Here is a 72,089-nt window from a genome sequence, read left to right as displayed (position 1 = left end):
AGAAAGTTTACTGCCATATATATGGTGTGTGAGTCAGTGTGTGTGTGTGTATGAGTTTGTGAGTGTGAGTGTGTGTGTGTGTGAGAGTGTATGTGTATGTGTGTGTGTGTGTGTATGTGTGTGTATGTGTTTGTGAGTGTGTGTGTGTGTTTGTGAGCGTGTGTGTGTGTGTGTGTGTGTGTGTGTGTGTGTGTGTGTGTGTGTGTGTGTGTGTGTGTGTGTGTGTGTGTGAATGGGAGTGTGTGTGTGTGTGTGTGTGCGTGTGTGCGTGTGTGTGTGAGTGTGTGTGTGATTGTGTGTGTGTGTGTGTGTGTGAGTGAGTGTGAGTGGTCTCAGTGACTGAGCTGCCAGCCCAAGAATCCATTTGGCCCACAATGTCCATACTAGCCCTCTGGAAACCAATCCCTTCGGCCCACAACATCATGCTAGCATTCCAGAAAGGCTTCTCAGACTCTTGAGCTTTTTCAGCCATTCTGAGCTACTCTGCATCTTTGAACTCCATGATTCACCCTTACCCCGTTGATGCATTATCCTTGGCTATTAAAAAATCCAATGGTCTTAAATTTAAAACTACTATGTGAATCTGAGCTGACATTATGTGACAGGCTACTAAGTTTCCACCGTGCTTTTAAGCATTGCTCTGCACTCTCCTTAGTGTAATGGCATTTTGATTTAAATCATACAGCACCATTGTACTAGATGATAAATTACATTCATTTTCTGTGACATGCACACTGGCACACATATGATTACAAGCAGTAGTTTAGTTCAGTTTAGAGATACAGAGTGGTAACAGGCCCTTCGGTCCACCGAGCCTGCACCAAACAACAATCCCCACACAATTTCACTATATTTACACTCATACCAAGCCAATTAACCTACAGACCTGTATATCTTTGGAGTGTGTCGGAGAAAACCCACGCGGTCACGGGGAGAACGTACAAACTCCCTACAGACAGCACCTGTAGTCGGGATGGAAACCGGGTCACTGGTGCTGCAAGTGCTGCAAAGGCAGCAACTATACCACTGCCTCACCGTGCCACCCTACAATCCCAGTAATACAATATGTTATTTACATACTAATAATTTAGTAGGCACAATGGTGACATTATCCTGTTTCCAATAATGAGTGGTTCATAACTTAAACTGACTTTTCTCCCAGAAGGAAAAGCTATTATCAAATTTATCAAATTTATCAAAATATATTAAAAATATTTGAGCTGTAGGCGTATCAACAGCAGAAAACAAAATATAAACAGGAGCAATATTGTTCACTCTCACTGTTTGGGAATAAATGACTTCCTCAATTAGTGGACAATAAATGCTGGAGAAACTCAGCGGGTGAGGTAATATCTACGGAGAAAAGGAGTAGGCAACGTTTCGGGTTGAGATCCTTCTTCAGACTGATGTCAACTTTTAGTAGGTGACTCACTTTTAAAATATATCATTTGGTTATCTTCCATATATCATTGATTTAATGCTTAAGAGGGGATCATGACAGAAGCCTCCTCGTGGCGATCCCCGGAAACGACGACATGATGCACACGGTGACGCTTCGGGCGACCAATTCTGTCAACATGTTGGATGATGACGGAAGCCAACAGCGAGCTATACGTCATCTGACACACGACCGAACAAATGCTTAAGATTCCTTGGATAAAGTTCCATTCTCCAAATTGTATGATCTATTTCTCCAGCATTCTCCTTTGTACAGCTCCACACACTGGGAGTCATTTGTGATCATTATTTCCACATCATCTCCATTGTGGTATGTCGCTTTTACAGTACATTAAGCCAATTTGGAGTGTGAATTTCTAGGACTGATGAGGGTGGATGCACTGACTGACATAAGTGGGAGAATAAGGCAGCAGAGAGTGAGTGGAGGCAATGTTGGAGGCAGAGTTATAGTTTTAGGTTTAGGTTTGTTATTGTCACATGTACTGAGGTACAGTGAAAAGCTCTGATTTGCATGCTATGCAATCAGATCAGATAATGCTATACATAAATACAATCGTCAAATTCAGGTACAATAGATAGAATAAACGGGAAGATACAGAGTGCAGAATATAATTCTCTGCATTGTAGCGCATCAATTCCATAGACAAAGTTCAATGTCCGCAATAGGGTAAAGGTGAATTGAACAGTACCCTGGGCCTGTCCCACTTAGGCTATTTTTTAGGCGACTGCCAGTGACTAGGCTGTCGCCACACAGTCGCCGGGAAGTCGCCTGTATGGTCGTGAGTAGTCTCCTCAGTCGCCCAAAGTGTTGTAGCATTTTTCTGGTCGCCGCTGGATATTGAAATGTTCAAAACCTTTCGGCGACAGTCGTCGACTGTGGGCTTGTCGGAGCTTGTCTTCTCCTGACGTGGGTGCTGTTATAGGGTGTCGCCAGGATGACGTATGTTGTCGCCAGGATGATGTATGTTGTCGCCAGGTGACGTAGGTTGTCGCTGGTACTGACTTCGGTGAATCCCATTGTCGTAGTCGCCGGCAGTCACCTAAACAATCGCCTAAGTGGGACAGGCCCATTAGTCCAGTCGCTGTTTTTTCGGCAACCTGCTACGACTATGACAGTCGCCGGCAGTGGCCTAAAACATCACCAAGTGGGACAGGCCCTTGACTTATGGATAGACAATTCAGAAGCCTGATAGTAACAGAGTGGAAGATGCTGTTCCTGAGTCTGGTGGTGCGTGCTTTCAGGCTTCAGTGCCTTCTGCCGGACGGGACCAGGAGAAGAAGGAATAATTGGACTGGGACAAATTTTTGATAATGTTGGCTGTTTTTCGAGGGCAGCATAAAGCGTGGATGGAGTCAATTGTGAGGAGACTGGTCAGTGTGATGGACTGAGCTACATCTACAACTGTTGGGCAGAACTATTCCCAAACCAAGCCATGATGCAACTCGACAGTAAGCTTCATGTGGTGCCACAGTATCACTTATATGAATGCAGAGCATTGGGAAGGAAATTCAAATGTGATGGGATTCTGCAGACTGGTGAGCAGAGAACTTATTGTTTCATCGACTTTAGACTTTAACTTTAGAGATACAGTGCGGAAACAGGCCCTTCGGCCCACTGAGTCTGCGCTGATCAGCAATTCCCGTACACTATCCTACACACAAGATACAAGATACATGTATTTGTCACATGTGCCAGATGGCACAGTGAAATGTGATTACCATGCAGCCATACAATTAAAATAGTAGGGACAATTTGCAATTTTACAAAAGCCAATTAACATACAAACCTGTATGTATTTGGAGTGTGGGAGGAAACTGGAGATCCTGGAGAAAACCCATGTGGTCACGGGGAGAACATAGAAACTCTGTATAGATAGCGCCCATAGTCAGGATCGAACCCGGGTCTCTGGCGCTGTAAGACGGTAGCTCCGCCACTGTACTTCCCGACAGATGTCTGAATCTGAGCCTTAGAACATGAGAAAATAAAAAGCAGGAGTATATTGGACCGACAAAGCTTCTGTGTCAGTCAAAAATATCTCTTTACCTCATGGCCACATTCTTCCAGCGTCTCTATTCCCTTTGGATTCCCCTCATGGCAAAAGAGTAATAAATACAATGACTGAGCATCCACAACCATTGAGGAAATCCCACAGATACACAATTTTATTGGAACTTGCCGTATAACTCTGGACGCTCCAACCATTGGAAATGGGCCGAAGGACGGTGGCTCAGTGGGAGAGTTGCTGCCTTACAGTGTATGCAGCGCCGGAGACCCGTGTTCGATCCCGACTACGAGTACTGTCTGTACGGAATTTGTACGTTCTCCCCATGATCTGCGTGGGATTTCTCTGAGATCTTCGGTTTCCTCCCACACTCCAAAGACGTACAGGGTTGTAGGTTAATTGGCTTGGTAAATGTACAAAAATAAAAAATAAAATTTGAAATTTGTCCCTAGTGGATGTAGGATAGTGCTAATATGCGGGGATCGCTGGTCGGCGCTGACACGGTGGGTCGAGGGCCTGTTTCCCCATTGTATCTCTAAACTAAACTAAAAAAAACTAAGCCTGTTTCCATGCTATGATAAATACTAAGAAAAACATCAACATTTGTGTAAATTATGGGATAAGATGACATAAAGTAAAGCTGTTAGAGGTGCATGATCTCTTCTCTTCATGTTCATTAATTATAGGGGCAGAACTAGGCCATTCAGCCCATCAAGCCTACTTCACCATTCAATCATGGCTGATCTATCTTCCCCTCTTAATCTCATTCTCCAGCCTTCTCCCCAAAACCCCTGACACATGTACAAATCAACAATATATGAATCCCCGCCTTGAAAATATCCATTCACTTGGCCTCCACAGCCGTCTGTAGTGGGTTCAAACATATCGCAAATGTGCAAATTGGAAAAACTAGTGGCTCACACCCCCTTTTTAAGGCAACAGTCTTCTGCAATCTATTTTCCTGGAATAAAGGCCACACTCCATTTGCCTCGTTATCTGTACAATGATGACTCGATTGTAATTATGGATTGTCTTTCCGCTGACCGGTTAGCACTCAACAAAAGCTTTTCACTGCATCTCGGTAGAAACATAGAAACATAGAAAATAGGTGCAGGAGGAGGCCATTTGGCCCTTCGAGCCAGCACCGCCATTCATTGTGATCATGACTGATCATCCACAATCAGTAACCCGTGCCTGCCTTCTCCCCATATCCCTTGATTCCGCTAGCCCCTGGAGCTCTATCCAACTCTCTTTTAAATTCATCCAGTGAATTCGCCTCCACTGCCTTATGTGGCAGAGAATTCCGTAAATTCACAACTCTCTGGGTGAAAACGTTTTTTCTCATCTCAGTTTTAAATGGCCTCCGCTTTATTCTTAGACTGTGGCCCCTGGTTCTGGACTCGCCCAACATTGGGAACATTTTTCCTGCATCTAGCTTGTCTAGTCCTTTTACAATTTTATACGTTTCTATAAGATCCCTCTCATCCTTCTAAATTCCAATTAATACAAGCCCAGTCTTTCCAATCTTTCCTCATATGGCAGTCCCGCCATCCCGGGAATTAACCTTGTGAACCTACGCTGCACTGCCTCAATAGCAAGGATGTCCTTCCTCAAATTAGGAGACCAAAACTACACACAATACATGTGACAATAAATTAAACTCAAACTCAAACTGCTTGCTGTACCTGCATGGCAGTTCCCTGCAAATCATGAACTAACACATTTAGCATCTCAGAGCGGCAGATCCTGACTATATGTGCTTGTCTGTACGGAGTTTGTATGTTCACCCCATGACCGCGTGGGTTTTCATCGAGATCTTCGGATTCCTCCCACACTCCAAATTCGTACGGTGGACCAAAGGGCCTGTTTCCGTGCTGTATCTCTGAACTAAAACATGTCTGAAAACCAATATTTACTAGCATTTGAAAAACATTCCATGTTGGTTTTCTTTCTGCCAAAAGCCACGGCCTGAATTTATCTGAAAATATGCAGTGTGAGTAAACAGAGTTAAGAATGTGTGAGCACAGGCTGGGAGCTCTACACCTGGTTGCATTTCAACAGTGAGCAGAGGTTGAAATGTGGGCTAGTGTGGGGATTAGGTGAACCAGGGTGAAGCAGCACTGTGATTGTAGTTGAAAGAACAATTGGAGCTGAATTGATGAGAAACACCAGCAGCCAGTAGGGCAGGTGATGTGTGGTAGAGACCGCAGTGACTCATTGCTGTAAATGTCTGCAACTCATTTAACTCCAGCTCACAATTGATGGGCTGGAGTTTGAACTACCGACACTGTGATGCATCAGGGATGGAGGGAATTAATTGGAAACTTTGGTTCTTGGGGACAGTTAACGGCATGTCCCACTTAGGCGATTTTTTCAGCGTGTTCCGGCGACGGTCACAGTCGTTGCAGGTCACCGAAAAAGCGACGACTGGACCCCCCCCCCCCCCCCTCCCCGGACCCCGACAATGTCTACGACAAACTACCACCTAGTCAAAGTCAAGCTACCGACAACTGGCGACCCATTAGGATGTCCACCTATGACCACACCTACGACAACCTACGACCACACAGGCAACAACCTACGACAACCAAAGGCAACCTATGTCCACACCTACGACACGCAACGATCCTGTCAGTGACAACTGAAGACAATTCAGTCGCCGGTACCTGTCGCCGGTTAACGTAGGTAGTCGCCAATGGAATTCACCGAAGTCAGCACCGGCGACAACCAACATCACCTGGCGACAACCTGCGTCATCCTGGCGACAACCTACAACAACACCTACGACAGGAGAAGACAAGCCCACAGTCGCCGAAAAGTTTTGAACATTTCAAAATCCAGCGGCGACCAGAAAAAGGCTACAACTCTTTAGGCGACTTGAGGGAACTACTCACGACCATACAGGCATCACCCCGCGACCATGTGGTGACAACCTAGTCGCTTGTAGTCGCCAAAAACATCGCCTAAGTGGGACAGGAGCTTTAGGAGCTATATGTTTCATCTGCAAACAGGGACATAGGGCAGGACAGTGGCGCAGCGCTAGTGTTGCTGTCTTACAGCGCTAGAGATCCGGGGGTCAATCCTGACTACGGGTGCTCTCTGTACGGAGTTTGTACCTTCTCCCTGTGATCACGTGGGTTTTCTCTAGGTGCTCTGGTTTCCTCCCACACGACATTTGTAGGTTAATTGGCAGGTCAACTAACCTGAATTCCAGGAGCAGTTCCAGACCAAGGGTTTGAAGGAGGGTCTCGACCTGAAGCAAGGAAACAGGCCCTTCAGCCCACTGAGTCCACACTGACTCGATAGGGCTCTTGGAGCTCCATCTAACTGGATAGAGTTCTTGGGCCTAGCGGAATCAAGAGGTATGGGGAGAAGGCAAGCGCGGGTTACTGATTGTGGATGATCCGCCATGATCACAATGAATGGCGGTGCTGGCTCGAATGGCCGAATGGCCTCCTCCTGCATTTATTTTCTATGTTTCTATGACCAGCGATCCCTGCACATTAACACTACCCTGCACACATTAGGGACATTCCCGCTAGGCCCAAGAACTTTATCTAACTCTATCCAGTTAGATGGAGCTCCAAGAGCCCTATCGAGTCAGTGGGCCGAAGGGCCTGTTTCCTTGCTTCAGGTCGAGACCCTCCTTCAAACCCTTGGTCTGGAACTGCTCCTGGAATTCATATATCAAATGGATAGAAAAGAAAAGGGGGGAAACTGTTAAAAAGAGCATATCAAATACAGAAATTAGAATTGAATGTGCCTCAGAAGGTCAACTCAGAAATGAATTAAGCTGGTGATAAGGAAAGGCAAAAGAAAGTGTTTAATGGTGGTGATGGAGAAACAAGGAGCTGCAGATGCTGGTTCATACAAAAAAGACACAAAGTGCTGAAGTAACTCAGCAGGTCAGGCAGCATCTCATGAGCGTATGGATAGATGACAATTTGGGTCAGGACCCTTCTTCAGACTGATGGGTGATGTTTCAGGCCAGGACCTTTTGTTCAATGGTGGTTATAGTCTGAAGGCTTTCTAACAGTAGCTACATTGTAAGGCAGGGTATAAATCAAATCCTAAGAGTCAAGATTCAAAGGTTAACAGTCAAGAGTGTTTAGTTGTCATATGTACCGACAAAAGAACGGTGAAATTCTTAATGCAAATTACCAGGTAAGTGTACAAAAATTAAAAATAACAATAAATTATTATCCGTAATAATATGTAACCATAATTGCGCAGAAACTGAAACCTGTTGTGCAACCAAAGTCACGGTTCATAGCAGATCATACTTAGAGTCATAGAGTGAGACAGTGTGGAAACAGGCCCTTCGGCCCAACTTGCCCACACCGGCCAACAATGTCCCAGCTACACTAGTCCCACTTGCCTGCGCTTGGTCCATATCTTGCAGAGGTTTGTATTGTACAGTGATCATGAGCTTGATAGTTACCGGGAAGAAACTGTTCGCGAACCTGGAGTTCATGGTTTTCAGGCCCCTGCACCTTCTTCCTGGTGGTAGCATTGAAATGAGAGAGTGGCCAGGATGGTGTGGGTCCTCAATAATATTTGCTGCCTTTTTGAGGCAGTGTCTCCTTATAATAGTGGGGAGGTCAATTCCTGCAATGGAGAGGGCAGTGTCTGTAGTTTCCTTTGTTCCCATGTATTCAAGTTTTAGAGCGGATTGGGAATAAGTGGAGCATAATGGGCACTTTTAAGAAAGTCGCTGCCATTATGACCAGTCATTTTAATCATCTTATTGATTTGACAAAACAAATTGGGACTGGCACCTTTGAAGATGTGTTGATCACATGTATTTGAACAGCTCCTTAGAACTTGGAACAGCTTCCTAAACTTTGTGGAACTAGCTAGGAAACAAGTTTAGATGGGCAGTGAGACAGATTTTGTTAATGTTCTTATATTAAGGGTGTTGAGTGCCTGTAATGCTTTTAAATAGGCACACAGAAAGGAGATGGAGGGATATGAATTATGTGCAGGCAGATAAGAGTTGGGCTTGGCATTATGTTCAGCATGACATTGAAAATAGACAATAGACAATAGGTGCAGGAGTAGGCCATTCGGCCCTACAAGCCAGCACCGCCATTCACTGTGATCATGGCTGATCATCCACAATCAGTATCCCGTTCCTGCATTCTCCCCATATCCCTTCACTCCTCTATCTTTACGAGATCTATCCAACTCTCTCTTGAAAGCTTCCAGAAAATTGGCCTCCACTGCCTTCCGAGGCAGAGAATTTCACAGATGCACAACTCTCTGTGTGAAAAAGTTTTTCTTTATCTATGTTTTAAATGGCTTACCCCTTATTCTCTGGGGTGAAGGGCCAGTTCCTGTTCCTGTGCTGTTCTGTTCTTATGTTTAGGGATCCTCTGGGGAAGAGTGATCATATCATAATATAATTTCAAAGTTAGTATGACAGGGAGCAAGTTAAGACTCAAACTAGAGCATTAAATTTAAACAAAGATAAGAAGGCAAACTTAGATCAAGCTGACAGGTAAAAAGCTAAGAGAGTAAATAATCCGAGGCAGATATTTAACCATAATTCATAATTTTAACAAAGGCATATTTGATTGAGAAATAAAAACTATAAGACGGATAATATCCATAACTAATGAGGGAAGTTAAGGATGGAATCAAAGTGAAAGAATGAGTATATTATATTGCATAGCGATGGATTTAGTTTTAGGGTTTAGGTTTAGGTTCATTATTGTCATGTGTACATGTACAGTGAAAAGCTTTGTTTTGCATGCAATCCAATCAGATCAGATGTACCATACATAAATGCAAGTAAGTCAATAGATAGAGCAAATGGGAAGATACCGAGTGCAGGATGTAGTTCTCCAGTGCACCTGGTCCATGGACAACGTCTAATGTCTACAATGGGGTAGAGATTAATCGGACAGTACCCTAGCTTGTGGAAGGACCGTTCAGAAGCCTGATAACAGAGAAGCTATTCCTGTGTCTAGTGGTGTGCACTCTCAAGCTTCTGTACGGAAACGAGCAGACGATGACTAAAAAAATAAAGCAAATAAGAAAATAAATGAGAGCAAACTTACAAGAAATGTAAGAAACAATACGAGGTTGTACAAGTATATAAAAAGGAAGAAAGGGCTAATAAAAATTATAATATCTTAACATGTACACTATAAATGGATTGTTTATAATCATGTATTGTCTTTCTGCTAACTGGATAGCACACAACAAAAGTTTTTCTCTGCACCTCGGTACACGTGATTATAAACTAAACTGAACTGAACTGGAATATCTGCCCCATGACCACTAAACTTCAGAAGGATGAGTCCACTTGACATTTAAAACCTCAGGACTACGTGTTGGGAGCACAAAGAAAGCCTGCACTGCCTGCCGGCCAACGGAACATACCACTGCACAACCCACCCACCCGCCTGCCGGCCCTGTCAGGCACCCCTGGTCCCACCTGTGGAACAATCTGCGGTCACCACATTGGCCTCATTAGTCATCTCAGAATCTGCATAACCGGAGTGGAAGCAAGTCATCATTGATCCCGAGGGACCGTTGAAGAAGGAGTCTATACTTTCAGCAGAGTACAGTCATTAATATCAAATTGTCAATAGCCTGGAATTCAATACTGACCCTTGAGGCACCCTTCTATGAATAATATGCAAGTCTGAAACAGCCCTGTTTATTCTGTCTAGCTGCCTATTGTCCTTAAATTAAAACATTACCTATAATAAATAACCTGTGAAAGCTTAATTTCTGTAATAACTTTTGCTGCAGTGCCTTAATCACCTTCCTTTGGAAAATTCAGATGTTTTATAACTATTGGTTCCATTTGATGTATCCTGCTGCCTGCATTCTCAAAACTCAATTAGATTTGTCTAATGAAATGTCTTTCTAATATCGTGTAATGTTTAATCTAATATCTCTCCTGAAATCATGATGACTCTTCCCAATCAATTTAGACATTAGACTTTTGACTTTAGAGATGCAGTGCGGGAACAGGCCCTTCGGCCCACCGAGTGTGTGCTGACCAAAGATCACCCATATACCAGCACTATCCTACACACTGGAGATAATTTACATTTTTTTGTTCCAAGTGCTGTAATGGGAAGAGACTACCAGGAGTACAGAGGAAGATTCAAGGAAGCTGTCAAAGGTGTCCTTGAAAATAAGCATCTCCAGTCGCTCCACAATCGCTCAAATGGGGACGCAAAATATTAACGATGGCACTGAGATCCATACATTAGGATGGCACGGTGGCGCAGTGGTAGAGTTGCAGAGACCTGGGTTCGATCCTGCCTAACGGTGCTGTCTGTCTGAGGAAAAATCCAGTTGCAGCACATTATGTTAGAACAAATCGTAGTTTTATTACACATACAGTATAGAACAGTACACACAAAGTGGGTGCCCACAATATCAGTGCCGAGCATGATGCCAAAGACTAATCTCTGCCTGCACATGATCCACATCCCTCCATCCACTGCAAGTCCATGTGCCTATCTAAAAGCCTCTTAAACGCCACTATTGTATCTGCCTCCACTTCCTCCCCTGGCAGCTTGTTCCAGGAACCCAGCACTCTGTGTATAAAGCTTTGCTCACCAATCTTTGACATTTCCGCCCTGGGAAAAAAGTTCTGCTACACTATCTGTGCCTCATAATTTCATATACTTGCAACCAAGGTTGATGGTGGAGGCTGATACAATGGTGGCATTTTAAGAGGCTCAAGGAAATACAGGGAATGGATGGTTTAAGGGTTGTGTGCAGGCAGAGGAGATTGGTTTAGCACCATGGCATCAAGTTCGGTACGGACATTGTGGGCCGAAGGGCCTGTTTCTGTGCAGCATTTTTCTATTTAGTTTAGTTTAGTTTAGTTTAGAGATACAGCATGGAAACAGGCCCTTTGGCCCACTGAGTCCACACCGACCAGCGATCCCCGCACAGTAACACTATCCTACACACACCAGGAAGACAATTTACATTTATACCAAGCCAATTAACCTACAAACCTGTACGTCTTTGGAGTCTGGGAGGAAACAGAAGATCTCAGAGAAAACCTACGCGGTCACGGGGAGAACGTACAAACTCTGTACAGACAGCACCCGTAGTCGGGATCGAACCCGGGTCTCAGGTGTCGCAAGCGCTGTAAGGCAGCAACTCTACCGCTGCGCCACTGTGCCGCCTATGTTCTGAGTAAATCAGAAGACAGTAATAAATGTGTAGAATACACAAGTACAGCATATGCAATTGTCAAATGTATTTCAACACAAATAAATATGAGTCATTGCTTCTCGGTATGAAAAGTGTGGTTGTAGACTGCTCAGAAAATGGGAATTGAAGTGCGACAGAGATCAAAAGGATCCAGAAGTACAGGCACACAGCATTATTAGTGGCAACATGGACTGCTTGGGCTATGACTAACACAAACCAAGCTGGGTGGGGGGTTGTTGCCAAAAAGGTAGAATGAAAAAGTAGAGAGATTTTGCTAAAGTTTTATTGAACTTTGTGTTCACCGAACTTGAACATCACTGCAGAGAATGTTTAGAAAAAAGAACATAGAAGAACAAGAGAAAGCCCTGCCTCAAAAAAAAGGCAGGCAACATCATCAAGGTCCCACACCACCCTGGCCATGCTCTCATTTTGTTCCTGTCTTTGGGAAGGAGGTGCAAGATTCTGAAAACTATGACCTTTAGTTTAGTTTAGTTTATTGTCACGTGTACCAAGGTACAGTAAAAAGGTTTTGTTGCATGCTAGACAAATGCTGGAGTAACTCAATGGGATAGGAAGCATCTCAGGAGATAAGGAATGGGTGACATTTCGGGTCGAGACCCTTCTTTAGTCTGAAGACTTTAGTCTTCAGACTAAAGAAGGGTCTCGACCCGAAACATGTCTTCAATTTAAACCAGCATCTGCAGTTCTTTCCTACACATTTTGTTGCGTGCTATCCAGTCAGCAAAAAGATAATATATGATTACAATCTAGTCACTTACAGTATATAGATACATGATAAGGGAAGGTTAAGTGCAAGGTAAAGCCAGCAATGTCCGATCAAGGATAGTCTGAGGGTCACCAAAGAGGTTGATGGCAGTTTAGCACTGCTCTCTGGTTGTGGTTGGATGATCCAGCCATAGGAACAGCTTTTTCCCAACAACTATCAGGCTCCTGAGCACTAGAAGCACCAACTAAATTATTACCAACTAGCTCTGTTGCACTAAGAACTCAATGATTTTGTTTTGCACTAATGATTTTTCAAGTTATTACATGTTTAAGTTTATTATGTTATGCTGCTGAAAGTAAGAAGTTCCACTGTTCAATTTTCGGTACATACCAAAATTTCGGTCTTAAGCTGATTGGACCGATTTCCCACAATTGGGCCCCGCGCCTAAGGGAGGCCCTGCATCAATTTTCCGTATTTCATACGGAAATACAAATTCGCTTTGTTAAATATAGATTTTTTAAAAAACATTTGCCATACGGATTTTTTTACAAAACGAACATGGATAACAACAGCTGCACGGCCATCAGACATAAACGATTTGTTAACTACTACTGTAGCACTTGTTAACAGCCAGTAGTTAACAAGTAGTTATACAATGTGTCATCAATGCATCGATCCACATTTCTCAGTAAATGTAATTGTGTTTTGAACAAGTATTAATGACGCCGCGTTCTTTGAATATCATTCAATTTACAATTACATTTACTGAGGAATGTAGATCGATGTATTGATGACACATTGAGAATTTCTTAAAACTCACCATCATGATTGAGGGCTTCTTCTTGGTGAGCTTCTTGGTGAGCTTCTTGGTGTGCAGCCAGTTAGTCATTCAATTTACTTACCGACCCACGTTGTGTCTCTCTGTCTTTCACTCTCCCTCCCTCTCTCTCTCTTGCACTCTCTCTCTCCTGCTCCCCATCTCGTCTCTCTCTCTAGCTCTCTCGGCATTCCCGGAATCATCGATGTTTTGCGGTCGACAAAAATGCTGGAGAAACTCAGCGGGTGAGACAGTATCTATGGAGCGAAGGAAATATGCAACGTTTTGGGTCGAAACCCTTCTTCAGACCCGGCCCGAAACGTTGGCTATTTCCTTCGCTCCATAGATGCTGCCTCAAGCCCTGTCCCACTGTGCGAGTTCACCCAGGACCTCTCCCGAGTTTAAAATCTCTGTGTAGCATCTCTGTCCCTATCTTCAAATTCCCACTTTGAAATAAAATACAACTTTCGACTTAAAAATTTCACAGCAGGATCGTGATTAGTCGATTCCCACGCATTTTCAATCATCGTTCGATTCAGTGTAATTTTCACATCTGGTTGGTGTCGTTTTTTTTTAAAGATACAGTACATTACAATAAATAGTTTCAAGCATACCCGGTACTAAACGCACGAACATTAAGGTGGTTACTGATGTTACAAACGGTTATAAATGAATATAATTTCAAAGTGAAATAGGAGATTTCCGTAGAAAGAATATTTAACCAGAATATAAGATGAGGTCTCTGCAAAATGCTCACTTAAAACAGTACGCCGTCAACTCAGGATGCTTTCTTAGCCCTCTGACAGGTGTTTCAATCTCACCTCGTAGCTCGCTGTTAATCGATTCATAGCTATTAATTTTCATTCCTGGTCCTTATCGAACTTCTCCAAATGCAAACCCTTCAAGTTACGCTTCTTGTGTGGTGGTAAGGGGGGGGTGGTGGGGGGGGGGGGGGGGGGGGGGGGTGGATGCTAGGATAAAATACCATATATTTGCATTTATATAGCGATCTTGCTGCGAAATGTTTAAGTCGAATGTTGTATTTTATTTCAAAGTGGGAATTTGAAGATAGGGACAGAGATGCTACACAGAGATTTTGATAGGAAGGAAACGTTACAGCAGCTGAGTAAAAGATTTGACAAATGGTAGGTTCAATGAAGATCGGGCGAGGGGGATTGGGGGTGGGGGAAAAGTATCTATATCTTGGGACTTGCCGAAATGAGTTCTGAGATGGATTATCATTCCACACCAAATTTCTTAGACAACAATATCTTTCATGCAATTATCACAACATTTTGTCGGATATGGATCATGCTTGTCTTGTACATGAGTAAAACAAATGTTCTTCTTTAAGTACTGTTGTTTCTGGGATGGGGGTGACTGATTACAAATAACCTACATTCTATATTTTGTCATAATGTGGCTGAAACAATGGCATATTTTGTGAGATTTATTGAGATAGAAAGATACAACTGAGTTTGGGCAAAATATTACCTTGCAACATTCTGTATGTCTGATAGATATTGTGAATTGGAACTCAGAAATTATGGGAGGATTACATAAAACTACAATTCAAAGGTAATGAATATACTGAGTATTCTTATTTCCATCATAATAATAATAATAATAAATTTTATTTATGGGCGCCTTTCAAGAGTCTCAAGGACACCTTACAAAAATTTAGCAGGTAGAGGAAAAACATGTAAGGGGAATGAAATAAATAGTAGAGCCATGACTAGTACACAAAGTAAAGACAGAATACAAATTTAAAACACAATATGAGGCAATTAATGCACAGATGAAAAGGGAGGGGGACGTGGGGCTAAGGATAGGCAGAGGTAAAGAGATGGGTCTTGAGGCGGGACTGGAAGATGGTGAGGGACACGGAATTGCAGATCAGTTGGGGGAGGGAGTTCCAGAGCCTGGGAGCTGCCCTGGAGAAGGCTCTGTCCCCAAAACTGCGGAGGTTGGACTTGTGGATGGAGAGGAGACCGGCTGATGTGGATCTGAGGGACCGTGAGGGTTGGTAGGGGGAGAGGAGGTCAGTGAGATATGGGGGGGCCAGATGGTGGAGGGCTTTGTAGGTGAGGATCAGGATTTTGTAGGTGATCCGATGGGAGATGGGAAGCCAGTGGAGTTGTTTGAGGACTGGAGTGATGTGATGCCAGGATTTGGTGTGGGTGATGAGTCGGGCGGCTGCGTTCTGGACCAGTTGGAGTCGGTTGATGTAGGTGGAGCTGATGCCAAGGAGAAGTGAGTTGCAATAGTCCAGTCGGGAGGAGATGAAGGCATGGATGAGTCTTTCAGCAGCGGGTGTGAGAGAGGGTCTGAGTTTGGCGATGTTGCGGAGATGAAAGAAGGAGGTTTTAATGACATGGCGGATGTGAGGCTCAAGGGAGAGGGTGGAATCAAAGATCACGCCAAGGTTGCGGGCCTTGGGAGATGGGGAGACAGTGGTGCCGTCGATGGTGAGAGTGGGGTTATTGATTTTGCTGAGTGTGGCATTGGAGCCTATGAGGAGGAATTCTGTCTTATCGCTGTTGAGTTTGAACATACAACAGTGATATAGGACACCAGCTCCTACTATGGTAAACTCACGAGCTACTACGGTATGACTACGTTAAAAAGTATCAAATTTTTACATCCCGAGTATATTTTACTCGTGGACATTTTTCAACATGTTGAAAAATCTTCACGAGTTACCACATTTCCTGAGTACCTGCCGTTAGCGCTAAGAAACGTCCCGAGCTCCGATGTACCCGCTACGTTCATTCTACGTGCCTACCACGAGTTTTGATTTTTTTTAAACTCAGGAGAGCTCTTGGGTGAACTCGCACAGTGGGACAGGGCTCAACACCCACTGAATATCTCCAGCATTTGTGTCTACCTTCGATTTTCCAGCATCTGCAGTTCCTTAGACGTTTTGCGGTGACGGCTGCATCTGCGATTCCTTTCTGTTGGTGGGTGGGTGGGAGGGGGGGAGAGTCCTGGCCCGTGGCGGCTCCTGATAAGTGATATGTTCCCTTCGCGGGTGCTGCCTTGCCCGCTGAGTTCCTCCAGCACTCTGTGTTTTTTGTTTGGCTCTGAAGTTGAAGGTGGAACCCCCTCTGTGTCTACCTTCAACTCCCTGTCTGTGGTGGCTCAGCGGGATGGGCAGGGGCTCTGGGGGAGATGGTTGCGTTTCTGGTCGAGACCCTTCTTCAGACAATCACAAGTACTCTCACCGACGAGAGTTCAGTTCAGTCTGAAGAAGGGTCTTCTCTCCAGAGTCGCTGCGCTGCCTGTCTGCTGAACTACTCCAGCTTTTGTCTATCTTCAATTTCATAGTTAGATAAAATTTCTCATGTGGGGCTTATAGCGTTTACCCCACCCTCACCCCCTTACCCCCTTCGTTCCCAACCTCAGCCTCACGGACCTTAGCGTACCCCTAGTTCCTAAAAACCCATTTCCATCACTGATCTGGCATATAAATTCATGACAGTGAGATTTAAAAATCATGTTATATTTTTGTGTGAATCGGATTAGTTTGTATTTGGATACTTAGGCTATTTAAAAAAATTATAATTTTCTCAAGAAATGGAATCTACAGGGCATTCTTAATGGGAAAGTAGTGGTCAGAAAGGCATGTCATGCATGGTTTGAAGATCAAAAACTTGTAGTTTACAATGCCAAAATTGAAAAGTTGAGAAAAAACAAGGTGTACAGAGTTGCTTATTGGTTACAATCTGAGGAGTATGATGATGCTACTGATTATGATATGCCAATGTACCAGCTAGCAACTGATCTTCTCCATAAAGACCTGGTCTAGTACTAGAAATTGTAATTTATTTACCTATCTGTTACGGACTTACAGCATATAATACAATAATATTAAAGTTCTGATCTTGGAATATCACATTTTTGAATTTTCAAGGCAGTCTGGGTGTTTATTACTATGTCCGTCACAACAGGTCAATTTTGTAATTAGCTACAATTAGGTAATTAACTAATTATATGCTTTAATTTCAGGTCATCCAAGTAAGATGTATACTTGTTTCAGAATGCTTCAATCTACAATAACTGAACATTTCATTCAGTTCTCTTAATTTTTAAGGAAGTTATGAGCGTTTGACTGTCCCCGATCACACCATTTTCATACTTGGAAATTAGCATCTTGTTCCCTATTGCTTTTCCAGCAATAGGGAACAAGATGCTAATCTCCGAGTATGAAAATGGCCATAACTTTTTTTATACTGAAGATATGAAAGTGAATTAGGTTTCAAATTAAACTTCTTTTTATGCTTTATCTGATGGGATAAATTGCAGACTTGATTTTTTAAATCTCAAAATATTGTAACATTGCTAGAAAATGTACCTGCATCTTGGAGGCCGAAGATTTGGTTGTTAGGCAAGAAAGATAGACTTTGTTCTCCCTCAGTACAGCAACATCAAGAACGATGTTACTGTACTGAGGTATAGCCAAGCCTATCCCTCATTGCTAGCAGCTGATGGGAAGTGGCTGTAAAGTGGCAAGCGGCTGTAAAAGGACAGCGTTGCTGGGGGAGGGAGAGTTCCTTTCACAGCGTGGATAGTCTGTCCAGGGGTAAAGTTGCGGGGAGGGCAGGAGCGTTGAGAAGGAGGTGGTCGGGGATCATCCAGCTCAAGAGCGGGTCAGCGGGCGATGGATAACATGACAGCGGGTGGTGGAGCTTACTCCATATGTCAGGGTGAGTAACCTCAATTGATCCCTTGTTCGCGCTGACACAGGAATAAGCTCTACCGCTCGCTGTCCTGTTAGCCATCACCCGCTGACCCACTCCGCTCTATGATCTTTGCTCTTGAGCTGGTCCCCTCACTGTTCAGACTTAGAGCACTGCCAGAGGTGAGCGGGCCAGCAGAAGGCGCTGGGATGGCAGTCGGTTCCGCTGTCCGGTGATGGCGGCCGCTCGTAGCCACGCGAGCTGCTTCCCTCCCCGGCCACAATGCGGTGGCTCCGCGCCACAGTTTAAGAATAAGGAGTAAGCCATTTAAAACGGAGACGAGGAAACACTTTTTCTCACAGAGAGTGGTGAGTCTGTGGAATTCTCTGCCTCAGAGGGCGGTGGAGGCAGGTTCTCTGGATACTTTCAAGAGAGAGCTACATAGGGCTCTTAAAAATAGCGGTGTCAGGGGATATGGTGAGAAGGCAGGAACGGGGCACTGATTGGGGATGATCAGCCATAATCACATTGAATGGCGGTGCTGGCTCGAAGGGCCAAATGGCCTACTCCTGCACCTATTGCCTATTGACCCAAAACATCACCTTTCCCTTTTCTGCACATATGCTGCCTGACCCGCTGAATTACTCCAGCATTTTGTGTCTATCTTCAGTGTAAACCAGCATCTGCAGTTTCTTCCTATAGATGTGAGCTCATCGTCATCCGAAGCTCATCAGACAAGTTGCAGAAGGCAGACAACAATTATTTGGATAGAATAATCTCTCGTTAAATGCAAATTTCTCAAGGTACGATTTAAATGTGCAATCCAAAGAGTTTGGACCTCTGGATATGAAGCTAACTAACCGAAGTTGCCATATATAGCCAGAAGATACTTTCTGAATTATATTACTGTCATTGAAATTCACAGGTGTCAACAGAGCACCGCAAACTCCAAAATTATGAAGACAATATTAATTTCTGAATATTGCAATTTTTCTCAATCCTCGAGTGTTAATGTTTCAGACATCAGTATAATTGAATTCAACTATCTACTATCTATTAATATGCATACTCTCCAGAGCAGTTAGTGTCAGCCATTGAGCATGACTTAATTAATTTCTGGGCAGAGATATTGACACGGTAATAGAGAATCCATCCAAGAGCAGCATCTCCTCTGCCATGTATAATTGTGCAGCCCGTTACATGTATTGATCCCCCTTGCCACACTGTATATTCCTCTTACAGCTGCTTGCCTTCAATCTTTTAATCATTCTTTCTCTTTCTCTGAACCACACAAACCCATTAAACATCAATCATCCTTGTGTAACTCATGTTGGCATGATATATGCAATCCTTAGTCTTCATTTTAATCTGATATTAATTTTGTTTGCTTATAATGCTCGATAATTGATCTGAATCTCCACCTGCCCTCATCGCTCCTCCTGTTTTGCTCTACTTGATATTTAAACTTGCAATTAATTTTGCTGACCAAATAACATTAGTGGAAATGTGTAGATATTTAAACACTAAAACAGTGCATTTCATCAAATAGACACAAGATGCTGGAGTAACTCAGCGGGACAGGCAGCATCTCTGGAGGAAAGGAATGGGTGACGTTTCGGGTCGAGACCCTTCTTCAGACTGCATTTCTCCATGCTACTACATGCAATCCTGAAACTAAATGTCCTGACGTTAAATCCCCACCTCACCTCCTCCCACAACTTCATAACTGGTCTTGTGTCTTACCCTGGATTCATAGTCCCTTCACTTTAATTAGTAGTATTTTAAGTGGATCAAATCTGTGTTTTATTTTTAAATGTTGCTAATACATTTGTTTGCTACCAATCCCACAGAATTCTATTAGGACCCAATGATTCATGACTACAGTAAGTGCCCAAGCAATTTCAGCTCTGCTCTCCTGAAACACCTAAGATATGCTCCATCTAGCTGAGAGGACATGCTAATCTTTTTCATCCTTTCAACCTATCAAGGATGTCTGTCACTTAATTTCAATGTTTTCCGGGATATTCATGTAGAACAATATTCAATAATGTGTCCGCATTTTAATCTTCAGTGAATACATTTTGGAAAAATTACATTCATTCTCTGCTCTCTGCTCCTTTCCAGTTTTCACCTGTTTTCACGTTTAGGAGTTTTAACTTTCCTGCACCAGATATTTACAACAACTATGCAGTAAAAACATACTTTCATTATGGCATTGCACTTATCTTGCTTCATTCCTTCTTTAGATATATTGATTGTTCCACAATATGATTATTTTTTGATCTGCCTCAGTAATATCACGCGTCGCTTTCAGAATTCTATTCATGTTCGATGAGTATTGATTTTGTTTTAGATGTGATTTTCCACTTTACATGCTAATTTATTTAAAGAGGGTTCTTGATTAGGCTACAACTCGCTCCTTGTTATATATTTGCTTTCACGTCGTCTGTCAAATGTATCAATAACATGGAAAATATTTATTTTTAATAACGTCTTCAGTACATGTGCGCTGGCGCTTTTTTTTTAAAACTGGGATCAGTAGTCAGGTTAAAGAGAGCGAGATTGTGATCGGACTATTCATGCTTTATTGGTTATCATCCTAGTGCACGGACATTTTTACAATACAATTGCGCTTCTCCCTATAAATTGAGACCTTTGGGACAATATTAAAGTTTAAAATATTTCGACCTTCTGTACCGTGATAGTCAGAGTTTAAATCGTCACCTGGGCATTTAACATAACATCGTTCTTGTACTTTTTAACAATATCATAAACCAAGTAATGTGAACGTTCGTCTTATGGAAGACAGTCGAGGGGGTATATGTGTGTGTGTGTGTGTGTGTGTGTGTGAGGATTCAAGTCACTGTCGGCAGCCCAATACAATCCGATGGGTTCAGTGGTCCTGTTAGGTTCAAGCGATTGTTTTTAAATGGACCGACACATCTCTCTGGCTTCGTTTATAAACACGGTGTACTTTAGTTAACGTGTTTGTTTCCTTGTGTTTAATCCGTCTCCTAAAGTGTGTGACTGAGGAAAATGTGTGACCGAGGTTTCCGGGGCTCAGCGAATACTGCAAGTTAGTACAAGCTGTATTTTGGTCATGTTGGCGCTTATGCAGAATCGATGTCTACGTTCATTCTTACTTTCGGGTGATTTCGGCTTGGAGTGAATCCCCAGCCTTAGTGGAAGAGTGTAGGAAGGAACTGCAGATGCTGGTTTCAACCGAAGGTAGACACAAAATGCTGGAGTAGCTCAGCAGGACAGGCAGCATCACTGGAGAGAAGGAACTGGTGACGTTTCGGGTCGAGACTCTTCTTCAGACTCAAAGAGTATTTGTGAGGAGGCGAAGGGAAGGCTCGGAGGCTGCAGTTTAGACAGGGGTGTGCCCGTTTAGACAAAGGTGCGACCGCTTCTTCGCTGGGAGGATGAGTCGCAAATGCATCCTTCCGTTCTATTCTCCACGGTACAACTGATGTTGATAAAGTGGACTCTGGGGGCGGGGGGGGGGGGGGGGGTAGAGTTGAGAGTTAGCAGGGGGGTGGGGGAGGATTGGGTCTTCAATGAGGACTTGGGCAGCGCTATCTATCTTATCTGGGGAACTGCTAATCTATCGATTAATTTTCGCAGGATCTGACAGGACAGGAAGAGAATAGGACTCCGCAGCCTGAAAAATTGTTGCATGCAAATAAAAAGATTGTGTGCGTGTGTGTGCATCTTACAATGCATCCTCCCAACCTGTTAAATGAAACAATCTTTAATAACGCGGCTGAGTTCTTCCGTGATTCCAAAAGGTCCATTTCATGATTTAGAAGGGGAAAAAACACAAGCACAGAAAATACTGGAAACACCCAGCGGGTCAATAAATATCGGCGCAACGGGGAAAGGAGTTAATGTTTCATGCTGGTGACCTTTGAAATGTAGCTGAGATGGCAGTGGTTTGGATTGAATTCAAAGCACAATGGTAATTATGAGGGTTCTGATGCACTCCGGGGAGAGGAGGGTCTGTTTAATAGAAAGGCGCTGTTTTTGGCAAACATTGAACAACAGCCTCCAGGTGTCGGTGTGTATTGTTCTGTCTGGCGGTGCCCAGTGGAATAAAGATCATTATTAATAGCTGGAGGTTGAACTGAGAAACGGCGGTAGGTTTTCTATTAAGTCGCCTTTAGCCAGTGCTTTCATCTGAGGAGACTTGTTTCAGATAACAACAAGCAGTGCGTTGGCCAAAGATCATTCTGACAATGAAAGCACGCCAGTCTGCCGTGCAAATATCCCGTTTATCTTCCCACTTGGCCGTTTGCGCCTCACCTTCTCGCTACTCTGGTGTGTCAGTGCTCCAGGTTCGACCCGAAACCTCACCCATTCCTTCTCTCCAGAGATGCTTCCTGTCCCGCTGAGTTACTCCAGCATGTTGTGTCTGTCTTAATAGTGCTCCCGTACCGTGGTCTTGAGAAAACTTGGACCCGGTGCAGATCCACGTGCGTGCAAAATAACCCATCTTATGAGGTTAGACCGCGGGCGATGGAAGCTGTACCGTGAACGAAGCAGCAAAAGGGTTGGCAATCGGACTGGATGTTGCCAACCACTTTGACCATAGTCCACTCTATTGCCATTTGCTCCTGGTCTCGTCCAGCCCGCTCGCCCGGAGGTCTTTATTTATTCAAAGATCGCCCCTCAGCGATTGAGAATAAAAAATCAAGTGTACGATGTTGAGATCTTCGCGTATCTTTTTAGGTACAGTGGAAGAAATCAAATTGTTTTTAGACAATTCCAAAAAATAAATTTGGGGTTGTTCGAGGAAATACGAGAGAGGTGGATTAGTGAGAGTGGGAGGATGGGGGGTTATTGGTTGGCGGGAACAGGCGATATGTTTTACACATGTGTGCCTCTGTCTGTCAGTGTACAGTCTCTATCCTGCTTCATGGAGCTCCTGGCGCGATGGAGCCGGCGAGCAGCTCCTTGACAGGATGTCAACACGTGATAAGGTGACAAGAGCTTCATAAATGTGCTGGCAAGAGTGAGAGAGGTTGAAAGAGAGAGGGAGGGACGGAGAAGGAGCGAGAGCGAGAGAGAATCCCAGAGAAGGCGCATGTCTGGCGGGGGAGCTGCGTGTTCCCGAGAGAGAGAGAGAGAGAGAGGCAGTAAAGCGAGAGAGTGTGAGTATGGGACAGAGTGAGGCATGTATGGTACTGGCATCACCTCACTGAGTAAATGGAAATCACATCGACCGAGCCCTCCCTGGGAGGCAGCAGCAGTATTAATCCAATCTCCGATTCCTTTCACTAGAGAAATCTCTTGAAGAGGAGGGAGAAAGAGACAGGACAGAAAGTGCTCAACCCAGCTTAACAAAAGAGACCCCGAGCTCAAAACGCCACCCGAACTGCTACCAGAGGATAACATTGAAGGTAAGGTAACGTTACGCCTGGATATTTATATAATTTGAAAGATGGTGACAAGTATCGAACGCCTAAGGTCGCGATTTTCCAAAGATATTGCAACACAGTTTCACTCGTTAAGATGTAGTTAAACGCGTTGCACTTTAACGATCTCTTGGTAATGATTAAAATTGAAGTTAAACTGGTGACGGGCTTGATTTGATTTGAACTGCATGGCTTTCTTTTGTGAATAAATAGCAGTTTCTATTGAACTTTGTCAGCTGAAAATGTAGTTAATTCGCCAAAACCCTTGACCGGGCGAAAAATTGGAAAAGCCCCATCATTTCAAAAATGATCCCACATTGGATCCCTCGCACATTGACTCGCTTTGTGGGCGAATACTCCCTTCGGAGTATGGGGCAGGTGCGAAGAATGCACCACCTTATTTTTTTCCCCCCTTGCCTCCATTACACTGGATGTTTATAATAAACTATTGATTTGGTTCGCGCAACCCTTTGTCCAAGCCGGTTTATAATGGATGGGCACTTGCTGGCCAACTAGTATCAATTGTCATAACCAAAGACTTTTGATCCCATCCAAAGCTCCTCGTATCCCTTCATGTAAAACAAACATGAAAACAGCCCTAAATAAGCGTGTAATGAAGAAAAATATGGAAGGGAAACTTTTGGATGTCATGTCAAAAAGTAACCGCGAGGTCGGATTATAATTAACTTTTAATTTAAAAAAAAAAAGGACTTCGTGGCTTGAGATATTAAGTGTCAGCCAGGTCTGTGTGGATTATCTCCCAATGTACCCTGGTGAATGTGATTAAAAAAACACATTTTTTGTTTGTTTACAAAACTATCGCTTTTAACTGAAGGGAAAAAAACGGGATAATGCCACAAGGAAAAGCATCTCTCGCGTCTAACAATGGTCCCACTCAATACACCTCGCACCTCAAGCACTCTACACCCAAATGCTCCGTGTCTCGCATCACATAATCTGATCTGAGCTATGTTCAGGCAGGCGCTGAATGAGTTGGCGAGCCGCCTATCAGCCTTAATAACACCAAAGAGCGAGGATGAAATCTCAACAACAACAACAACAAAGACACTCACACTCCTGGGTGCCTGACAGCAATTAAAAACTAGTAGATGTTGGTTTAATACCTCTCCTGAAAAACATTTCTCGTTTTAACAATGTAATTATATTTCGTTCCCTTGCAAACAAACGTCAGCTCGCCTTTCTTTGGCTGGGTGTCTGACAGCTCCCACGGGCTGATCCTATGTGTTGTCACGGTTTAGTTCTCTGTAGCACCGACTGTCGTGACCCGGCGCGGCCGATCGTAAGTTGAAAGCACACAACGCATCAAACAATGCCAATAGTGATTTACAAGAATGACACCTTCCACCATTGGCAAATCGGAACGGGTCACGAATCATCCAAATATGGTTATTGCTTTGACTGTGGATGCGCACGTACAACTTGTTTAATCAGGCTGGTGCCAACTCGTACAGAAAGAAGATCGCTGCTGCCAGTTCCACAACCAACTCTACTTCCATAGATATCCAACGCCCGTTGCTTGTACTTCACAGACGACGATGAGAGAGATGTGTCCTTCGCTATTCACAGCGATAATATTTCATTGGGGGGCAGGGGCATGCGGAATGACTGAAAAGCGTGTAATTTAGAGCAGGGTCTTCCACGAAACGCCATGTGAGGAATGAAATCGCTCTTCCACTTCTGCAACTGCCCACCCCCACCAATAACATGTTCTTCCGAGCAACAATCCAAATATTTCGCGTGTGGAAAGGAGCTGCAGATGCTGGTATATACCGATAAATAGATACTAAATGCCGGAGCAATTCAGAGGGCCAGGCAGCATCTCTGGAGGAAAAAGAATAGATGACTATTCGAGTCGGGACCCTTCTCAGGTCTGAAGAAAGGTCCCGAACGGAAACGTCACCCTTCTTTTTTTCTGGGTGAAGGAAGCTGATGCTGCCGGGCCGGCTGAGTTACGCCAGCACATTGTGTCTATAATGTAACTATTTATATGGTTCTGCCTAAACACCACATGCCAATTGCCACAGCTCTTGTTCTATCTTATTGAAATGCTCCGAATCTCTGAATTAAATTAAGTATCCTTTTGCTTATGTTATTTGAAGGAAGCAGAGCATAACTAAACTAAGAACTTCAAGCCACCTAATCTAGTGCTCACCACAACAAGCAATTTGACATAACAAGTGTAACTTCCAACTGGGATGGTTCATCTGCTGGTGTCTGGAGACACAAGATGAATGGTTACGCACCATGCTGGTAGTTTCAGCCGATCACTAATTGATGTTGGAACTATGTGGAGGGAATGGACAGGCGATGTTTCGGGGAAGGACCCATCTTCAAGCTGATGGAGGAGGGGTGAGAAAGCTCGACAAGAGGGGCTGGCAAGTGATAGGTGGATACTGGTGGGGGAGGTCGTTCAAAGGAGACAAAGGGGTGTCAAATAAGGAAAGAAGAGGAGTGAAATGTAAATTGGGAGGGAGGGAGGGATATGGATGGAATGGGACGGGGAGTGAAAAAGGGGATTAAAGGAAATATCGCACTAGCGGATGAGGGAGGAGTGTATTGAGGGGGGAGGAGCAAGATGACTGGGGTGATGAGATGGTGGGGAAGATGGGTGCACACATGGGTGGGAGGTACAGGGGAAAGTGAGGGGAGGGGGTATTGCTTGCAATTGAATAATTCAATATTGATACCATTGGGTTGCAAGCTACCCAAGCACGATATGAGGTACTGTTCTTCCAATATGTATGTATCTGACATTGGAGGAAGCCAAGGATGGTAAGGTTGGTATAGGAGTTCAAAAAGTGAGCAATCAGGAGTTCCAGCAGGCCTTGGTGGTCACTAAGTCAAGGTTTGGTCTCGCTGATGTAGAGGGGACCGCACTGGAAGCAGCAAACGCAATATAAGGTTGGGAGAAATCCTTGTGGATCTCACCTGGAAGGGCTGTTGGGGTTGCAGTTGGGGTCCCTGTATGGAAGTGAAAGAGGAGGCATAGGGACAGGAAAATGCATAAGGAGAGGGCAGGTTGGGTGGGAAGGGATGAGTGAACCAAAGATTTGCAGAGAGCGAGGTGTCTCTGGAAGCTGCAAGGGATTTGCTCTCACTTTATTGCCAACCTGAATGAGTACTCCAAGAATGAGTAGACTGCATTCCAAAGACGTACATTCCAAAGGTTTGTAGGTTAATTGACTTGGTGTAAATGTAAAAAAAAAATGGTCCCTGGTGTCTGTAGGGTAGTGTTAATGTGCAGGGATTGCTGGTCGGTGCGGACTTGATGGGCCGAAGGGCCTGTTTCTGCGCTGTATCTCTAAACTAAACTAAAATAAGTAAATTAAACTATGTGTTGTCCTTTGCATGATATGTGAACTATCAGATCTCTCTGGATGTTAACAATGCCAATTTTCCCATGATACCCTGCTCAACATTTACCATTCAGCCAAGATCATTTATACAGATAATATCATTATGTTACGTCCTTGTTGCTTCTACAAAGAATGCTCAATATATTTGCCTGGACTACAGCAATGACATTGCCTACGAAGTATGTTTTTGCTTGGTATATTAATGGCACATTGAGATTATGAAATGCCCCATGTAAATTCAACACATTCTCTTATGTGGTTCTTTAATTGGAGATATAATGAAGTGCTTTATTTAGCTAGGATTCATGCCTTTGGATGCAAGATGAGCACTTGCCTCTGAATTCCCAATAATAGGCTACTGAGGGTGAGGTTTTCCAATTGTCTAATTAGTGTGTATCCAAGCACGGGCTCAAATTCAAATTGGTAAATAGGGCACATATGATGCCTACATTACATCTTGCTGTAGTGTGTATTTCCTCCTATCTTGTTTCTGCTCCCTCCAAACTCGCATACATCTCCAGTTTCATCTTCTCCAACTTCTTACGGTATTTTCTTGGTTAAGTATTTCTTTACCCATCCGTCCCACTCTCGTTCAATTGCACTTAAAACACTTCACATTTCATTTGTCTTCCTTTAACGCGATCACCAACTTTATTATCGGGTTAATTATGCCACATTCTCATCTCCATTTACTTCTCATAATAATCCTCCTGTTTCAGTCCAGTCTTCCCATTCTAGCTCCTTGGTCATTTCTCGCGCCTTGCTGAATGTATGCTTCCAAATCACCCATTTCTTTCCACTCTGCCGTGTTCTGTCCATTGCATTTCACAACAGCTCCACATTTTGTGCTGTTTTACTGCACTAACAGTCGCTAATTAAATGCAAGTTGTGTTGTGGTTTGCAAAATGTTCTCTTTCTCTAACATTATTTCAGCTCACTGAAGCTTTGTTCACTCCTCCTCTTCGTGAACTGTTTGGTCTAATATTGCATGGAGATCCCCATTTCAACTGTTGCACAAGTGACATATTGAGAAACACTGATTCATCTCCTCCTATTTTCCTGGGTTCCCTTCTTCCTTCGCATACCCCCACGTCTTCTATTTCTTCTGACGTCAGGATGGATCCTCCCTTGTTAATAACTCCTTAACATAACATGAACTGATTCCTTTACTTCCTGCCTGTCCTCTTATACTTGCAACAAGTCAGTAGCCATTCTAAAACCACTGAACCCTTCCTCCATTGACTACCTATTTGCCCATCCCATCCACACTTAACATGCAAGCTTCTCTCTGACCTTCCCCACCAGTCAACTCAATCTTTACCAAAAACGAGAAATGCTGGAAAAATTCATGTATTTTCTTTTTACAGGTCACATTCTCATTGCATTTATAAAGCACTTTGACATTGAATGGGAGTTTAACTATAAAAAAAAATATCAAACCATTGTTAGACTAATATCCATTGAAGGCTGGTGAGGGCATTGGTGACAGGCAAAAGGGATGAAGGAACACACACAGAACACACACAGATGTGCTTATGTTTATGAAATGTCTATCGTTAATCGTCAATGCCGTCTCCAACCATTTCCCTTTCGTTCACTGTCCAAACCCCCCTATAAGCACATTCTATTCACAAGTTCATGGCAGAGGAGCAAAATTAGATCATTCAGCCCATCGAGTCTGCTCTACCATTCACTCAGGGCCAATCTATTTTTGCCTTCTCCCTGCAACCTTTGATGGCTTTACTATCAATCCCTGCTTTAAAGTTGCCTAATGACTTGTCCTCCGCTCCTCAGATTTAACACTTTTGATATGATGCATGGCCTTTCACTGGACTGTGGATCATCCTGCTTTGCCATTTATTTCGTAACTCTGATCCTACCCGTTGAAATCTCTATTCAGATCCCTTTGCTTTTGTCCAACCCTTCTTTAAGGTCATAAGGAATAGGAGTAGAATTAGGCCATTCAGCCCATCATAACCCATTCAGCTTTAAAATCCTTTCCCAGATGTTTTCATTGTTCTTTGCCTTCAGTGTCCCTGCTCGATCTTACTGCTCTTCCCATTCCCAATACAGGGTGTCTGCCAAAAGCATTTGCTTCTTATTGAGATCATTTTGAGACATTTTTTACGTGAGAGGAGGTTGAAGTCAAACAGCACAGAAGGAGACACCAGAAACTGTGGGTGCAAGAATCTTGAGCATAACATAAGTTACTGGAGAACTTCAATGGACAAGGAAGCATCTGGGGAGGGAATGGACAGGCAACAGGTGGTGAATCTCATTCATGAGATGAGGGTTTCGTGAATCCCATGAGTATGCTAGGAATGAAGGAAGTGTATCCACAAAGAATGGAAGAGGTGACACCAGTGGCACTGAAGCACTGGTTCCTGGTAGCCGTGGGTGGCTTCAACTATAGACTCAGGCAGTCCACAAATTCCTGAGTGTCTTAGACTCATAGAGTTATGCAGCAGGGAAACAGGCCATTCGTCCCAACTTGCCCACGCCTTCCAAGATGCCCCCATCTACACTAGTCACACCTGCCCGCGTTTGGCCCACATGCTTCGAAATCATTTCTACCCATAGCGTCAGTGCTCTGAATGAGAGGGCGAAAAAGGGGAAGCTTTAAAAAGGCAACTCTGCTAAAGATGATAAAAGTGATCAGCAAGGGAAGTGGGATTTGAGGAAGTTTTGAGGTGGAACACACACTCATATGGAGCAAAACTGAATCAGGTTGAAGTAGTATATCAGATGCCAACCTACAGTATGTTGGTGGCAGAGGAACTGTTATTTTTAATGGCATAGAACACAGAAACATAGAAAATAGGTGCAGGAGTAGGCCATTTGGCCCTTCGAGCCAGCACCGCCATTCAATATGATCACGGCTGATCATCCAAAATCAGTACCCCGTTCCTGCTTTTTCCCCATACCCCTTGATTCCTTTAGCCCTAAGAGTTAAATCGAACTTAAAGGTAGCGGAGTCAAGGGATATGCGGAGAAGGCAGGAATGGGGTACTGATTGTGGATGATCAGCCATGATCACAGTGAATGGCGGTGCTGGCTCAAAGGGCCGAATGGCCTACTCCTGCACCTATTGTCTATTGTCTTGTAAACTCAAACTTACAAGAGAGAGTTTGTAACTCTCTCTTGCAAACATCCAGTGAATTGGCATCCACTGCCTTCTGTGGCAGAGAATTCCGCAGATTTACAACTCTCTGGGTGAAGAAGTTTTTCCTCATCTCAGTCCAAAATAGCCTATCCCTTATTCTTAAACTGTGACCCCTGGTTCTGGACTCCCCTAAAATGAATATATATAAGATGGGGGTTTGGGGATTGAACAAAAACAATGGACAGGCAACATTTCGGGTCAGGAACCTTCTTCAGACCAGTCAGACTAAAGAAAGGCTGCCGGCCCAAAACATTGCATGTTCATACTCTCCCCAGACACTGAGCTCCTCGAGCACTTTGTGTTTAACACAGAAGGGGGGCTTTTGCCTTATTTGCCTGAAAGGCTGTGTTAGAGAATTATCCAATTAATTCCATCTCATTGCTTGTTCCCCAGTCTTGCAAATGTTTCCTCATTAAACATTTATCCAATTCTGTTCCAAAAGTTATTTTGCATATGTCATTATAGGCCAATGCATACCATTTCATGACAACCCACTACATTGAAAGAAACCTCCTCATCTCTCCCCCATCAACACATTATTTTGCAAATTATACTCCATTTCTTTACACTGGTTACTAACTCACAAAGCAGGCTCTCCATCAAAATCACTCATAATATTGAGAAATGTCTATTAAATCTCTGCATCTCCACAGTAAAGAGGACAATCCAGCTATTTTGGTCTCGTCACAATCCGAGGTTCATCATTGCTCGTTCAAACGTGTTAAATCTCCTCATTATTTCCAGGGCATTGACGTCCTTCCTCAAGTATGTCACTCTAAATCAGATACAATACTCCAACAGATGCTACCAGTGTGTGTAAAAAGTATTGACAGCAAGTCCTGATCACGTTTTGCCCTTCTGCTAAATGGCTAATGTACAGATAATAGATTTGCATCACTATTATTTAATGTTTTGTGCTAAATGTCAGAAGCTATGTCTGTCAAAGATCATGTGTAGGAAGGAACTGCAGATGCTGGTTTAAATTGAAGCTGGACACAAAATGCTGGAGTAACTCAGCGGGACAGGCAGCATATCTGGGAAGAAGGAATGGGTGACATTTCGGGTCGAGACCATCTTCAGTCAGATGTTGCCTGTCCCACTGAGTTACTCCAGCATTTTGTGTCTACCTTCTGTCAGAAATGATATGTTACGAGAAATTGATCCTCAAATACAAAAATAGATTCCATTGAATTTTGAAAGTGGAAGTGCATTGTTGTTGCTATGTATAGCACGTAGGCAATAGATTATTCAGAAGTCTCTAATGCTCAGCATATCTCTTTTAATGAGGTGACGTAATTCAAGGAAGACATATAAGGCGGCACAGTGGTGCAGCGGTAGAGTTGCTGCCATACAGTGCCACAGACCTGGGTTCCATCCTGACCTTGGGTACGGTCGGTATGGAGTTTGTATGTTCTCCCTGTGACCGCGTGCATTTTCCTCCAGGTTCTCCGGTTTCCTCCTACATTAAAAAGACATACAGGTTTGTAGGTTAATTGGCCTTGGTAAAAAGTATAAATTGGCCATAGTGTGTAGGATAGTTCTAGTGTACGGGGCTATTGCTGGTCGGCACAGACTCAGTGGGCTGAAGGGCCTGTTTCCGCGCTGTATCTCTAAAGTCTAGAACATTTCCATTAAGTTCTAGTGTAACTAATTTAAGTAGTACTTTTTTTAATGTTCCCTTTATCACATAAATACACTCAGAAATCTAGTTTCCATGTCCTTTTGTGGGTGTCCTCTGCAACTTAATGAATCTTGTCCATTACCCTTTTACATACTTTCCTCTTTGCTGCCTGGTTCTTTTTCTTGCGCTTGCATACTTAAATCTCATGCTTCTCCAGTTTCCACAGTTCTTTTAGGTCACCGTTATGAGATTCCCTCGCCATAGCTACTGAATGACTGCTGAACATTTTCCGTATCTTCAGTGCCTAGTTTAGATTTCCAACATTGACTGCAGTCTGCTTGTGTTAACGGTGGTCTTATCTGCCTAACAATAATATTACAATTCAGTCTTATGCAATGATACACAGTAAAAACTATTTGGAGCTTTAAAGCTTGAATTTTTCTTAAATTTCCAGACAAACATAGGGTTTAACTGCAGATTTAAAACTGCATGGTGGAATAGTGCCTTACTGCGCTAGCGACCCAGGTTTGATCCTGACTACGGGTACTGTCTGCATGGTGTTTGTACGTTCTCTGCGTGGCCTGCGTGGGTTTTCTCCGAGCTCTTCGCTTTCCTCCCGCACTCCAAAGACATACAGGTTTGTAAGTTAATTAGCTTGGTGTAAATGTAAAATTGTCCCTAGTGTGTGTAGGGTAGTGTAAATGTGTGGGGATCGCTGGTCAACATGGTCTCGGTCAGCTGAAGGGGCCTGTTTTCGCACTGTAACTGTAAACTAAACTAAACTAACTTGCATTGATCTATCGTAGGGCTCAGGAGCCAAGTGGCTGCAGCTCCCTCTGAGGCCATCATTTAGGAACATGAATGTCGTACACAATGATCATCACAGTGTATCTGGTACAGCCTCCAGGAGGCTGCACAGCTCACAGTGCATCATTCAAATGAGATCTCTATTAGTTGAAAGTCACGACACATGCATCCTGTGACACGCGGCTTGTAAGAACAAACTGTTATACATCAGAGTCAAAAAACAAACTGCAGGAGTTCCTCCGGCAGTTTGTTTTCCACTCCAGATTTCAGTATGTGCACTCTCTTGTGTTTGCATTGGAATCTCAGGGTTCAAGTGTGAATGTACATCAACGAGACCAAACGCAGACAGGGCGATCGTTTCGCTGAACACCTCCGCTCAGTCCGCCTTGGCCTACCCGATCTCCCGGTTGCCAAACACTTCAACTCCACTTCCCATTCCCACACTGATCTTTCTGTCCTGGGCCACTGTCACTGCCAAATGCAAATTGGAGGAACAGCACCTCATATTTTGCTTGGGTAGCTTACAATCCAGCGGTATGAAAATTGATTTCTCTAATTTCAAGTAACCCTTGCATTCTCTTTCTCTCTATTACTTCCCCACACTAGATGGCTAATGCCCCTGTCCCACTTGGGAAACCTGAAGGGAAACCTCTGGGGACCTTGCGCCCCACCCAAGGTTTCCGTGCGGTTCCCGGAGGTTCCCGGAGGTTTTTGTCAGTCTCCCTAATGGTCGAAAGTGGTTTCCGCTTCTTCTATGTTCCAGCTATTATTTCAAAAAATTCAAAACCGGCCGCGACTAAAAATAGGTTGCCGTTTTAAAAATCGATAATTTTTTAGTTGAAGCCGGTTGCGATGCTAATTAAAGGTGGTTGCCGGAGGTTGCAGGTGGTTGCCGGAGGTTGCAGGTAGTGAGAGGTAAGACCTCCCAATGCCTGCAACCTCCGGCAACCACCTTCAACTTGCTTTATCTTGCACTAAACATTATTCACGTTATTCCCTTTGTAGTGGCCTGGTCAAGGTCAGGAAAAGACCGGACACCAGGCGGATTCAAAAGAAGCTTTTTAATTCCAGCAGTCCGCGTACACACAACGACACCCTTATCTCTACCCCTAGGGAGTCGTCAGGAAACCCCGTGGCAGACCAACGACCCTGTCCCTCAATCGGCGAGGGGGATGATCCAAGGAGTGGCCTACCCCCCAGGGACCGCCACACCTTTATCGTTTATCTGTACACTGTGGATGACTCGATTGTAATCATGTACTGGCTTTCCACTGACTGGTCAGCACGCAACAAAAGCTTTTCACTGCCCCTTGGTACACGTGATGATAAACTAAACTAAACTAAACTAAGCTAAACTCAAAGAAGGGTCTCGACCCAAAACGTCACCTATTTCTTTTTCTTGAGGAATAACCTTTTCACCTAGAGAGTTGTGATTCAGTGGAATTCTCTGCCACGAGAGAGTTAAATAAATCAAGGGATATGTGGAAAAAGCCGGAACGGGGTACTAATTTTGTGTGTAGACAAAAATGCTGGAGAAACTCAGCGGGTGAGGCACCATCTATGGAGCGAAGGAAATAGGCAACGTTTCGGGTCAAACCCCTTATTCAGTCTGAAGAATGGTTTCGACCCGAAACATTGCCTATTTCCTTCGCTCCATAGATGCTGCCTCATCCGCTGAGTTTCTCCAACATTTTTGTCTATCTTCGATTTTCCAGCATCTGCAGTTCCTTCTTAAACATACTAATTTTGTATGATTAGCCATGATCACATTGAATGGCGGTGCTGGCTCGAAGGGACAAATGGCCTACTCCTATGCCTATTTTCTATGTTCCCAGAGATGCTGCCTGACCCACTGAGTTACTCCAGCATTTTGTGTCTATCTTCAATGTACTTTAGGTAATTATCAGCTGCACATTGAGTGACACCGGAGGAATCTTGGCTAGCGCTCTGACAATTAATGCATATGTCTTCTGTTACACAATATGGTGCTGCATTTGTACTGCAGACAAATCATCAGTTTGCCCCTCTCCCTCCCCTAATGAAGGGCGACCTCTAGTGATGGCAGCACAAGCATAGTTGCAAAACAGCAAGCAGCAGATTCAATTTGCACAGGATGCAGATATTGATGGTTCCTGTCTATGCTCTGGATTACACATTAGGCAAAATTGCCTATGTCCCTAAGGCACATAAGTAGTATTGTATTTTACAGAATTAATTTTATTATTAGAACGGTTTATGTTTCTAACTGAGAATTTACATTTACGTTGTCTTCCAAGATGCCGCATAGTTTTCTTATTTGGTTAATGTAGGTTCTTTCTTTTTTTCTTGTAATATTTGGAATGAGTTACAGTTACGTACTTGGATTATGGATTATGAGTTTGCCTTTGGTTTAGTTTAGTTTTGAGATACAGCGTGAAAGAAGGCCCTTCGCCCCACCGAGTCCACGCCAATCAGCAGCCACCCCGTACATTAGTTTCCCCTACACATAAGGGACAATTTACAGAAGCCGATGAATCTACTAACATGCACGTCTTTAGAATGTGGGAGGAAACCGGAGCACCCGGAGAAAACCCACGCAGTCACAGGAAGAGCGTACAAACTCTGTACAGACGGAACCCATGGTCAGGATCAAACCTGGGTCTCTAGTGTGGTAAGGCAGCAACTCTAACCGCTGCACCACTGTGCCACCCCTTTTAATGTAGAAAGGATCACCACACTCTCTAATGCAGAACCAACACTTCATCCTCTGTTATATCAACCATCTTGCCAGTAACCATGTTCTTGCAGTACAATAGAAGACAAAACTCCACCCAACCAGTGGAAAACTTGCTCAGGTATGTCTGATTCACAAAATACGAAGGCAGTCTGGATAAACACCAGTTTCTCAAGGGCGTTTAGTAAGGGGTAATAAATCAAGGCCTTACTAATATTCCTATGTCTTTCATAATGAGCACAGAAAAACGCACATCATTAACTTTTGCTTGACAACAGCTCATCAGATGAGCTGGAACACATAGATTTTTATTGCTGATCTGATCAATGTTTTTTGCTGTCTGTTTTGCTGTCTCTCTCTTCATTCCTTACCATGTATAGTACACCATGTACATTACAGCATGCCACTCCCACCATTCCCATTTTCAGCTCACACTGTCTACCCTGGCTAATGAGGAAGGGAAACTGACTGTTAACAGCATAATCAATATTGTTCTTTAAGAACATAAGTGCATAAACAGCAGAAGCAGGAGTGGACTATTTAGTTCCTCCAGCCTACTCCACCATTCAATAAGATTATGATTTATTTTAATGTCGATCGTCTGTATTATCCAGGGATCCTTTAATTCCCTTATTATCCAAAAAGCTAACAATTGGTCTTTAAAATGTGCCGCCTCCACAGCCTTCATAGTAGATAATTCTGTTGACTCTTTACCTCTGGTGGGGAAAAAAAATATCTCAATCCTTAATGGATGCCCCTTCACTCTGAAACATAATCCCTGTAACTATCCTGTTAAAATCCTGTGAGAATTGTATATGTTTCAATGAGATCACCTCTCATTCTTCCAATCTTACAGGCCTGGTCTGTCTATTTTGTCCACGCGGCAAAAAATATCCCAGAAATCAAGTTAGTGAATAAAAAATAAAGACACAGAATGCTGGAGTAACGCAGCGGGTCAGGCAGCATCTCGGGGAAGATGGATTGGTGACGTTTCGTGTCAGGACCCTTCTTCAGACTGATCTTTGTTGCACTCTCCCGGTTATTGGGTGGACCTTTATAGTTTAAATGATCAGACTTACACATAACATTGCAAGTGGGGTATGACAAGGACTCGGGTTAATTATCTCTTCCGTATACAGTGGAATTACATTTGCCAACTTCCAGATTCTTGCTGCAAGAGTGGTTTATGGTAACTGAGTCTGGGAGTTTCTTCCTGCCATATGGAAATGTAGATTATTTATTACTTTAATCCTCCTGTTGACCACACATGGAAGCCCATTAGAAATAGACCAGAGGCCATATGGTGCTTATATAATTCTGCATGTAGAATACTTTCCCAGTCACAGGCCATTTCCTTCATTCCTTTGTCTGGATTATTTTCTTGAAGATATTCAACGCCTGGCAGGAAGGCGCTGTCAGGAGTGGTGGAGGAAGCAGATACGGGAGTGGCATTTAGGAGGGTTTTACATCGGCACATGAAAACCTAGGGAATGAAGAGATATAAATCACATGCAAGCTGAAGAGATTGGTTTAATTAGCATCATGTTCAACACAGACGTCATGGGCTGAAGTGTCTGTTCCTCAGCAGTATTGTTCTGTGTTCTAACTGGGCCAATGAGCCATGAAATAGCAGATGGAGTTGAATTCAGCATAGCATCTTTGCTAAGAGAAAACAGGGCAGGACTTAAATAGCAAATGGTGCGGCCCTGGGGATTCATAGAGTCATACAGCAAGGAAACACTACAGTCCCTTGCCCATTCTGACCAAGATACCCATCCACTTTCTAATCCACGTGCCTGTGCAAACATCTTTTAATTGTTGTGATAGTGCCTGCCTCAACTACCTCCTCAGGCAGCTTGTTCCATATACTGTTGTAGAGGTGCACATTTATAATTGCATGAAGGTGGCAGGCTGGTGAAGGAGGTTTCGGGCACACTTGTCTTCATTGGTCTGAGTATTGAGTACAACGGTTGGGACACAAGGAACTGCAGATGCTGGCATCTTGATAAAACACAAAAATGCTCAAGTAACTCAATAGGTCAGGTGGCTAAGATAGACACAAAGTGTTGGAGTAACTCAGTGGGACGAGCAGCATCTCTGGAGAAAAAGGATGGGTGATGTTTCGGGTCGGAACCCTTCTTCAGACTGCAAGTAGAGGGGAGGCGGTGGGGGGAGTGTGAGGCCAGAGAAGACCAGGACCAATCAGGGCTGACAACAAGTGACCTCAGGCAGGGTGGAGCCCTGGTAGGACCATTGCTGGCTAGAGAAGGTGTGATCTCAAGAAGGATACAATGTAGTGCAATGTAGAACTGGTTCAAAGACTAGGGTAGAGGAAGGGAGCAAGGTGGGAGAGGAGAGGACATCTATGCAGGGGATGGACAGGCAACATTTTGGGTTGAGATCCTTCTTCAGACCGAAGAGAACTGGGACAAAGCCTGGGACAAAGTCCTGACCCGAAACGTCACCTATCCATGTTCCCCAGAGATGCTGCCTGACCCTCTGAGTTACTCCGGCACTTTGAGTTTAAAAAAATAATTAATTAACTTGATTTCTGGGATCTTTTATGCTGTGTGGAGAAAATAGACAGTGAGGGGTGGATGGGTGGACAAGGACTGGAGAAGAAAAGTGTCCAATAAGAAGAGGAGAGGAGTGAAATGTAAAACCAGAGGGACGGATTTAGGTGGAAACATAAAAACATAGAAAATAGGTGCAGCAGTAGGCCATCCGGTCCTTCGAGCCAGCACCGCCATTCAATATGATCATGGCTGATCATCCAAAATCAGTACCCCGTTCCTGCTTTCTCCCCATATCCCTTGATTCTGTTAGCCCTAAGAGCTCTATCTAACTCTCTCTTGAATACATCCAGTGAATTGGCCTCCACTGCCTTCTGTGTCAGAGAATTCCACAGATTCACAACTCTCTGGGTGAAAAGGTTTTTCCTCATCTAAGTTCTAAATGGCCTACCCCTTATTCTTAAACTGTAATAATAATAATAATAATACATTTTATTTTTGGGCGCCTTTCAGACATCTCAAGGACACCTTACATAGATTAACAGGAATAAAAAACATATAATCAGAATAAAATAAATAAAAAAGACATCACAGAAACACAAATTAAAAACAGAATTCAGTTCAAAAACAAAAAATCTAAAGCTAAAGCGCACCAGCGTCCACTCTCCCTTCACAACAGCCATCTTGGACAAAGACTAACAGGATTACGTACAGACAAAAAAATCATCCCCCCACAATGGATACCACTGTGGGGGAAGGCACAATGTCCAGTCCCCATCCCCAGTTCACCCAAAGTTCCTGCATCTAACCTGTCCAATCCCTTAAGAATTTTATTTGGAACAAGGAGGAAATGGGGACGGGTGAGCGATAGTGGAAGAAATGTTTGCGCACAGGCAAGAGAGGAAGAAAGTGTTACTTAGAAATGGAGAATTCAATGTTCATTGTGAGTAATTTTGGGCCAAATATCTCAGGAAGGATGTTGGAGAGGGTCCAGAGGAAGTTTACAAGAATGATCCCAGGAATAATCAGGTTAACATATGATGACTGAAGGCACTGGGCCTCTACTCGTTGGAGTTTATAAGGATGAGGGGACACCTCATTGAAACTTTCCGAATAGCGAAAGGCCTGGATAGAGTGGATGTGGAGAGGATGTTTCCACTAGTGGGAGAGTCCATAGCCTCAGAATAAAAGGACATACTTTTGGAAAGGAGATGAGGAGGAATTTATTTAGGCAGAGGGTGGTGAATCTGTGGAATTTTACTTCGGAGTCACTTTAAGTGACTACGTGAAGATCCCGCCAGCACGCGTGCGCGACATTGCGCCTCACGCAGTGCAACAGCGACGGGCGGGGGTGGAGCGCTCCCGTGGGGAAAAATTCCAACAAGCCATGGGTAAACAGCGGTTCCAGGACCGCAGGCTGTGAGGAACTAGGAAGGTTCCGGCAGCCGACAGCCGGGTACGACGGGTGCAGGCTGAGCCCAGCACCGCGAGCTGTATACCTGGAAACAACACAGCGGGCTGCAGGCAGGCAGGAGTCGGTACAGCCGATAGACTCAGGGAGTCCGGCCAGAAGGACGCACTGCCTAAGGGCAGTGAAAGAGACCGTTGGCGTGGTTACTAAGGTCCACTTACCGACTCCAAGCTGAATCCAGCGCCATGAGTCGTACAACTCAAAGCAGCGCAGTAGGCTGGAGGCAAAGCCCTGCAGCATTCAGCCCGGCCGATCATACTCATCTGAGTCCGGCCGAAGAGGCGCGCTGCCCGAATGCAGCAGAGGTCCGCCCGTGACTTGCTCCGGGAGATGGAGCAAGCTCACTATGGGATTCTTCGCACTTCCACAACAGCACCTTATCGAGGGCTGTAAAACAATGCATCGCCCTCGATAGAGGAATGCATTGTGGATCAGGCCTGAGCTGGTCCGGAAGAAGGAGATGTGGCTGAAGAAAACGGCAGTGTGCAGGGGGTGCAGAATCCTAAGGTGCTACTGGGAGTGATCACCAAAATTACGGATCAACGAAAAGTACCATTACAAACCAGGCTGGCGGCCACCATCGACAACCTGTACTTCCATCTTCTGCAGGAACAGGCAACAAAATTACGCAGAAGTATAGGCCTCCTGTGAACTTTACTTCATTTTAAAAATGCCTGCAGCAAACAATGCGATCTGGGGGTACAGTTGGACTGGCATAAAAACCCAGGAGGTCAAACTACAGAAGATTTCAAAACTTCTGACAGCGGGCATATCATTGGTTGCTCGCCCAGATGATGGTACAGAGAAAAGCTCGACGAAGAGATTAAAGCCGTCGGGCTCATAACAGCGTCATCAGCAACGACAGCACCCCTATGCATCCACCAGCAGGTATCAACACCAGGATGCTGGTGAAAGCATGAGGGCCGCGCAGCACCACGAAGGTCCTTTTAGGCCAAGGCCCAGAGCGACCCTCATGGAAAACGTGCCAACCCCGCACTCTGGCGCCTCTTCCGCAGAAGAGGCAGAAATTGAAGAAAGGGACGTACCACCGGCAACCAGGTAAGTAGGTGGATCTGGTTCCTTCCAGAACACAAAGGTGTATGACCTGTACTAACAGGGGGAATATTACACTTGTTTTGGGAGACATGGAGGCATCATTGTCGATACCTAAAATTTAACTGGATGGGGAAACAATGGCAGGGCATAGCATTGCCTAATGGGCTAACTTCAGCCCCAAGACTTTTCACCAAGATATTAAAAAGGGCCTTGGCAATATTAGAAACAAAAACATATTGTCATGGCATATCTTGATGATATATCATTTGTGGGGAAAAACCCTGGATCTAGCTAAATCAGCAGTTTTAGCTACCAAACATAGGGTGAAACTCTGGGGTCATCTCCATCCAGATAAATCTAAGTCGACGGCATCCACAACTGGACTTTCTGGGATTTACAATTAACGTTATCCATATGTCTGTAACATTGGCAAAGAGTAAAGCAGGCTTGGATAAACCTACAAAATAATTAATTACTAAAAACACTGGTGTTGGGTGCATTTTATGGGCTAAAAGCCTACCGCTAACAATGCACCATCAGCATGTCCGCCCACGAATTGATAATATCACAGTGGTGGCATATATTAATCATATGGGAGAAAAGATCTATACCATGTGTCAATCTGGCCAATATATTTGGCTATGGTGTGTTAACATACATATTTGGCTATCAGCAAACTTACCTACCAGGTAAGCTCAATACTGAGCCACACACCAGGTCATGAAAATTCAATGACAACATCGAATGACTGTTGGACCACAAAAAAGTTGCTGATATTACCAAAAGAGGGACACCAGATATCGATCCATTTGCATCTAGACCCAATCATCAGTTACCAACATATGCCGCTTGTGAACCACACTTGGGGCAGCAGCAATGGACGTTACTCACTTAATGCGGAATAATTGTTTACAATGTTTTTCCCTCCTGCCTCATCAGTCGGATCCTAAGCAAAAACACATATGGAATCAACATCAAGTGTCTTGAAAGTACCTGATTGGCCTACACAGCCATGGATCCCTGTGGTCTCGGACATAGTCCACCATGCTAGATCCGGGCTGGCGGACAGGGCCATGAGCATAATCACGGTGGCCTATCAAGAACCAACAAGGGCTGGTGTAGCGTATAATACAGCTACAACCACCAACGTCCTGGGAATTCCTATCCAGCCTTCATGTAGATGAAGGACTGAGCTGCAGTACTATAATTATGCAGGAGTGCCCTGTCAGCTTGCTGGTGGCAGGCGCCACGACAACTCTCCTTGGGATCTCACCCTCTAGTTGTCAAACTTATGAGGATTATTTTCAACACCAACCCTCTTAGAGGGAAGTACTCCCAGATCTGGGATGTCAGTGTTGTACTAACATTGCTAGGGGCACCAGCAATGTCCCTGTCCCTGGGGGGGGGGGGGGGGGGGGGGGGGGGGGGGGGGCTGACATTTAAAAACAGTATGCTGATAGTACTGGTCTCAGCTCTAGGGGTCCAGTTTCTACATAAACTGAGACTGGGATAAATTATGGCATCTCCAGAAAAGATAGCTTCGCATATTAGAGCTTGTTAAACAAGATAGACCATGATCATCAGGACAAAATTTGGAATTCCAGATATACCCAACTGACACCCGACTATGTGTAATGACACACCTTCTATTATACCTTAAAACTACTAAAACTTAAGAGGAAGTAAATTAGCACTATGGGCAGCCATAAACAGCCTAATGGCCGGGTATCAGCACTAACCATCGCTAGATGGCTCAGACAGGCTTGGGAGCTGCTGGGGTGGATATTGACATCTTAAGTTTCTATCCACATGGGCAACAGCAACACCGGCAGCTAGAGACAAGGAAGTGCCTATGGACCATATCCTGGCTACAGCAGGATGGTCAAGAGAAAGACCTTCCAATTCTTTATAATAAGCCAATAACCAAACCTGCGGTATTGCAGAATCAAGTTTGAATTCTGCAATATATTTAGCCCTAGGGAGGATTATTTTGTTAAAATAAATTGTTATTGCCTGAATTGGATGCATGTCTGAATACAATAACATACTTCCTCCCTTGAATGACTTCGGCGGTGAGTGAAGCATGGACTGTTCCACGGCTTGAAATCACAGAGCTTTAAAATCTTCACGTAGTCACTCACGTGACATTTTAAAGCTCTGTGATTTCAAGCCGTGGAACTTAAATAAGGCAGCTGTGACTCTTGAGGTTAAATGTGCCTATAGTAAGATTAAACGAGAACTTACCAGTTTGAAGTTTGATCTTTATTTTATGAGGAGTTACGATGAGGGATTACGTGCCCTCCGCTCCCGCCCTCAATTATAAAGGTCAACTGGTATCTTAGTTCTCCTTGTCTTTACTATGTTTACTTCAATTACTATTTTCTGTGATTCCACACCGCTGCTTTGAAGTATGTCGCGCACGCGTGCTGGCGGGGTCTTCACGTAATCCCTCATCGTAACTCCTCATAAAATAAAGATCAAACTTCAAACTGGTAAGTTCTCGTTTAATCTTACTATTCATTGCCACAGACAGCAGTCATTGGGTATTTTTAATGTGCAGATTGAGAGATTGTTGATTAGTAAGGGTATCAGAGGTTATGGGGAGAAGGCAGGACAATGGAGTTGAGAGGGAAAGGTAGATCAGCCATGATTGAATGGTGGAGTAGACATGATAGGCCAAATGGCCTAATTCTGCTAATACAAATTATGAACTTATGAGCTCATACCATTGGGTTGTAAGCTACCCAAGCGGAATATGAGGTGCTGTTCCTCCTGTTTGAGCGCTGGATTTGTGATGTTATGTTACAGTACAGGACAAGGGTAAGGTCACAATTGGATTATAGTGTACACTTCTGTCGGCCTGCTATAGCAAGGGTGCCATTAAGCTGGAAAAGGTTCAATAACAAATTATGAGGATGTTACCAGATCTGGCCAGTTTGAGTTCTAGGGAGAGGCGGGACAGGCTCTAGAGTATGAGGGAGAAGGTGACTGTACAGAAGTTTATACCATCATGATGTACACAGACAAAGTGAATATTCTCAGTATTTTCCCCAGGGTAGTGGAGTCTAATCTGGAGGAGGCAGCTTTAAAATGAGGGTGGAAAGATTTAAGACCTAAGAGACATTTTCTTTCATACGGTGTGTACATGGAATAAGCTGCCAGAGGAAGTGGTAGAGGCAGCTACAATGACAATGAAAATACACTTTTAATGTGATAAGTGATAGGAGTGGATTAGGCCATTCGGCCCATCAAGTCTACTCCGCGATAGGATGTGGAGGGAAATAGGCAAGCAGCAGGCAAGTGGAAAGGTTCTTGGCAAGGCAACTCGGTGGGACGCGTTGTGCTGAAGGGCTGTTTCTGTGCTGTATGCTGCTTTGTGATCCTATGAATCTATTACAAGAGGGAGCGCAGGTACAAATCTAGTAGGTTCCCCAAAGCACCAGAACATTCCATTTATTTTTTTCTGAAACGTGCCATAAAATAGTAGAGAACTGGACATGGTTGAGGAAATAAATTATCCAAATGTTTTTACTTTGCGACATATCACTCTTCAGCATTCCCCCAGTGTGCACTTGGTTATCGGACTAGGCTGTGGGCGCCACAATGTATGGATTTTATCCCACAGCTCTGCGACAGCAATGCTATCAAACTGACATATAGTAAATTGCATTTACTATTCACTGCCGCATTTCAAGTCAGACTCGGATTTACTGATATTAATTTCTTGCTGTAGCGAGAGTATGCAATCCGTATTAAACAATCTTATTAGTAATTCCTTGCTGGTTTACAAGTTTTAACAAGGTTGTTCTCTAGATCTTGGGTTTGATCCACTTTCCTATTAATATTCTTCATCCATCGAGATCGAGGAATCTTTCCCATTCCCCAGTCTGGTTGATTGCAGAGTACAAAATTGCTCTATTAATATTATACCGTCTATGGCCATCCACCTTAGCTGTTCATTTCTGTTCTGCAGTCACACCGATGCTTTTTGAAAATCAAACCTCTCAACAGCTAAGGCCGCATGGTGGAGCAGCGGTAGAGTTGCTGCCTTAAGGGCCTGTCCCACTTACTCCATTTTTTCGGCACCTGCCAGCACCTGTCATAGTCGCAGCAGGTCGCCGAAAATTTTTAACATGTTGAAAATTCAGCGGCGACCAGAAAAAGGTACGACTCTTTGGGTGACTACTCACGACCAAACAGGCATCATCACGACCACACAGGTGACAGGTGACGCCTATATGGCCATGAGTGGTCATCCAAAAAGTCGTACCTTTTTCTGGTCGCCGCTGGATTTTCAACATGTCGAAAATTTTCGCCGACCTGCTGCCACAATGACGGGTGCAGGCAGTCGCCGAAAAAATCGCTTAAGTGGGACAGGCCGGAGTGTCAGAGCCGGATTCGATCCCCAATACGGGTGCTGTCTGTACGGAGTTTGCACGTTCTCCCCATGACCATGTGGGGTTTTTCTGGGTGCTCTGGTTTCCTCCCACACTCCAAAGATGTGCAGGTTTGTAGGTTAATTGGCTGTAAATTGGTGTAAATTGTCCCTAGTGTGTGTAGGGTGGTGTTCAGGGATCGCTGGTCAGCACGAACTCGGTGGGCTGAAGGGCCTGTTTCCACACTGTATCTCTAAACTAAACTAAATTAAGCTACTGCAATTCCCTCAACTACCATGGAGTTCCAAAATCATCAAAAAAAATACCAATATTCTACCAGAGCTGTGACAATGATGAGGCTCTAATTCCAACACAGCCTCACGAGGCATTGCCAGAAGAATAGACTGGGGTCACAATAAGAAAATGCTCTGTCTTGATTTGTTTCTGAATAAGGTGCTTTCTATTAGAGTCATAGAGTCTTACAGTGTGGAAACAGACCCTTTGGCCCAACCTGCCAGCACCGGCCAACATATCCCATCTACACTAGTTCCACCTGTCTGTGTTTGGCCCATATCCCTCTAAAGCTCTCGATGCTTGCAGAACATTCAGATTCAGATTCAGAAAACTTTATTGTCTGTCGTAACAGAAAATCTTCTTTGACGTGGCTCAACATACAACCAGGACAATGTACTGATAAGCAGTCATACAACACAGATTTCTGCGAGCACACACAGTGTGTATAGATCTTAAAAACAAGTATACAGATTAAAAACTGTAAAAATAGACAAGATAAAAGTTGTGGATACGTGTAAAGTGACAGTGTGTCAGGGTTAATTTGTCCATTGTTCATTTTTTATTTAAGCTGTTTATGGCAATGGGTATGAATGAGTTTTTGTGGATGTTTTTCTTGGATAGGGGGACTTTATATCGGCGGCCTGATGGCAGAAGTTGGAAGGACTTGTGCAGGGGGTGGGTGGGATCCTGTGTAATGAGGTTGGCTTTCCTTTTAACTGCCTGGGTGTGGAGTACTGATAATTGTGGAGTACTGATAAATACTGACATCCACATAATACCAGGTGGGTCATTTGTGCTCTGTCAACTCTTTGACACATGGCGAAGAGCACAGAATGCCATTGGTTTTAACATAAAGAAAACAAGTGTAAATTGAAGCTCAAGTGTATGGCAGCGTATTATCAGCTGCCAAATTAGTGCTGAATCAAGGGGAAGGGGGAATTATACTCTGCAATAAAACACACGAGTTTGGGCTGACACTAGGTTGACACACTTTTGCAACCACCCCCTATGCACTATTTGCAGACAATTTACAGATTCCAATTAACGTACAAACCCACGCATGCCTGAGATGTGGGAGGAAACCGGAGCGCCCGGATGAAACCCACGCGGTCACAGGGAGAACGTGCAAACTCCACACAGATAGCACCCAAGGTCTGGATCGAACCAGGATCTCAGTCACTCTGAGGCAACAGCTCTACCAGCTGCAACACGTCGCCACTCTTCAATTCCTAAGATCCCTTAATTTCTTTGGATGCAAAATCTTTACAGCCAACATAGCAAGCGTACAGAAACAAAGAACTGCAGATGCTGGTTTATACCAAAGATAGACACAAAGTGCTGGAGTAACTCAGCGGGCATGCAGCATCTCTGGAGAAAAAGGATGGGTGACGTTTTGTGTTCGGACCCCTCTTCAGTAGGAGTACGTCTTATTACAAGGGTATGTTGGCTGCATTTGAACAGGATTGCCCATAATCTGATAGCACATTCACAACTTGTAATTTAGCAAATGTTGAAGTCTGCGGCATCTCATCTATACCATGTACTTACAGACTTAATGCTCAGTTGAAAAATTACCATTTCAACCATGGAAATGAAATATTGCATTCCATTTTTCCTAAAGGCAGTGTTGACTATATTTTTGCATATTGATACTTCAGTGGACTAACCTTCATTATCTTCAATATGAGGTGTTTGTGATTAATTGTAAGATGCCCACAGCCTTTCAGCTCGACAGAAATCAAGCTCATTGCTGAATATCGCTTATGCCATTCAGGCAGAGCTATTGGTCTTTGCTTTCTATTCTGGCAAGTGTGTTCGTTTCTTGGTTATTACTAGAGCCAGGATTTTGCCATAAATGCCATGTGCCTTTTCATGCCTTTTTTGATGATTTCACCAGGATAATGCCTTTTTCATGATCGAGTGCCTAAATCAGCCTTTTTTTGCCGTTTTGCTAAAAGGATGTGCTATTTTCTCTAGTTGTACCGTGATTACAATGAAGTTTTCTATGTTAACACGTTAATATTAATTTTTTTTTAACGTGTTAACATAGTATAACTTACAAGAAAATTTCCACCACTAGGCGAAACTGGGGGCGCCACCGTCGGTCGTTCATTCGTTCATGCCGCTGCCCGCTGTGTCTGTTTTCTCCAAGATCTATTTAAGAAAGAACTGCAGATGCTGGAAAAATTGAAGGTAGACAAAAAATGCTGGAGAAACTCAGCGGGTGAGTCAGGCAGAGAAGGAATAAGCGACATTTTGGGTCAAGACCCTTTTTCAGACTGATGGGGGGGGGGAAGAAAGGAAGCGGCGGTTACAGTAGGACTAGAAGGAGAGCTGGGAAGGGGGAGGGGGAGGAGGGAGAAGACAAGGGCTATCTAAAATAGAGAAGTCAATGTTGATACCACTGGGGTGTAGACTACCCAAGCGAAATACCCAAGCTTGTCTCCTCACTACATTTACTGCTGGCTCCAGTCACAAATCTGAGTTTTCGAGTGATCTGTTCAAGGCATTCATTGATGATGGAATTCCACTGTGGAAATTGGAAAATAAATCTCTCAGAGGTTTTTTAGAGAAATACACAGGAACCTATACCAAGCGAGTCAACATTACGGAAAAATTATGTTGATAGCAATTTCAACATTGTTGTGCAGAAAATTAGAGTTGAAGTTGCATGCAACAAAATATGGATCTCAATAGACAAGACAACCGATGCTGTGAGGAGATATGTTGCCAATGTGGTCATCGGTACACTGGAGGCAGGTCAACCATCAAAGAAGTATTTGTTGACATTGGAAGTATTGGAGAAGTCAAACAGCTCCACTATTGCTCAGTTGTTTATATCTTCACGCTGTACTTTGGCAAGAGGGTATAAAACATGAGAATGTTCTTGTTTGTTACCGATGCAGCTCCATACATGAAAAAAGCTGCTCATGCTCTTAAAATTTGATTTAAGGACTTCATAGAATTGCCAAGTACATAAGTAGCTTGTTTCCAAATGTCGATCGCCTAGTTTCCAATTTGAGGAAGAAAATCTTCCTCAAAGCACTGCAGTTGTTCAAGGAAATGGCACCCGAGATTCCGCTAACTCATCAGCCCGTTTTGATTAGGGTGGGGTACATGGCTCTCTGCTGTACTCCACTATGCTGCAAATTTTGAAAAGATAAAATAAATCGTCATCTGTTTGGAAGAAGAATGTACTCCAGTCAGGATCGTCAGTGAAATCATGCAGAAAAAGTCTTCCAATTTGCTTCCAATTTTGCAAACTTCCCACAAACTATCAATTCCCTTGAGAAATGTGGCGAAACATTAGTGAATAACTTGCAGGTTTTCAACAAAGTAACTAACGATATTCGTAAAATTCCTGCCGATGTAGGTAAAGACATGCAAGGAAAATGTGAGAGAGTGATTTTAGCTAACAAAGATCTTGAAGGAATACAAAACATAGCTAAAGTTCTCAAAGGTAGTTGTAATGCACAAGATATTGACATGAATATAGAGTCTGTAGCTTGTTTTGGGTATGCACCAGTGACCTCAGCTGAGGTAGAAATAAGTTTTTCACAACTGAAGCATATTCTGTCTGACAGACGGCATAGTTTAACACAAGATAATTTGAAAAAAATGCTAGCAATTAAATGCAACCAGGCAACTTTGGTCATTTAATGTAATATACCGTAATATTATAATTTTTGTAACCATATTTTGGTGGTGGAAATACATGCCTTTTTATGCCTTTTTTGACAATAAATGTCTTTTTGTGCCTTTTTTGTAATTTTATTATGCCTTTTTGCCGATTTCAGAGTTTTTTAGTGCCTAAACGTCCTGGCTCTAGTTATTACCTTCTGATTTTTAAGACCTAGTTTAAATTCAGCCAATGCTGATGGATGGTGAAGATTCATTATGTAATGAGATTGAGTCACACAAAATTGCCTTTACCTCAGCCCTGATTTGACACCGTTGATAATCGGTCACTTAGATACAAGTGGATTTCAATTGAAGAAGGGTCTCGACCCAAAACGTCACCGATTCCTCTCCCCAGAGATGCTGCCTGACCCACTGAGTTACTCCAGCTTTTTGGTTTCTGCCTTCAATTCAAGTCAAGTTGAGTTTATCATCGTAAGTACAAGTACAAGTCATAGTCATAGAGTGACAGTCATAGAGTGATAGTGATAGAGTCATAGAGTGATATAGTGTGGAAACAGGCCCTTCGGCCCAACTTGCCCACACCCACCAACATGTACCAGCTACACTAGTCCCACCTGCCTGCGTTTGATCCATATCCCTCCAAACCTGCCTATCCATGCACCTGTCTAACTGTTTCTTAAATGTTGGGATAGTCCCGGCCTCAACTACCTGCTCTGGCAGTTTGTTCTATACACCCACCACCCTTAGTGTGAAAAGGTTATCCCTCAGATTCCTATAAAATCTTTTCCTCTTCACCTTGAAGCTATGTCCTCTGGTCCTCGCTTCCCCTACTCTGGGCAAGAGATTCTATGCATCTACCCGATTTATTCCTCTCATGATTTTGTCACCCCTCATCCTCCTGTGCTCCAAGGAATAGAGATCCAGCCTACTCAACCTCTCCCTGTAGCTCAGGCACAATGAAAATCTTGCTTGCTGCAGCATAATACACCATACTCAGAGAAACATACGTTATACGTAAATTCCACATAAAATTTCTAAAAGAAAGAAGATTGCAAACAACAAGTGCAAAAACATAATTAGGAATGAAAAAGTCCATGGTTGTGCAGGAGGTGGACCATAGTGTTCTGTTGTCAAGGTAGGATCAGGGTTATATAGGTTGTTGCAAGAACCTGATAGTTGTAAGAAAGTAGAGGGCCTGTCCCACTTGGGCGACCTAATCCGCAAGTTCTGGCGAGTTTGCCCTCAACTCATACTCACAGCATAGTCACCACGAGTTCGTAGGAGGTCTTTGTAACTCTCCTTCATGCTCGAGAGTGTTCTCCGCTTATTCGAGGCCTCAGCTCGGTCACGGCGTTTTAAAAGAAGGTCGCCATGGAAAAAATCGATATTTTTTTTACTCGTAGGTTTAGTCGTAGTAGTTCGACATGTTAGTTGTAGGTAATCGAGGGTAGTCGAAGAAGTCGTAGATAGTCTTCATCATAGTTGAAGGGAGGTCGAAGGAGATCGAAGGAGGTCGTCTTCACTCTCCACTATTCGGTGTCCAATTTTCCCGAAGTTAGTCGTAGCTAGTCGTAGCTAGTCTTCAACATAGTCGAAGGAGGTCTTCTATAGAGTCGAAGGAGGTCTTCAACACGTTATTTTTTCAAACTCTTCTAAACTCACCAATTAGGTCACCCAAGTGGGATAGGCCCCTTAACTATTCCTGAACCATTCTTCTTTACTTTCTTCCTGGTGGTAGAAGTAGAAGGCATGGCCTGGATGGTGGGGATCCTTGATGCCAACATCTTTGGATGGAGAGGAGGGTTGTGCCCATTATGGACGGGGCTGATGCCACCACTCACCGCAGCCTCTTGCATTCCTGTGCGTTGCAATTGTCATACCAGGCCATGATGCAACCAGTTTTCATTTTGAAACACCTGATGTTAAACAGAATTACATTCTCAATGAAAGACACAAAGTGCCGGAGTAACTCAGCATGGATAGGTGATCTTTTGGGTCAGGGACCTTCATCGAAATCAAGAAGATCACCCATCCATGTTCTCCAGGGATGCTGCCCAACCCAATGAGTTACTCCAGCACTTTTTGTCTTTTTTAGTAAACCAGCATCTGCAGTTCTTCGTTTTTACATTCTTAGTTTTGTTTAGTTCAGAGATACAGCACGGAAACAGGCCCTTTGGTCCACCAAATCCATGCCAACCAGCGATCCCCAACACACTAACACTATCCTTCACACACTAGGGACAATTTACAATTTTCCCGGTCAAATAACCTACAAACCTAAACGTCTTTGTAGTGTGAGAGGAAACCGGAGCGCCCGGAGAAAACACACGCAGGTTATGGGGAGAACATGCAAACTCCGTACGGACAGCACCCGTAGTCAGGATCGTACCCGGGGCTCTGGCGCTGTATGGCAGCAACTCTACCGCTGCGCCACTGTGCCGCCCTCAATGATTCACTGTGTTAACTTGACTGATCTCAGGGTGAATTAGTCTGTGCCATGCTAATCACCCTGAAAATCGTTGTACTTTGCAGCATTGTGACATGGATTTGCATTGTCATTATGGTCAGCATAAGATCAAGTTCAAGTTCAAGTGAGTTTATTGTCATGTGTCCCTGATAGGACAATGAAATTCTTGCTTTGCTTCAGCACACAGAACATAGTAGGCATTTACTACAAAACATATCAATGTGTCCATATACTATAATATAAATATATACACACATGAATAAATGAAATAATAAAGTGCAAATAACAGATAATTGGTTATTAATAATCAAAGTTTTGTCCGAGCCAGGTTTAATAGCCTGATGGCTGTGGGGAAGTAGCTATTCCTGAACCTGACTGTTGTGTTGCTAACCTAAACCAATGTCCGTCTGTCCATTAAACCTTGTAGTTCTCTAAACAATAGTGCAGGTGTAAGCTCATGTAAGTGTATGGTTCAGAGAACGTATTGGGTAGGTACTAAGTTTTGCCCAACTGGCACCTGAACTGCCTGTGTGGAAGATGAAGATTGTGCAACAATAAATATCACAAGAAGTGGAAACAATTCACTGCTTGATTCTGCAGTTATCAATGTTCTTTGTTCTCCTGTTGCTGGTTTAGCAATTCATCGATTTGTACGTATTCCAAGACTCCAGCACTGATATCTTTCGTAATCATCAGTGCACCGAGGTGAAACCAACATGGGCACTCGAGGAGCATACATACTCCAAGCAGCCAAAGACCAGAACCAAGCCTGGGTGACTGGAGCTTTGTGATAACAATGCTAACTATTGTGCCACTGTGCCGTCCCTCAAATTTGCAAGTTAGTGCTAATTTGCGGAGTCTTATTCCAGAAAGAAGCTGTGAGGGAGAATGAAAATCCCACGGACTAATGAGAACATATCTAGAAACATGCACAAAAGTGCTTTGAATTAGTGCAAACAAATTTCTCAATATCTTTGCTTGAAAGTTAACTCCTATAATTATTGACTGCGTGACCTGTTCTTTAAGATGTGAGCCTTGATGATAACTTTGATGCTCAGCATCTTCAAGTAACTTAAAGGCACAAGTGGAGCCCAAACTCTTACTGGAAATAACCAATTTGCTTCATTTTTGCTTTCCTGTGAATTCCACGTCCACAAAGAAAAGGATAAAAGATTTTTGTTTGTTGCGGCATCATTATTAAATTTAGGGCAAACTCTAATGCTAACACACTGTGACATTATTTTCCGCACTCTTGCATTTTTCTTTTTTAACTTGTTTAATAGTTTGACCATACTTATACATAGCAGGATTGGACTGGATTGCACATATTTACAGCTTATCACTGTATCTTGGTACACATGACAATGATAAACAAATACCAATATCATTAATAATAAGTACTCTCCATATCAAACAAGAAATACCACAGTTGGACACAAAAAGCTGGAGTAACTCGGCTGGTCAGGCAGCATCTCTAGAGAAGTGACGTTTTGGGGGAACCCTTCTTCAGACCCAAGATGGTTCGGTTCCGACCCGAAGCGTCACCTATTCCTTTTCGCCAGAGATGCTGCCTGAACTGCTGAACTCCGGCATTTTGTGTCTATCTCTGGTATAAACCAGCATCTGCAGTTCCTTCTTACACAACACCGCAGTTGGTTTGTGCATAGCAAGGCTCCATAAACAGCATAGTGATAACAAATAATCTTTTGTTTTCCTCGTGTTACCTCTAGAATACCTCTAGTTTCCATCTCCCCTGACTCTGAAGAAGGGTCTCGACCCGAAACGTCACCTATTTATTTTCTCCAGAGATGCTGCCTGACCCACTGAGTTACTCCAGCATTTTGTGTCAATCTTCTGTCTTGAGTGGGAGGAATTAATATTGCCAGGATACTGGGCTGATTTCCCCTACAGAAGAGGGGTTCCGACCCAAAATGCAATCCGTCTATTCCCTCCACAGATGCTGCCTGGCCCGCTGAGTTGCTCCAGCATTTTGATTTTGTTCAACATTCCAGCATCTGCCGTCTCTCTGCCTCCAAAAGCCTCACGTTATTCAAGACATCATTTTAATTTATTCGCCACACAAACATTCTGCTCAAGATCAGTATTCATTCTATGGGCATAAATTTTCACTCAATGTCAACATGATGAAAAATGTTATCATGCTTATTATGCTTGATCAGATTGCAAGCTTTGAAATATTTTTTGTAAATAAAAAGAAAACATAATAAATTTCATGTTTTTCTTTTGGTACCTGGAGTGTTGTTAAAAATATACTGAATATTCAACTAGTCTATCCTAGAGCACCAAGCCATATTGCTTATGCATTATAAAGACAGTTTTCTACGACATTGGCTTAGTTTAAACACTACTATAAATCTATGACATTTGATATTAAAAGTCAAAACAGAAAAAACTTCCACTTTTACCAAAATTCCCCCACTATTTATATTCATTATATCAGGTTCAAAATTAGCAGAGCTCTTCCATTTTCAAATAAGCCACCAGTTCTGATCTCTTTCTGATCTAAAGTTCTATCGTGTCATATTGTATCGTTTCATCTGCTCGTTCATGTCTTCATTTACAATACCAAATGGGAGGACCAATGTGTCATGTGTAGGAAGGAACTGCAGATGCTGGTTTAAGCCAAAGATAGGCACCAAATGCTGGTCAAGCAGGACAGCGTGACAGGCAGCATCACTGGAGAGAAGGAATGGATGACGTTTCAGGCCGAGATCCTTCTTAAGAAGTATTCCTTCACTCCAGAGGTGCTGCCTGTCCTGCTGAGATACTCCATAATTTTGCATCTATAGACTCCTTCATCCTGATCAACTATATCACCGGCCAAGTCCCTTTCCTGGGAGGTAGCATATTGATATCTTCCCTGTCCTTCCTCAAATCCTCACATATCACTAACTATTTTCTTTTGTTCTGAAGAAGGGTCGTGACTTGAAACGCCATTTGTCCATTCCCTCCACAGATGCTGCCCGACCCACCGAGTTCCTGTTTTGTTGCGTCATCTTTTATTGCTTCTACTTTCCACCCCGCCTAAAGCAGACAAATTGTTTAATTCTTCAACGCTCAGGGATGACCTATAACAGTTTTATGATTCTCTATAGCTTCCAAAGGGGGTTGCAGAAATGTTTACTGTTGCAAGTAAGGCAAGAATTTTTCAGTAATTATTTAGTCATAGGGTCATACAGAGTGGAAACAAGCCCTTCAGCCCAACTTTCTCACACCGATCAACATCTCTCTTCTGCACTAATCCCATCTGCCTGCATTTGGCTCATATCCTTCTAGACCTGTCCTATCCATGTACCTGTCCAAATGTTTCTCAAACATTGTGACACTACCAGCCTCAACTATCTCCTCCGGCAGCTTATTTCATACACCCACCAACCTTTGTGTGAAAAACTTACCCCTCAGGTTCCTATTAAATCTTCAATTATATTCCTATTCTAACCTATGTCCTCTGGTTCTCGCTTTCCCTACACTGGGCAAGAGACCTGTATGTCTATTCCTCTCATACTTAAGCATAACGTAGCCAGTAATAAATCTAGAAGGGAATTCAGGAGAAACTTTTTTTAATCTAGAAAAAGTGAAAATAATTGAAGAAAATAGCTTAGAAAGTTTATGGGAAAGGCAAATGCAAAACAGAAGGATTAAAACCCTATTTTAATGGATTTGGCTGGAGCAGAATAGAATGAGGATCTTTTAGATCAGGCTTTTTGTCGAAATGCTTCCGTACTCTAAATATTTTGTAATACTTTGAAGAATAACTCAGGAAAATGGAGCCGAGGTAGAAAGCCAGGCATGATCTTGATGAATTGCAGAGCAGGCTCTAAGGGCCAAATGACTTACCCCTGCTTGTGATAATGTTGTACATTATCTATGGATAGTGGAGCACAGTGTCTGGAATAATCAGTTTGGGGTGCAATTTAAGACACAATTCAGAGCAAAAGGCCATTAATGCAACAAGCGGATCTTACTTAAAGCAGCACATTAAAAGTGACATTCTATAAAGTTTATTACAAAAAGAGCCCCTACAAACTACAGCAAATAAGATGAAAGTAAGATGATTTCTTCAGCAAGCGTACTGAAAATTCCTGCATATTGATTATTTCTCCATGAGAATGCATGAGTGGAGATAGCGAATAACCTGGGAGTGACCAAAACATCTGCATTTGGGTTGGGGAGAGTAATGCTATTGTACACCAAACTGCAGGCTGGGAGAATATGTTCACATTTAACAGTTCTGGAGTTAATATTGCATGTAGTATCGCACGTTAAAGAAAAATTTGGACAGGTACATGGATAGGATGGGTCTAGAAGGATATGGGCCAAACAGGCAGGCAGGTGGGACTAGTGTAGATGGACATGTTGGTCGGTATGGGCATGTTAGGCAGAAGGGCCTGTTTCCACACTGTATGACTCTATGTTCTTTCAATTGTATACAGGTTTGTGCAAGTATGTTTATATATATATTAAGCATGTTTAATAATTTCTGTTTCTTTTCATCCTAGCTATTCCATAGCTCACACTGGAAGCTCATCATGAAATCTCTCTTGGAAGCCCTTTCAGACACAACTTTCCGGACAATCACTACCGACCTTCTTTATATTGCGTCCAATGAGGTACAGTACGACGACAGTAATCCGGGCCTCAACATGACGAAACTTGGTTATGTGACTCAGAATCTGCACTCCTCCCTTGGAAAAGGCAATGCCTACCTGGAGAAAATGACCTCAGGGGAGGAACTGATGTCCAATGCTAACCTCCACGATTCAATGAATGCCAGTAGCTTCCTGTACAACCAATCAATTATGAATGATGAATCGACGATAAAGTGTGGAGAAAACTTCATGGACATGGAATGCTTTATGATCCTGACCCCAAGTCAACAGATGGCAATTGCTGTGTTGGCATTGACATTGGGGACTTTCACAGTACTCGAGAATGTACTGATTCTATTGGTCATTATCCGATCGCGCAGCCTCAGATATAAACCATCTTATCACTTTATCGGCAGCCTGGCAGTTGCTGATCTTCTGGGCAGCGTGATTTTTGTGTATAGTTTTGTCGATTTCCACGTATTTAAAACAAAAGACAGCCCGAGTGTCTTCCTGTTCAAACTGGGCGGCGTAACGGCCTCATTCACGGCTTCAGTGGGCAGCCTCTTCCTGACCGCCATAGATCGCTACATCTCCATTCACAAGCCCCTAGCCTACAAGAGGATTGTCACGCGGCCAAAAGCAGTTGTCGCCTTCACGGTTATGTGGAGCATATCTGTTATCATCGCCGTCCTCCCTCTGTTGGGGTGGAACTGCAAAAAACTGAACACTGTCTGCTCCGACATCTTCCCGCACATCGATGAGAATTACCTCATGTTCTGGATAGGTGTTACTAGCATCTTGTTGATTTTTATCATCTATGCCTATGTCTACATACTGTGGAAGGCCCACGCTCATGCAGTGCGCATGATTCAGCGAGGCACACAGAAGAGCATTATTATCCAGGGGCCCGAGGGCACCAAGGTGCAAACTGTTCGACTCGATCAAACCCGCATGGACATCCGGCTGGCCAAGACGCTCGTCCTCATTCTTGTCGTTCTCATTATCTGCTGGGGTCCTCTCCTGGCCATCATGGTGTACGATGTCTTTGGGAAAATGAACAAGCTGGTCAAGACGATATTTGCCTTCTGCAGTATGCTGTGCTTGCTCAACTCCACAGTCAATCCTATCATCTACGCTCTGAGGAGCAAAGACCTGCGGCACGCTTTCCGCAGCATGTTCTGCTCCTGTAAGGGAGCCTCGGCCCAGCCATTAGAAAACAGCCTGGAGTCAGATTGCCAACAGAAGACGAGCTATCCTGGCAGCATGCAAACAGCAGCGAGGAACTGCATCAAAAGCACTGTGAAAGTAGCTCAAGTGGCCATCTCGGTCTCGACGGAGACATCAGCTGAGGCTGTGTGAGCGTAGAGATCTGAAGGATTAATGTCGACAATAATTCAGAGAAGATCAAGCCACATTTCTCTAAAGATCCCTTAAAAAAAAAAAAGCCTCCGGCTGTATTTCCGACAATTTGCCATAACGACACTTGTGTTAACTTGGAATCTGCAGCAAAAACCAATTTAGTAATCGTTTCCACCCACCCGGCTCTCCCACATCAAATGGGAGCCAAGCTGTTGATTTGAAAAAATTGGTTCACACTGTAATACTAAAAACAGTAATATATGTGGGGATATAGTAAATCTCATTATACTCCTGTCGTTTAGGACACAACTAAGTTATCTGGAAACCAAGAAGTCCTTTTAAGAATTTCAAGCAAATTAATATCTGTCACATGTACAACAATAATACAGGTACTTCCCAGATCTTCCTTCAAGAGAATCCAAACCAATTTGCATTTCATGGATTTTTTTTTTCACATTTATGATACTGCTACTCAGGCCAGAGTCTGAGGTAGCGTTTAGCTTCATCTCTCAATTGCAACTGATCAGAACAAAGCAACATATGAGGACACTCCCCAACAATATTGTACTTACTGATCATAACAAGCCACTTTGATAAATTGGTCTAACATTGATGTCTTCAGAGACGTACCCCCTCTGATATTAATATTTCAAATTACAGCTCAGTGTCTATTAAAAATGAAATTATGTATCAATTATATCCCAGAAACTAAGTTAATTTTCTCTCTTCTTTCTTGGTCATGTGGCAGATATTGACCTGATCAATTCATTTTCATATGCAACACTGTTCATTGCATGTATATAAAATGATAGCTTAACAAATATAATATTGATATAATTCCAATTGCTTGCTCCCAAGACCTTTTAAATATTGGATGAAGGAACTCACAAAATTAAAGTGAATAATTGTGAAGTTATCTAATATTATTAATGCCATTGGAGTCATGGCGCGAATGCCATGCAGTTATCCCACGTGTTTAATGTTGTAATCTGAATTCAGAATAATACATGAAGTATGGTATCAATCAGACAAAACTAATAAGGAGGAAACTAAATATAAGTAAATGTGCATTCATTTAATATTTTAATACTACTTACCAAAATGTGTTAATGGTAGTTAAAGGCCACCTTCCTTTCTAAATTCACTCATTGTTTGCCGTAATTAATCAGGTGCTTTTGAGTTCCGGGAGCTTAATTGCCAGCCACAGCTCTATCTTTTAAAGTCACTATAATCTGCTTGTTTGAAATAGTATTGTACAGATGCTGCCAGTATGGCTTGATATAAGCAGAAAGCATGTGCTAAAGAAATGACTTCTTTCTAGACTCCACTCTTGATCCTAATGAATGCAGCACAGGTAAACCTGTTTCTTTTTTAAATTTATTATAGAGCTTTAGAAATTATTCCATCATTTAATGTATGATGGAATGAAAGGGTGAGTGGAAGACCCTGGTGACTACTGTCTGACCCAAGAGCAGATGAAAGGTGTTCATTACTTTGTGAGGCTTGTCTGCCAACCAGCTTAACTCAAGCATTTATATTGTCTGAGTTATGTCATGCACTCGTTTATCAGTAGGTATGTTAATACTACACAATCATTTCGATGTCAATCAGTTTTACTGACACTATATCCTGAATTCCAAGGAAAAATCACTCAACGTAGTTGGAGAAATAATGTTTGTACTCAAGAAATTATGTTGCTGTGTGACTTGTTTTAAGTGATATGGGGACCTTCTTTGAAGAAGTTATTTATTCACATGGAATATTTATGATTGAATCCTAAGAAATCATTTCTCATGTCAATAGCTTACTGCCACACAATTGGTGTATAAAGAACACGTCAAATTGATTTCATTGAACCATATTGTAAAGTTTTCTCAGAACTGCATATTTAAACACAACTTTGCAGATGACACTATAGTGGGTTGTATCGCAGATAGTGAAGATGGTTATCAAAAATCACAGCGGGATTTTGATCAGTTGGGCAAGTGGGCTGAGAAGTGGATCATGGTTTTAATGCAGATTTAAGTGAGATGTAGCATTTTGGGAAGTCAAACAAGGGCTGCAACTTCCCAATGAATGTCACTGCCTTGGGGAGTGTTGCAGAGCAGAGGGATCTAGGAGAGCAGGTACATAGTTCCTTCAAAATAACCTCACAGGTAGATAGGGTGGTCAAGAAGGCTTTTGGTGCATTGGCCTTCATCAATCATCAGAGTGTTGAATATGGAAATTGGGATGTTATGTTACAGTTGTATAAGGCGTTGGTGAGGCCACATTTGAAGTTTAGAGGGATCATGGGCCAAACGCAGGCAGGTGGGACGTGTAGAGAGAGCATATTTGTCAGCATGGGCAAGTTGGGCTGAAGGGCCTGTTTCCATGCTATATGACTACGACTCTAACATAGTGTCATATGACAAAGGTTTTGCACAACATTCAGAGTTTATATGTGCTTATATTGGCATGACAATGTTAGTTGCAATCTGTTAGCTGACAAAACATGAGTGTAAATATCTGAGTGGTTAATTTGAGCGTTGAAGATTGTTTGGGAATGTATTGATTACTTAAGAGGAACCATTTCATAAATCAAAATTAACATTATCTGTAAAATCAGTTACTTTTATGGACGCACACCTCTCCAAATCAAATGCAATGGCCAATGCATTTAGGTAATGGTGTCATAGAATGGATAGAGCTCTAGGAAAGGCATTGCATTATGAAATAATAATTCGTTATAATTATGAACTAAATTTATTATCGTTTACTATTGTATTGTGTTAATTAAAGAAGGAAGTCTACTTCAGGCACAGATGTGAAATAGAAGGTATTTTAAAACAACTGCAGCAACACCTTGATTGATTAGTATAGGTATCAGGGGTTATGGGGAGAAGGCAGGAGAATGGGGTTAGTAGGGAGAGATAGATCAGCCATGACTGAATAGCGGAGTAGCGGCATTGATGGGCCGAATGGCCTAATTCTGCTCATATCTCTTATGAACCTTTGCAGTAGATCTAAACATAAAGCTCAGATTGTCTCAACATGGAAAGTGGTCTGCAATTCTCAGCTGAGGAAGACAGTGGAAAGCACACAACTGTGACATGTTCACATTATTAACAAGTGTGCTTGTAAATCCAAATATGCAGCAGGCTTATGCAATAAATACAATAGAAATCTGAAATTAAAGAATGCTACTTAGTTAAGTGGGATCATAACTTGAGGCATAATCAGAATGTTGTTTAACAGAACAGAATGTACATAGTTCTTAACGAAAAAAAGCTAAGGAGATGAAACCATACAGTAATTCACAAGCTTCAAAGTCCTGGTAGAAGGAATGTTTCAAGAACATATTTTGCTGTTGCCCTTCATATAACCACAATCATAGCCAATACTAGAAAGCCCATTGTGTTCTTGTCATCACATTTTTTGCTGTCATGGAAAGCAGAAGCTAAAGAAACTTTTATAGGTTTTGCTTTGAAAAGCATATATACTAACACGGACTGTCCTTGGAAGCATATGACAAGGAAAAGACAGTAGCCCTATTCAAATCATAAAATAAAAATGAAAAAACTGCAGATACTGGAAATCTGAAGTAAAAGCAGAAAATGTGGAAGCACTAGCAGGTCAGGGAGCATCTATAGGAAGAGAAGCAGATTAAACATTTCAGACTGAAGACACTTTGGTAGACCTTGGAGGGTTTAGAAAAAGATAAAGCCAATTTTAAGGTGCAGAATGCATGGGGGAGGGATGGATAGGACAATGGGAATATCTGTGATAGGGTGAGGCCAGGCTTGCTGAGATGATGAGGTTCGTATTCACGAGTTTTAGGATTAGGTCCATTTGTTGGAACTTGGAGCAGTGCAGAACATGAACAGGCCCCTTAGCCTACAATGACTATGCCGGACATGATGCCAAGTTAATCTCCTCTGTCTGCATTTGATCCACATCCCTCCATTCCCTGCATATCTATGTGCCTATCTAATAGTCTCTTTTAGATATATTATTGTATATACTATTGTATATACTAGTGTATATACAATACAATATATAGTCATGTACTCTCTGAAAAAACAAACACTTTTATGTTATTTGTCTCAACCAATTCCTTGGATAACAAGTTCCACATTCTCTCCATTTCCTGGTTAGTTGAGTTTATTTTCACATGTACCGAGTTACAGTGAAATGCTTTTTTTATTGTGTGCTATCCAATTAGCGGAAAGACTATCTACTGATATGGAGGATTCTACTGAATTCCCTGGTTATTATATTGATGGCTGTGTTAGATTGATGGTATCAAGTTTTACATTTCCTTGCGAGAGGAAGCATTGCACAATATACAATAAATGCAGTTTCGTCCCGTGCACCTTGTATCCATTAGATATGAAGAGTGGACATAATTCTATTACCTTTTATAACGATTTTTATCTCGCTGACAAAGTAGATCTTCTTCTATTAAAGGCTTCTGAAGGCTGAGCTAAAATAAAAACTGCAAATGATCGAAATTCCACTGTTCTCAGTTCAGTTTAGTTTATTGTTACGTGTACCGAGGTACTGTGAAAAGCTCTTGTTACGTGCTGACCAGCAGAAAGTCAAAACATGATTACAATCGAGCAATTTACATTGTATAGATATATGATAAAGGAACGTTTAGTGCAAGGTAAAACCAGCAAAGTCCTGATCTAGCATAGTCCAATTCTCAAGTATTAACTCTGCATAAGATGTCTCAACATGTGTTGGCTGAGTATTTCCAGCATTTTTTGTTATCTTAGATTTCCAGTATCTGCACATTTTTTTTGCTTTTCAAAGAGTGATCTGATTTTGAGAATTTGGTTTAATCCTTGAATATTTTGAAACATTGGCTTATCAGTGGTAAAGACTGTCTGACACCCCAATTGTATTGGGAGCACACATTTAAAGCAATGGGGGGGGGGGGGGGGGGGGGGGGGGGTTGTTGGCCTCAGCAACATTATAGGTAGAACAGGCTCAGATTAGAATGTTTTGTTTCAGTCATTGCTTCTGGCTGAGCCACTGAAATCTTATGAAGTCCCACCGTTTTTGTTTTCCGCATAACTTACATTTAAAAGCCGACATCTGCCAACTTTTACACACTTCACTGAGCAGAGGCTAGGGACTCCTAAGCACAGATTGAAGTGCAGCCTTCCTGTTTCTGGGTAAGTGCCAGTCCCAGGATACCTATGTTGCACTGATGGACTTCCCAGGGTGTGCGGTGAGGCTGAGCTGTCTTCCTCCCATTTCCCAGCTCTTAGTCTGAGAATTCTACCTGACATTCAGCGATCCAATGAAATAAACTAGGAGAAAGCTGGGAAGCTACAGCGCCAGAGACCTGGGTTCGATCCGGTCTACGGATCTTGTGCATTCTCCCTGTGACTGCAAGGCTTATCTCCGCGTCCTCCGATTTCCTTCCACACTGGCCGTCTGTAGGTTAATTGGCTTCTGTAAATTGTCTCTAGTCCATAGCATAGTGCTAATGGACTAGAGGGGTGATGGCTGGTCGGCGTGGACTCGTGTGCCATAGGGCCTGTTCCCGCACTGTATCTCTAAAGTCTAAAAATAAACTCTAAGAGAATGGCAAGTGTGCCAATTAGATGAAAGTTGGTTAGTTTAAATGTATTTGTTACATGGCTGGATTGGAGAATGGAGATGACTGGACTGGAGATTTAAATTACTGGATTAGAAAATAAGAACAAGAGCTTTTGGATCTCTGAATTGGAAATTGGATCCCGTAATGGAGAAATATTCCGTCAGGATGAGAATCTGTTGGTCATCATCATTATCATTCGTGTTAATTGATTGATTCTTTATTATCACATGTGATGTGTCACAGTGAAATTCTTTGTTTTATTTACCATACACAGGGTATGCAAAGAGTCGCCGTGTATAGGGTGCTGACAAAGATACAAAGTGTTCAGCGTAGCTCCCATTGTTCCCTCTTTGCTCTCTCCCCCCCCCCCCCCCCCCCCCGTTGTTCTCAGCCCCCCCCCCCCACGCTTGCCCCCCCCCCCCCCATGTTCTCAGCGGCTTTCCTCTTCACACCAACTCCTAATGGCAAGAAGCACCCGGTAAACATTTCTACCGTTCCTTCAAAGGTATCTTGGGAGTTCGCTTCACCAACATTTAAAATGTAAAATAGAGCAGCATTTGTTGCTAACAAATGTTATGTACTAGAAATTGTGTGTTATCATTGATCAGTGTGCAAATTCAATGTAATAAAGGAGTCATTGCATTATGAAGGCTGCCTTGTCAGCTACAAATTGTGTAATTTACATTTCCTTTGCTGAAATGAACAATATAAAGATGGGTTTAAAACAAAAAGTACAAGATGCCCTTACCCCATCTGTTATTGTAAAAATGTTTAGCTGTGATTAGTGGAATGTGTTGACTCTGTACTTCAGATTAGAGAGTGGAAATTGTGTTTCTTCAAACTCGGTTGTACTAAAGGCAACGGTTATCTCAGGATCAGGATGAGTTCCAGATTTACACAGTTTGTTCGGAACAAGAGCATAGAGTAGTGGGGAAAGTGAGAGATCACAGTGCAGCCACAATTTGATTCACGGATGTTATTGAAGTGACAACATCTCTCTGAACATCTTAACTAAATTGTACTCGATAAATGTTGGCAGTCGGCAGCTGCGTGACACGACGGATTCCATATTTGTCGAATCCAAAGCCACAGCCAGCTTTGAAAGATGCAACAATCTGTTACCTATAAAAGTCTGAAGGAAAATGTGCTTGAGTAGTTTTTAATGAGTCCGTATTATATATGAGTCCATGGCATGATTTACTCTTAATGCTTTTAAACATTTTACAATCTCTCAAGACTGAGGGCACATGAAAAGCAGCGATGGGAAATTGGTAGAAAATTGATATTGATGCATTTGGATTTACTCTTTAGAGATAAGGGCTCAAGGGTCACAAAAATTCATAGCTTCATAGATTCATAGTTATATAGCATGGGATTAGGTCCTTTCATCCAAATGGTCCTGACCTTGGATCCCATTTGCCTGCATCCCTGTACACATCCTATTCACGTATCTGCACAAATGTATTTTAGGTGTTGTGCACACCTTCTCTGGCTGCTAGAAGAAATGGTTGAGGCAAGTACAATAACAACATGTAAATGACATTTGGACAGGTACATGGATAGATAAAGTTGAGGGATACAAGTCAAATGTGAGCAAATTTGACGCATAGATGGGCATCTTGGTTGGCATGGACAAGTTGGGCCAAAGGGACTGTTTTTGTGCTGTATGACTCCATAAAATTGACACAAAGTGCTGGAGTAACACAGCAGATCAAGCAGCATCTTTAGAGTATATGGATAGGTGACACTTTGGGACTCTTTTTCGCAGGTCATGTTGGGATCCAGTCTGAAGAAGGGTCCCGAGCCGAAACGTCACCTATACATGTTCTCCAGAGTTGCTGCCTGACCCACTTTTGTGTCCTTTTGTGTCAACCAGCATCTGCAGTTCCTTACTTCTACTGTCAAATCCCCTTTAAATCTTTTCCCTCCCACTTAAATTTATGGGTTCTAGTTTTAGACTTCCCTAACGGGAAGATAAAACTGTGAATAGGCCCTCAGAATTTTATAAACCTCTAATAAAGTCACCCTATCTGCCTCCTTCACTGGAGGGAATATAATCTCAGCCGGTCCAATGTCTCCTTGTAACACAATCCCGTCCAGTCCAGGAAACATTCATGTAAATCTTTTTTGTGTCCAATCTACCTTAATCATATCCTTCATAAAACATGGTGACTAAATACTCCCAAGTGTGGTCAAACAAATTTGTGCCTGATTAAGGCAGGCATAACATACAACTTCTTCACCACTCTGTCTATGTGGTCATCATTTTCAGAGAACCACGTACTTGTACACCAAGGTCTCACTCTTCAAATAAAGCTCCCCAGGGCTTTGCCATTCACTGTACAAGCCATGGCCTGGGTTAGCTTCCCAAAATGCAGCACCTCATACCTGCCTGAATTAAGTTCCATCAACCATTCCTTTGCCCACTTTCCCAGTTGATCTAAATCCCATTGTTACCTCAGACAATCTTCTCCACTGTCCACTGCAGACAAAATCTTGGTGTTATCTACAAACGTATAATCATGCCATCCACATTCCTTTCCAAATCATTAATATATGTGATGAACACCAAAGGACCCAGCGCCAATCCCTGCAGCAAGTCACTGGTCAGAGGTGTTCAATCTTAAAAGCAACCATTCCACTACCACCCTCTGCCTCCCACCACCGCCAATTCCGTATCCAATTTGCTATCTCACCCTGGATCCCATGTATCCTAACCTTCTTGACCAGTCGACCTTGTGGGAATTTGTCAAACGCCCTTGCTAATGTCCACACTGACAATATCCACCACACCCGCCTCCGTCAATCCTTGTGCTCACCTCCTCAAAAATCCCAATCAAATTGTGAGATAAGATCTCCCATGAACAAAGCCATGCTGACTATCCTTAATTAGTCCTCACTTTCCTAAACGCAAATAACCCTGTGTTGTAACTCCCCGAGGGTATACTATCTACTGCCAATGGATGCAATCAGTATGAGTATTAGGTTTCCTTATTGACAACAATTGTTACACTTGACAAAAATAAAGTCACTTAGCTGATATCTGGCACTTTACTGTGCCTGGTAACAAAATATAATGCGGGATTATTGGGATGATAGAACATTTAAAAATAAAACATCAACGGCCTCTTTTTCAGGTTTGTCGAAGTACAACGATAAATCACAAATGCAGATCAAGAAAGGTCAACTGACATTTTTGTAACAAAAAAAAAAATCACATGCATTTTGTTTTAAACATATTTGACATTAAAAGCAGAGAAAGAAAAAGCAAACGGGACTGCCTTTTAATCAATTAATTAATTGATTAATTAATTCAGCAAATGTAAAGTGTGACATGCTATTCTTAAAATGACAAACTGTGATGGATAGATGTATTAGGTTTGTGCACCTTGTTAACTGAGATACGCAGTTTTTTAGCAGATAGAATGTAATTCTTGCTTCCTGGTTTTTAAGAGTCCTTTTCCTTGTGTTATTCCAGTGGGAAGCAATATTATTTATTTATGAAATCTACTGTCAATCTCTGGTCACGCCCTATGTGCCAGAGTGTAATTGTATCTGCACTTTAAGACTGATGAATTTTGCATGTTAACTGTATAAATCAGATAAACTCCTGGTTTTGTAGGACAAAGCCAATTGCTATTTGTGATTTTTTTTTTTCATTAATGCCTAACATTCAATGTAATAGTCTTTTGGCATCCTGTAAAATAAAGATGTGTTTGACGTTATGAATAGTGTGATGTTACGTCTGGCAAATGTACCTGGGTACCCAGCAAAGAGTCACAGAGAGTAAATACAGCATGAAAACAGGCCCCTTGGCCCACCTTGGTCACACCAGCCAACATGTCCCATCTACACTAGTCCCTCCTGCCTGCGTTTGGCCCAAATCCATCAAAACCTGCCTTATCCATGTACCTGTCTAAATGTTTATTAAACGCTGCGATAGTACCTGCCTCAACTACCTCCTCCGGCAGCTCACTCCACACACCCACCACTCTTTAAGTGAAGAAAGTTACCCTTCGGGTTCCTATTAAATCTTTCCCCCCTCACCTTAAACCTGTGTCCTCTGGTTCTCGATTCCCCTACTCTGGGCAAGACTGTGCATCTACCCAAACTATTTCTCTCATGATTTTGTACGTCTCTGCAAGATCACCCCTTATCCTCCTGCACGCCAAGGAATACTGTAGCCTGCTCAACATCTCACTGTAGCTCAGGCTCTCGAGTCCTGGCAACATCCTCATGAATCTTCTCTGCGCCCTTTCCAGCTTGAGAACAAAGCACCAACAAAAACAATTGGTAAAGTACATAATTTCACTTGTGTGAAAATTACCTTGAAATTGAAAACAAGTACATTTACTTGTTTCTGTTACGTCTGGCCCTGCTTCAACAGATGTTGACAGGAAAGACAGTCTGAAAATTTAATATTTTATGTGGATATGTGAGGATTTAAATTAGCAGGCATCTAATGTAATAAAATAAACCAGATTTTTTCCCTTAAAAGTCTGTAAAAACCAGCAAAACTGTAATGCACCACGGTATTGAGATCCCACAATTAATGAAGATAAAGATAAAAAGAATCGTCAAATTGATCACCAGTTCAAAGTATGGTATATCATGAAAATAAATTCTACATGTCTCCATTATTCATAACTTGGAAATCCTAGGCAAGAGTCACCGTTATTTTCCCACTAATCAGCATCATATGATGATGACGGAGATGGTCAGATGGATTCTTAGTTCAAAGCCTGACACAATATCAACGTGATTGTGTGGAGTTATATGAATTAAATCAACATTGACTTTTATTTAATTTCACATTTTACAGCAGAAGAATACATTCCCTTAATATATCAATACTATTGCAGGTGGAGTTTCTTTTCAGAAGGGCTGAGGTGGATTATTCCATGGACTTCCTGATAATAAATGTAATTTCAGAGTAACACCTAATATCGTAGAAACATAGAAACATAGAAAATAGGTGCAGGAGTAGGCCATTCAGCCTTTTGAGCCAGCACTGCCATTCAATATGTTCATGGCTGATCATCCAAAATCAGTTCCTCGTTCCTGCTTTCTCCCCATATCCCTTGATTTTGTTAGCCCTAAGAGCAATATCTACCTGTAACTCTCTCTTGAAAACATCCAGTGAATTGGCCTCCACTGCCTTCTGTGGCAGAGAATTCCATCTCTGTCCTAAATGGCCTACCCCTTATTCTTATCAATACTGTATTGGATTATAAAAGTTAACTAAATAAGGAGCTACAGGATATTTTACTGTTCAACAGGCTTGTTATAAAAACACATTTTTAAGCAAGGACCGATTACCAGAGAATGGCTCTATCTACTATTCAAGATTGACCAATTTACTGCAAAATCTGCCAGACAGCTTGTACCTGTTTACAAGTTGTTCCCACTTTAGATACTTCAGTTTTGGAAGTGGACAGAGTCTTCTCGCAACATCAGCAGAGATGTGTCCCCACAGGGGAAGGGGGGAGATCGGTGCAACAGGACGCAAGGGGGCAATCGATGTGATAGGGGGAGAGGCAATGTCAGTGTTGAGGAGAGGAGAGGAGAGGGGAGGTGTGACAGGGGGAGAGGGGAGGTCAGTATACCAGGGGGAGGGGGAGAGGAGGTCAGTGCAATGAATCAACTTCCCACACGGCAGAAGATGCCAGCACAGGTGAGTTGTCCCACAGGAATGGACAATCTAGATTTAGGTTTAAGTTTATTATTGTCAAGTGTATCGATGCACTATGCACAGTGAAAAACTTTGTTGTGCATGCCATTCAATCAGATGAGATAATACCATTTAAAAATACAATCAAGTCAAATTCAAGTACAACAGGTAGAGCAAAAGGGGATCACTAGAATATTTGGAAATAGTGATAGATTTATACGTACAAAAGAGATTTAAAAGAGTGGAGCTATTATATCGGATGATAGCAGATCCTTCTCTGGGAAGAGCATGTAAACAGTTTCCATGCATAATGATGGATCAGGTGAAGCGTTTCAAATCCGATTTTGCCGTTCTTAATAATAAAGTTGATATTACAAATTTAGCTTGAGTGTTTCTCAGGCAAATAATATTACTTTAAAAGATTTTAACTGCAGACAAGGTTTTTAGTGTTATTTGATGATTTTTAAAAGGACACTTCTGCTGGCTTGGACAGTGTGTCTCTGGATAAGATTTGCAAAAATGGACCTCACGGTGTTAACAAGAATATGTCCTTCCGACGATCGATATGACAAAGCTCCAGTTGGTGTCAAGAGCAGTTACTTGCAACCCTTCAATAGCCGGCAAATCCAGCCCGCCAGTCTCCCAAATGCTCATTAGTATGTATATAAGTCAGGCATTCATAAACTAGAGATGACCTTTATCCTGGTAATACGCAGAAGGGAAAGTATGATGAGAAACACAAGACGGTGACAGAATTCATTCGATTTCCTTCCACAGTCAATCAGTGGTAATCCCAGGAGGCTCTGTAAAGGTTGTGTAACCCTTATCACCAGACTTTCCTTGCTGAACATTGTCTGCACAAAATAAATTAGAACATTATGAACAGAAGCAGGTGTAAAGCCTCCTTGATCCATAAGCCTGTTCCATCACTCCACAAGGCCATGGCTATTTTTTAATTGAGCACATTTCTGCCCTATCTCCATATTCCATATAGAAGTAAGGTACTACAGGTGCTGGTTTACAAAACAAGGACACAAAGTGCTGGCGTAACTGAGCAGGTCAGGCAGCATTGCTGGAGAACATGCATAGATAAGGCTTTGGGACAGGACCCTTCTTTAGACCGATCCTTCTTCAGTTTGAAGAAGTGTCCCGACCCAAAACGTCATTTGAATGAATCTGGGTGGCACAGTGGAGTTGTTGCCTTACAGCGCCAGAGACCCAGGTTCGATCTAGCTATGGGTGCTGTCCGTACGGAGTTTGTACATTCTCCCTGAGACTGCGTGGGTTTTCTCCAGGTGCTCTGGTTTCCTCTCACACTCCAACGATGTACAGGTTTGTAGGTTAATTGTCTTCTGTAAAATTGTAAATTGTCCCTAGTGTGTAGGGTAGTGTTAGTGTATGTGTGATCGGTGGTCGGTGCAGACTCGGTGAGCAGAAGGGCCTGTTTCCGTGCTGTTTCTCTAAAGAATGTACCAACAAGTGTTGGTCTGAAAAATCCCAGAGGACTGCAAACAGGCACACAGCAAGTTTCTGTTCAGAAAAAGACGCAAAGTGCTGGAGTAACTCAGCAGGTCGGGTAGCACCTCTGATAGGTGATGTTTTGGGTCCAAGCCCTGCATCAGTCTGAAGAAGGACCCCGTCTCACCTAATCATGTTCTCTGGAGATGCTGCCTCGTCAGCTGAGTTACTCCAGCACTTTGTGTCTTTTTTTGTAAACCAGCATCTGCAATTTCTAGTGTCTCCAGTATTTGTTCTGAACTGAAACTGACTGTAGTTTGATGTCTGCTATCTCTGAACCTGTGCTATTTACCAGCCAGATAGTGAAGGCGCATAAAATTGATCCACGAGTCTGCTTCTGATATCCCTTCCCCCCTCCTGCAGTGTAGCATAGATCCCATGGTGAGCATTTCTTCAAGTCCTGTTTGAAACTCATGAACAGTGCGCTGGATCAGGCTATGGCTCAGCATGTTGGCACAGTGACATTGTGATATTATTGCAACTTTTGCTCCAAGAGATAGTAAAGTGCACATTGCATTCAGTTTTTAAGAAGGATTCATCGCAGGGTGCAAGTACAAAGGAAAGTGCTTTCACAGTAAAAGGAATGATGACTCTCTTTAGGTCATGAACATAGAGGTATAGAACATGGAAACACGCCCATCGGCACAACTTGCTCATGCTGACCATGATGCCTCATCTATACAAGCCCCATCAGCTCTTGTTTGGCCCGTATCCCTCTAGACCTCCCCTATCCATACACCTGTCCAAATGCATTTTAAAGGTTTTGTAGTACCTGCCTTGACTACCTCCTCTGGCAGCTCATTCAATATACAAAAAAAATGTTTTTTTAGTTTTAGTTTAGAGATGCAGCGTGAAAACAGGCCCAGCGAGTCCACAGTAACCAATGATCATCTATACATTAGTTCTATTCTACACTCTAGGGGCAATTTACAGAAACTCATTAACCTACAAACCTGCACATCTTTGGAATGTGAGGGGAAACTAGAGAAAACCCAGGTGGACATAGGAAGAACGTACAAATGGCACACAGATAGAAGCTGTGGTCAGGATGGAACCCGGGTCTCTGGTACTGTGAGGCAGCAGCTCTACTGCTGTGCCACTCTGCTGCCCTCAGGTTCCTATTAAACCATAAACCTATGTCCCCTGGTTCTTGATTCCCCTACTCTGCATAAAAAACTCTGTGCATTCACCCTATATTTTCCCCTCATGATCTTATACACCTGTACAAGAGCAGCCCGCACCCTCCTGCACTACAAAGAGTAAAGTCCTATGCCCAACCTCTCCCTATAGCTCAGACCCTCAAGTCCTGGCAACATCCTCTTAAATCTTCTCTGCTCCATTTGCACATAAACAACACCTTACAATGAAAGTAAGCAAAGGTACACAAAATTGCTGGGGAAACTCAGCGGGTGCAGCAGCATCTATGGAGCGAAGGAAATAGGCGACGTTTCGGGCCGAAACCCTTCTTCAGACGAAAGTAAGCATGCAGGTACAGCAGGTAGTGAAGAAAGCAAATAGTAAGATTAAACAGGAACTTACCAGTTCGAAGTTTGATCGCTATTTTATGAGGAGTAACGTTGAGGGATTACGTGAAGAACCCGCCAGGACGCATGCGTGTCATTCTTCAAAGCAGCGGTGTGAAATCACAGATAACAGTAATGACTGAACATAGTAAGATTAGAGAAGAGGATATCAGTTGAACTTTATGATCAAGAGTGGGAGCGGAGGGCACGTAATCCCTCAACGTTACTCCTCATAAAATAACGATCAAACTTCGAACTGGTAAGTTCTCGTTTAATCTTACTATTTTACTTCGGAGTCACGTGAGTGACTACGTGAAGATTTCAAAGCTCTGTGATTTCATGCCGTGGAAACGAGTCCATGCATCACATCTGCCTTAATTGACTAAGGGAGGAATTGTGTTAACATGTTTAAACATGAATCCGACATTGAAATCCATGATAAAGTTATTAACAACAAATTATAGCCCCTATTTCATGGGGTGAAATCATACTACAGAACTTAAAATTGATTCTGCAAAAGTTCCAGGTTTAACCACTGGTTTATGGTAGTGGTTAACTTATGGAAGTTATGGAACGTTTTTTCCCTTGACCATCCTGCTGTCTCCAGGGTTTGGTCCATCGGTACGTCCAACTCCATAGCTGCCGATGTAGCTGCAGCCCTGGTGGAATGAGATTTGAATATGTTAGTATCCACTCCAGCTGTTGTTAAAACCTGTTTCAGCCATCTGGAAATAGTTTGAACCGACACTTTTTTGTGGGGATGCTTGTGGCTGATTAGTAGTGCCATCTCATAGCCTCTGATGTTCTCCATATATAACAATAAATGTCTTATTATACAGAGACGATCATCTATAGGGTAAGCCCTAAATTCTATTTTGAGGCCTGATGGTCCCCGGTCTGTTCTGTTTGACTAATTCGTGAATATGAAAAGTTATATTTCTTGTTGAAGAAGTCATATTGTCCAGCCTTAACTTATGTAAAGACTATACCCTTCGTGCTGTGACCAAAGCCATCAGCATGA

At 42.9% G+C, this 72,089-nt stretch overlaps 1 protein-coding gene across 4 annotated transcripts; it reads left to right on the top strand.

Annotated features, from left to right (window-relative positions):
• Positions 1 to 21,918: 21,918 nt before the first annotated feature.
• On the top strand, positions 21,919 to 58,862 carry cnr1 (cannabinoid receptor 1). Of its 4 annotated transcripts, none has more exons than XM_033020851.1 (3): positions 21,919 to 22,016; positions 23,161 to 23,279; positions 55,315 to 58,862. In XM_033020851.1, the coding sequence occupies exon 3, from the start codon at positions 55,345 to 55,347 to the stop codon at positions 56,761 to 56,763; it is 1,419 nt and encodes a 472-aa protein (XP_032876742.1). In that variant the 5' UTR covers positions 21,919 to 22,016; positions 23,161 to 23,279; positions 55,315 to 55,344; the 3' UTR covers positions 56,764 to 58,862. The 4 variants fall into 4 exon arrangements, with proteins under 4 accessions (XP_032876742.1, XP_032876743.1, XP_032876741.1 ...); XM_033020852.1 differs by lacking the exon at positions 21,919 to 22,016 and adding an exon at positions 22,780 to 22,859; XM_033020850.1 differs by lacking the exon at positions 21,919 to 22,016 and adding an exon at positions 22,932 to 23,030.
• Positions 58,863 to 72,089: the final 13,227 nt, after the last annotated feature.

Source organism: Amblyraja radiata, chromosome 5 (assembly GCF_010909765.2).
Source record: "Amblyraja radiata isolate CabotCenter1 chromosome 5, sAmbRad1.1.pri, whole genome shotgun sequence".
In the NCBI taxonomy this organism is placed as follows: Eukaryota; Metazoa; Chordata; class Chondrichthyes; order Rajiformes; family Rajidae; genus Amblyraja; species Amblyraja radiata.
Note: the sequence above shows the minus strand (reverse complement) of the source record. Positions and strands in the feature narration are given on the sequence as shown.

Coding starts and splice junctions, on each gene's coding strand:
- cnr1 (XM_033020851.1), top strand. CDS start 55,345: ATGAAATCTCTCTTGGAAGCCCTTTCAGACACAACTTTCCGGACAATC.